Below are 72089 nucleotides of genomic sequence, written 5' to 3'. Positions count from 1 at the left end.
TTTAGGGGACATGTATTAGTACAATTAGTATTGGGTAAACTTATTTTCAAAGAACTCAATTTAAATACGGAAGATTACCATGATATTGTAAATAATTTAAATAATTTTCAAAATGATCCCCCAAAATATGGGCAAACTGTTGTAGACATGACAATTTTACATACTCGCTTTAATGAGTGCCTAAAAAACCTCGAAAAAAGAGGCCCAACTTCAAAACTATGGGTTCAATATTTTAATATGGTAACTTTAATGAAACATTTTGTAATGGCTGAACGAATAGGGGATTGGAAACTTCATTTACAGTGTGTTTAAAAAATGATTCCATATTTTCATGCTAGTGGACATTTCCCTTATGCTAAAGCTTCACATATATATTTACAAGATATGTACAAGTTAGAATTCAAAATGGAAAAGGAAGAATTTCAAAAATTCACTAGCGAAGGATATTTTACCATTAAACGAACTGATAAGTTTTGGTCGGGTGTGTGGTCTGATATGACAATAGAACAGACACTTATGCGATTGATGAAAAGCTCAGGGGGGTTAACTCACGGACGTGGCATAAGTGACAGTGTAATTATGAAGTGGACACAAAATATGAGTGCAGTCAATGAAGTATGCCAGAGTCTTGAGGATTTCTGTAGTTTAAGTATGGTTTTTTCAGAGCAACACGTTGAACTAAGAAGTGCAAGAATAAAGAGGGACAATTCTGACATAGTAAAACTGACCAATTGGCTATCTTCTTATTATCCATTTCCGGAATGTAAAGTAATTATGTCTATATTTAGTGGACTAATTGGCGATGCTTCTATTAATTGTCATGAAGCCGTTGAAATTGGTAGAGTTGCAATGGACTCTATAGTAGGCAAACATTTCAGTGATGTATCACTAAAAAGAAGTAGCCGTGTTTTGACGCTAGCCAGCTTGAATTCCTCAATCAAAGTTAATGGCGAAGTAACTCCGATTGATCCACTGTTATTATTTCAACGTATTTCGTTCATTAAAAAAAGTGATGAAGAACTAAAGGAATATTTGAAATATGAGTTAGCCCCGTATCCTCTTTCAATTTATAATGAATTAGGGATGAGAAAAAGTCAAAAATCATTAATGTATAAAATGTTCAAACCTGTTGTAAATATGGAATTATCAAACTATATTTGTGTTGTTGATGGTGGGTACCTATTGCACCGAGTTATATGGCCATCAAATCAAACGTTTGGTAATATTTGTGATTCTTACATATCATATGTTAAACAAAATTACGGAGAAAAGTCCGTTATAATTTTTGATGGGTATGAAAAAAGTTCACAGAACACAAAAAATGTAGAACGCCTAAAGCGCTCTATTAAAACTTGTTCTATGGAAATAATATTTAATGAAACAATGCTGAGTACAGTTAACCAAGAATTATTTTTAGCAAATGAAAAAAATAAAACAAGATTAATTCACATGTTAGCAAACAAATTTGAAAAATCTAATATAACTGTGAATCAAGCCTTAGACGATGCAGATACTTTGATCGTAAATACTGCCATTGATTTATCGTTAACTAATGAAACAGTTGTAATAGTTGGTGAAGATATTGACTTATTAATTATTCTAACAGGCCTGGCTCCTACAACCAATAACATTTTTTTCATGAAACCAGGAAAAGGTACAATTGAAAGAAGAATTTATTCAACTAATAGCTTACAATCACAAAAATATACAAAAAAATCAATTTTATTTGTACATGCATTTTGTGGTTGTGACACGACTTCCTCATTTTATAGAAAAGGTAAAGTACAGTGCTTTAATATTGTTGAGAAGCGGCCTTATTTATTACACTCAATAGAAACATTTTACGATCCTATTGCAAGTAAAGATAATATATGTAAGGCAGGTGAAATGTTTATTCTTGCACTGTATAATGCCAGTGAAAAAGAAACAAACCTCAATAACTACCGTTATCAATGTTTCGCAAAAAACGTATCCAGCAGTAAAAATGTGTTATTAACACTTCCACCTTCTGAAGCAGCAGCGCGAGAACATTCATTTCGAGTTTACCATCAAATTCAAATGTGGCTAGGAAATGAAAAAATACCAGTAGAATGGGGTTGGCATCTAAAAAGTGACTTATTATTGCCAATACCCTTAAAAGGTCCTCTGATTCCCGAAATTTTATTAAATTTAATTTCATGTAACTGCACAAAAGGTTGCACTACTAGCTGTGGATGCCGAAAACATGGATTAAAATGTTCCACGATCTGCGGATACTGCAAAGGAAATTCATGCCTTAATGCGATGGAAGCTATTGATGAAGATGATTTTGAATCAATATCAGATGAAGGTAACAAATCAAAAAAAGAAGCAGATGAAGCAGCGTTTACTAATCAGGTATATATTTTAAACAATTATTAAACATAATAATAGATTATTTTTCTATATAAATTATTTCGATGTCGTGTTATTCAAATAGGTACATTCCAGTGATGATGATACACCTACTACTAGTGTTCAAAAACGACTAAAATTACATAAAAATTAAGATAATTATATTATATATAAAGTTTTGTTTAAATTAATAAATAAATAATGTTTTGTTTGTCAAGCAGTAACCGAAATTGTGTCATCGCGATATTAACCAATATAAATTTGTATTATTATATACCTACCGGTTACCTCTATATGTAATAGTTATTTTATGTTTAGATAATAATAATTATAAAACAATAAATCACTCATTTATAAAAAATAAAACAAAGAAAAAACTGTGTTAGTCACAATTACGGACGCCATAAGACAGAAATTACCAATTCTATAATATTTGATGTCCGATTATCAAGGTAAATATTGATCCCACAAAATATGTTGTAAGTACATTTTTTATAGGTAATTACCTCTTCTATAATATAGTATATAGGTATTTTTCTTATAATCTAAATAATAACCGAGTTATTTGAGAAAAACTGATTTTTCTTGCACAAAGCGCGCTCTAGCGGAGGTAGCGGTCATCAGATCTTAGGGGACTTTTAGTATGTTACTAAGTACCCTTTAATAAAGGTGTATACCAAAATTCAGCTTTCCTGCTTTTTTTTCCGCTATTTGTCAAAATTTAGTCTAATTTGCCTGGACTAATATGAAATTGTGCAGAACTATAGATACAAATCTGGTAAATACCTATAATAAACATTTTATTTTCAAAATTCTAGTAAAATTGTTTTGAATTCAAATTACTTTTTTAACACAGTCATAGATGAATTGGATGGTTTATTGAATGTTATTGGAAGAATAGACAAGTCCAATTCAGAATGGAATAAATATTTGAATTCTGTTGAAATTTACAACGATGACACTAATTCCAGGTCAATAAAAACATGGTCTAGAAATATTGGTTTCATTTATGTTAAGAGTAGTTGCTAATTAGCATTGATATTTTAAGACATAAAAGTATGATACATTTATGTAGTTATAATATATGTGTTTATATATACTACATAGTTTTTATTTAGAACTTTCTATTGCCTATGCCTGACGATATTAAAAATAATTTTTTGATATTACTTCAATATTGATTTGAAACGGTATACAAACCCGAAAGACACGGTATACCAAAATACCGATATAGTATGGTACCTACACTGAAATGATAAATAAGAGATCTGATAATGATCTAAAGCCAGTCAATCAATTTATTCAATTATTGCCGGTTGTGCCGTGTCACTATAGTAACTTCAAAATAAACTACTTAACACAAAGATATGTGTTCTGCTTACAGAGTAGATATATAAAGAGTTCACTGTAAATCATCCAACTCGTAAGCAAATAACATTAATAAGAAAGCTTTTATAAATATTTATATATATATTTATTTTAATCATAATAATTTGATTTACTTATGATAAATTCAATAAGAAAATAAACAAAAAAAAAAATCAAATTAATATAATATAATGTTGCGTCTTGCAAAAGAATTATAATTAAAAAAATAAAATAAAGTAATTTGTTGAGGCGCTTTATGTATCACTAAATCAGTTAGAAACAAACTTGGCATTCATAAACAAAAAAATTAACTCTTCGGCATGTTCCGGAGATAATGAGAATTGGTGATCAGTAATGACATTGCCCAGCACAACTAACAATCTGTTTACTGGATACACTTGTAATTTGAATATACTTACATTTAATAGCTAAATTTGCTAATATTGGAAATTCTGAATGGAATGTTTTCCACCATTGTAAGGGATTACAATTCAAACCAATACGTCTTGGTAATTATAAACACTTATCAAGTTCTATTAGGTTCAAATCCTGCATGGAATTTGTTTGTGTATACATGTGTGTTTGAAAGGTTTCCCAAAAATGCAGTCAATCCTAAATTATTGTGAACATTTAGTCAAAAACAGTTATACATATTTTATTTAGTATAATATTAAAATAAATAAATAAATAAGTAAATATTTGTGTTTATGTCGTGATCTTCAACTTTCACTTGGTGTCCAATATCGTATGATATAACGTATGATTAAATCCTTTTATGACAATTCAATATAATGACTTCTATATCTTGGATTTAGAAAACTTATTTTTTTAAATTGGTCTTGCTTGATTGTACATAACGTTTAAAAAATGGTATTTTGATAGCTCTTTTTATGTAATCTTCTGAGTGATTCAACATTGTATATAAATAAATCAAGGTTTTTTACGGTATACTTTCTATCAAAATAATTTCAAAAGAACCTAATTCAGCCCTACAGAATTACCTAGTAATTAGCCTGAAAGACCTCCACTCAAAAACGTTTTTCGTACCTATACAACGATTTCTCATTAAATTCAAATTTAACACATACATTAATAATGACTTAATCCTCAAAGTCTAGGTATACACTCGACATCTACTGTATAGCAGAGCAATTACTCCCTCTTTTAATATAATTTTAAGTCGTTACAAAACATCATTTGAAAAAATAAAAATATATAATGATACAATTATTAAGATTTTTACTTTTTTAAATGACACATATTTTTATTTCCTTATTCCAGATCTAAACATTTTACCGTATACTTCGATGTTTTAAAATTTAATTTAAAAAAGTAGGTAGTTTATTAGTTGTAATTGTAAGTATTTAAAAATTTGAATGAACTGCAGTGGGTGGTCTGCAAAATATTTGTTTACTACACCGTTTATCGTCTACACGTTAAACTTATACTAATACTTGTAACTAATAAACTTTTTGTTTGAAATTAATTTTAATAGATCAAAGTAATCCGTAAAATATTCTGCTTTAGAATAAAGAATTAACAATGTATATATTGTCATTAAAAAAATTGAAAACTTAAAAAAAATACCATTAGAATAATAAAAAATATCATACTTACAATTATGTTAAAAGAATATCAATAGTTTTTGAATTAATTAGTGTTGTTTGTTAGAAGAATCATCCAGTATTTATTATACCGGTTATTACCGATATAATCACCTGCCATTAAAAAAAATTAAATTAAAATTAAGGAAGCGTTTTCCACAATGCTCTTAGCATCAACTACCTACTAAACAAAATGTGTTTTGCAGACACCAATCAACTGCTGTGGATCACAAAATATTCAACGAAGAGGGATATCGAAGCGACCTGGGAAATGCTGGAGCTAGTGGCTTCTAAAAAATGCCGAGATATGTTCAACAACCCAAAAATGGTTAAGGATCAGGCGTGGAAAAATATTTACAAGGAGCTATTGTTGAAAGGGTACAGAGTCGCGAAAACGGTGATCCATGGAGGCGTCAAGTGTCATCAGAAATGGCGCAACCTAGAGAAGAGGTACAAAAACTACATATTGAACAAGGCGAACCCAAAATGTTTGAAACCCAAATGCCCGCCGCCGTACTTCGAGAAATTGGACGAAATTCTCAAGGAGTCGGAGAAGTACTCGAATACCGTAGTAACATACCGTAGTAGATGACATGGCCGAACCTGACACGTTGGGCACTGACAGTATTCATCTCACGAGCGACTCGAACACGGCACTGAACGTTATAACCTGCCAATACAGCCCCGGCGACGACCACTGTTACGTTGTCAACAGTTCCGGTCACGATTCTAAGTGCATCAAAGTAAAACCGATGGTAATCAAGCGCTCGACCCTCAATGGTGGTGATGGTGGTTATAATGATAGTGATGACGGCGATGGCCACGTGGACGTCGGTTTGCCGTGTTCTACGTCGTCATCCCGTCAACATCGTCGCGACCAACAATCAGCCGCAATGGAACATATACTACAATAATTGGTCCACATGCACAAGGATACGTTGGCCATGATCGATGAGCACTTCACCAGGATGGAGGACCTGATGAAGGAAAACGTGGCTTAGGGCAAGCGGTTGGTTGACATCATGAATCAGGTTTTGCACAGCAGGCTGATGACCGAACGGGACAACGAAAAGAAAAATTAGTTATACTAATCGCAATTGTATTTTTATTTATTTTTGTCCTTGTAATTGTAATTAATGGACTTCTTAATATTACATTACAAATTTCACAATTTAACATATGTTTGTTAATTAATTTATTGCTTTATTGGTCATATTCATTTATAATAACATTTAAGTAAAAAAAAAAAGAGGAGTACAATTTGAGAATGTAACGGTTAACCCTCGAGGAATCGTACGTTATAAATCTATAACCAAAACGCCATTAACCTACACATATATTATATTATAATATAGTAATAAATAGTATACCATATTTCTATGAAGCCTGCGCAGTGTTTATACGAATATCATTCGATATTTCCCAAGTCCAGTATCACCCTTAATATCTCCATAGAAAATCAATATATTTAAATTCGATTATTTTTGCAGTAATGAATATGAAAATTCTGATGGAATGGTATAAGATTCAATTTTTCTTTGAAAATTCAAAAATTGTCAAAACATTGTTTTATGCAAATAAGTTTTTTAAATTTTTAAGATAACTATTTCATTGGTCGTATTTTTTAAAACAGTTCAAAATTATATAAATATTAGTAATTAATATTAAAATTGAATAAAAATTTACCAAGTTAGAGTTTTTGAATTTCGAAGAACAATAATTTTGTTATATAGCAAAACACGAAATGCATGATTTAATCGATTTCCCGAACGCTGGTTTTTTTATGAAAATTTGTAAATATCTAATTGTTAATGAAGCTTTTAGTTAAGATTAAAAATTTCAATTTTTTGATAACCGTTATTTTATGTCAATTCATTTAATCAAAAAAAAAATTACAAAATGTTCACAAGTTATTTGTATTTATGATGTATGTTCGCAGATATACACTAGTTGTGGTGGCGAAGTCTCCCGCCAAAAAAATAAAATAAAAATTTGACCATCCTACATCTATAGGCCTGACAATACTTATACAGTTATACATCCCTAATTAAAGTTTTGATGTAAAATCACAATAGCAGTGTCTTAGAGTTAGATTAGCTGAACAGCGAAATTGGTTATTTATTTTTAAGTATTATAATATAGAGTTACGTCATGTACGCCGTCAGCGTAACATCGTTATTTCGTAGTTCCGCTTATAGTACTAGCTGTGCGAGTCAATCACCACCGAATTTTTTCGTTGAAGTGTCTAAACATTCGTATTGTCTCAACCTCAAACATAACGTCTACCTTTCTTTGATCGGACCCCTGGTTGTTCCAAAAATCGAAAATCGGTAACATATTTAATTGCTTACTCGGGCGGCGGCTGCCCGCCCGTCCCGTGCGTGTCACCGGCCGACCGGCTTATCGGTCTAATTGCCTACCGTTGCTCGCTATCCCAAGTCGACGATGCTCGATTCAAGGTCGTCCGGTAAAAATAATAATTCCGCTCGTGCTAATGTCGCGAGTCAAAATAACTCTAATCGGCCTCCCAAGCCGACCGATAAAAACGTAAATAAGAAATTAACTATCAATACTAACTTAAACAGCGACGTACGTAATCTCTCCGATGATTCCGATGACCAATCATGGTCTACTAATAAATCCAAACGTCTCGTCTCGCCAGGTCTTTCTCCTAAATCTAAAGAGCTAAAAATCGCTAAAACTAACACCTCCAAATTCTCCACGCCAAATCGCTATGAAGCACTCAGTGAAGTGGTTACCACCGAATCCATGGATACGGCTGAACAAACAAATGAACTTTCTCCTACAACTCCGCCACCTATCTTCATCACTACACCAGTCGATTTTAACGATTTTTGCAAATCCTTACTATCGATCACGGGCGAAAACGGCTTCGAATGCAAATCGTCTACCAAACACCTCAAACTCACTACGACCAAAATCGAATTCTATCGCCTTATTATACATCTGCTAAACGAAAATAAATTCGAATATTTTACTTACCAAGTCAAAGCTGATAAGCCCTATCGGGTTGTAATAAGAAATCTTCACCCAACGACGGACACAAATTCCATTAAGGATGAACTAACTTCTAAGGGCTTCGCTGTAAGAAACATCTCTAATATCCAGGCTAGACTATCTAAATCTCCTCTCCCGCTTTTTTTCGTCGATCTAGACCCGGCTCCTGAAAACCCAAATATCTTCAAACTTACCTCTCTTTGCTACACCAAAATTAAAGTCGAAGAGCCTCACTCCCGGAAGGACCTTCCCCAGTGCCATAGATGTCAGGACTACGGCCACACCAAAACTTATTGCAATCGCGATCCTCGTTGTGTCCGCTGCGGCCAAAGTCACCTCTCTGAACTCTGTGAAAAATCAAAGGACACCCCGGCTTCCTGCGCTCTCTGTGGGGAAGCACACCCTGCAAACTATAAGGGATGCATCAAACACAAAACTCTGCTGCGATCAAGAAACTCCAAACTCAAGAACCCCACTCAAACCAACTTCTATCAACACTCAAGCAACCCATCTACCACCAGCCATGTAAACCTCACCAGTTCGGACATCTCTCGGCAGACCAACCCCAACCTTGTACAAACCAGTTCGGCCACCCGACAAAACTCCTACGCCAGCGCAACAAAAGGTAAAACTCAAACCCCTATTAACGACCCCCCTCCCGAAAACCCTCTCTCAAATCAACTGACATCATTCATTCATGAGCTCCAATCACTCATCACACCTCTAATAACCCTCCTCTCCTCTCTCATCAATAAATTAGTTGTTACCAATGACTCTGAATTCTAATCTAAACTCTCCCCTGTCCATAATCTCCTGGAACGCCAATGGTCTCTCCAAACATAAGCACGAATTTCAATGCTTTCTCGAAGCTAAAAATATCGACATCGCCCTTATCTCCGAAACGCATTTTACCCCCACATCTCACTCAAAAATATTTGGATATCAAGTTTATCATACTTGCCATCCGGACGGTACTGCCCACGCTGGTACCGCTATCTACATTAAAAACAATTTATCCCATCATCAATTAGCTCCACACTCTGAACCCTACTTACAAGCCACTACAATCCAAGTCAACCTTTACAACTCTACCCCCATTGCCGTTTCTGCAATCTACTGTCCCCCTGGACCCAAAATTTTGTCTGTCGAATTTCAAACCTTTTTTTCCACCTTAGGTCAAAAATTCATAGTTGGAGGTGATTTCAACTCAAAACACCCCTACTGGGGAAACCGCTCCGCTAATACCAGAGGCCGTGCACTTAAATCTGTCTTAGACACTATGAACTACTCAGTAATTTCCCCCCCTTCTCCTACTTACTGGCCTTCTCACTGTAACAGACTTCCTGATATCCTTGATATATTCGTTTCTAAAATTCCAAACCACATACACTCAACCATATCAAACTTAAACGATCTCTCATCTGACCACACCCCAATTTATCTTGAGGTGGGTGCCTGGGCTACTAAACAAATTAAACCTTCCCTTACTTGTGGCAGAGTAAACTGGCCTAAATTCAAAAAATTAATAACCGACAATATAAACCTTAAACCCTCCCTAAAAACTACCTCTGAAATCGACAGCGCTATTCTTTCCTTAACTTCCAATATTCAAAATTCTGCCTCCGCTGCCTCGAGTAACCATCCTCCACCCCGGAATAATACAAATATTCCTGCCCATATCATGCGCTTACTCGCCGATAAACGCAGAGCCAGAACCCAATGGCATAGATTTAAATACCCATCGGACAAAGCAACTTTAAATTATCTGAAAAATAAACTAAACAAAGCTATTCTCAAACTCAAAAACGATAATTATCAAAACTACATCCAAAACCTCTCAACTAAAGACTCATCTTTATGGAAGGCCACTAAAAAATTAATCCATCTCAAGCTACCATCCCCCCCACTCCGTATGCCAAACAATTCGTGGGCCTCCTCTGACTCCGATAAAGCCAGCATTTTCGCCAAACACTTAGCAAACGTTTTCAAACCACATAATATCATCCCAAATAAAATTCATACTCTAAATATTACTAGATTTCTTGAATCCCCTCTCCCCATGGCCCTCCCTGCTAAACATACCAGCCCGGGTGAAATTAAATTCATCATCCGCAAACTCCCAACCAAAAAAGCTCCTGGGCACGACCTAATAAGCAACTTAGTTGTCAAACACCTCCCTGAAAAATCTATCATTCTTTTAGCACTAATTTTTAACTCTATGTTTCGTTTATCCTACTTTCCCACAGCCTGGAAACACTCAAACATAATCCTAATTCCAAAACCGGACAAACCCCCTGATATCCCGTCTTCCTATAGACCAATCTCTCTCCTCCCCACATTCGCAAAAATTTTTGAAAAAATACTCCTCAAAAGGCTACTTCCACTATCGGACAAATTCAACATCATCCCAAACCATCAATTTGGATTCAGGTCCAAGCACTCCACCATCCACCAACTCCACCGCACTGTCGACTTAATCTCTACCAGCATGGAATCAAAACTTTACTGTGCGGCTGTACTCCTTGACGTGGCTCAGGCCTTTGACAAGGTGTGGCATGAAGGACTTCTCTTCAAACTCAAAAAATTCCTCCCTGCCCCCTACTACCTTCTCTTAAAATCATACCTCGAAAATCGCACCTTCTGTGTTCGCGTTAACAACAGCTACTCGTCAAACTTCCAAATACTAGCTGGAGTCCCTCAAGGAAGTGACATAGCTCCTTTCTTATATTCTATATTCGCCCACGACACTCCGACCTCTCTTCATACATCACTGGGTACATATGCTGACGACACAATAATCCTGGCTTCAAACCATGACCCCCAGGTAGTATCTCTCCGACTACAAAATCATCTCAACTCGATTCAACTATGGTCAAACCGCTGGAAGATCAAAATTAATGAAGCTAAATCATCCTTTATCACTTTCTCTCTTAGACCAGGTGACTGCCCCTCTGTATCTTTTAATAATAACCAAATCCCAATCACCCCGACAATAAGATACCTAGGTTTGATCTTTGACAGGCGCCTCACATGGGCCCAACACCTTAAAACAAAAAGAAAAACAGTCAACTCCAGACTCCATTTACTCCGCCCACTTCTTAGATCCAAGACATCATTAAAAAATAAACTATTAATATACAAAACCATCATCAGACCTGTCTGGTCCTATGGCATCCAGATTTGGGGCTCTGCCAAACCCTCAAACACGAGAACAATCCAGGCATTCCAGTCTATCTGTCTGAGGCAAATTGTCTCTGCTCCATGGTTTATCACAAATAATAATCTGCACAAAGATCTAAATATACCATTGCTCTCTCAATTAACAAAGTCTCACTACGTCTCCTTTCATTCCAAATTAATCCAACACTACAATCCATTAATAAAACGCATATCTTCTCTAACAATCCCTGATAACCCCCAGAGACGTTTAAAACGCTCCTGGCCTAGAGACCTTCTAATTTAATCTGTCGGGTGGCACTACTGAGTGCCCTCCCCCATCTGTTATTCTCGATATGTAAATACTTCATCTCAATTACTTATTGTACCAAACTGTTGTATAGATTGTAATTATATTTTAAATAATAAAAAAATTAAAAAAAAAAAAAAAAAAAAAAAAAAAAAAAAAAAGTATTATAATATATTATCGTGAAGTGAACCTAAAATTAAGAAATAGGTATAAAAAAAATAAATTAGGTATGTATAAGTATTTTTAATTAAATTGTTAAGCGAAAATTTAAAATAATTGACAAGATACAATATACAAATTTATAACTATTATAATACATACTTATGTAAGAATACAATATATAATAAGTAAAATAACTAAGATATAACTAAGATTAATATTATCCTATGTTATAGAGGGTATATAAATAATTTCTCGAGGTTCACCAATCGTAATTCAACACCCACCCCCCTCCCCCGAAATAATTTCGAGTAACGAGGAAAAAATTGTTTTATTATGTTGTGACACAATTTGTATTGCTAAATTTTGTAACCCCCCCCCCCCAATTCCCGTAATTTCTTTTTGTATACGCGCCTGGAAAATACCTACATTTGATCCGTAGTTAATCGAAAGAAAAATAATGACACGTACAAAGCCACAAAGGTGAATCTTTCGCTCGGCAACTCCCTGAACGGACGTACACCACCCATCCAAAACCGGTCATCGGTCATTACAGGTATGAACGGTATAGTGCTCATCATGATAATTGATAGTCTCGTCGCGCATCGTGCAGGTATCTGCCGATAGCAGTGGCGAAACAGTGTCGAACGGTATGGTTGGGGCAGGGTACACGATGACAGAACGACAACGTTGCGCTATGACCTTACTCGCGTCAAATACGTTATACGCCAATGTGGTGCAACCGGAATTCCTTTAATCGTGGTTCGCCTATTGTCCAGTGGGGCAGTAGTGTACCGAATATAATGTATATGGCAAATATGCCCACACAAAAACATTCCTTTTCAACTGCTGCGCCATTATTGTCACAGCCGCTGCTCGAGTAGTATGTATTTGTATGTTCTGAGCACTTTTGGGCAGGGAGATTTTAAAAGTTTAAGGGGGACTTTCCCCCTCAAGCCATTTTTTTTTTCCCTGTAACACGAAAAACACTGTTTTTTCAAAAACCATAATGTATGTTCTGAGCACTTTTGGGCAGGGAGATTTTAAAAGTTTAAGGGGGACTATCCGCCTCAAGCCATTTTTTTTTTCCCTGTAACACGAAAAACACTGTTTTTTCAAAAACCATAATGTATGTTCTGAGCACTTTTGGGCAGGGAGATTTTAAAAAATCAAGCGGGACTATCCGCCTCAAGCCATTTTTTTTTTCCCTGTAACACGAAAAAACACTGTTTTTTCAAAAACCATAATGTATGTTCTGAGCACTTTTAGGCAGGGAGATTTTAAAAAATCAAGCGGGACTATCCGCCTCAAGCCATTTTTTTTTTTCCCTGTATATCATACATATTGGTTACACTGTATCTTTTAAAAAAATGTTATAAATTGTTTATTTAATCCACTTTAGTTCAGTTAGTAATAAACCTTCGTTTGATCAAGTTCTGTTATTTTCTGTTAAAACATTTTTTTTGTAAGTGAATATTTTCAGTTTTAAAAAATGAATTTTCGAAAATTTAGCAACAATTTTTGCTCACTTGTTACTTTAGTACGAAACAATGTATATCCTGCACATCCACAATATACTACATTTTCATCAAGATTGAAAACATTCAATTTATTTCCACTAACTTCATCTCAAGATAAATACTCATTAGCTGAATGCGGTTTTATATATTCAGGAAAAAAAGATATCGTTGAATGTTTTTGCTGTGGACTTATCTTACATAATTGGGAAAAAGATGATAATCCATGGATCGAACACTCAAGATGGAATCCGAAATGTATATATGTTCTATTATCAAAAGGAAATCAGTTTATTGAAAATGTGATAAAAAAATACGGTAATATTAACAACATTTGTGAATGTAATTGTGAATCTAGGTCATATGATACTGTTTTCTGACAAATTGTATGATTCTAACTTCTAACTTTTTTATGCTATGGTAAATAAATATTTATTATTATAATAAATAATTTAATTGTGTTAATACATGATATAATACCTCGTGAACATGTGGCCTAGTGGGATAACGCGTCTAGTTTAAATTAAATATGTTAATGTTTATAAAATTTCAGGTTCTATGGTTAGGTAAGTAGGTAAGTATAATAGCCCTTTACTCGTTATCTGACTTGGCCACATGTTCACATTTTTTTTTTTTTTTTAAATGTCTAGACCCCCCCCCCATAGGTTTAGTATATAATATGTAGAAGTAAATAAAAATTACTAGTTTAAGCTAAGCTTCCTACTGATCATATTCATACTTAAAAACAATAGCTCTTTACTACATTTTTTTTTTTTAATATTTTAGAAAATTATTGTTGTTCAAAAAGTGTTCACCATTGGTAGAACTCATCAACATATAATATGAATCCATCACTCGTTGTATCAAAATCAGTGTTCGATATCCGTCCTTTTAGCAAGAAAAGTGTGACGGTTGGACTTCTAGTTAATAAACAGATTTCAATTATTATATTATTAGAATGTAAATTAACTAAAAAAGTTGTAACGCTTGATCTAGAACAGTGGTGCACATTAATGTGTGAAAACAATTTTAATACAATTATTAATAATTTACATACTCGATGTAAACGTGTTAGAATTTCAGACAACTTTTTCTACTCTGTTAACGTAAACCAATCAACTATTGTTTTATATTCTAATGATAATTACATAACATTATCTCATGTTGATCTTCATCGTTTAAAACAATTACAACATTGTATAGACTTGTATATAGTTGAAAAACAGAAAAAGTTGGAATCATACCAAAAAACATTCGATACAGCTTACGCGTTAATCAAGGCTGACGTAAACGGGTTACCATTGTCTTGTCAACGAAACGAGTTTACAAACCAATATATTCAAAATTATGATTTCAGCTATAGCAATATACAAAGTTATGATATTTCATTCATGTACGAGCTATTACAATTTCATTTTAATTCTTTATCAAACATGATTTTGCAGGATTTAATAATATTGTAATAAAAAAAATATATATATATTTATGAATTATGACTTTTTCAAAATATTTCGCTATCGAAAAAAATATATCATTATTTATTAATACTGCTTATATAGTTATATATTAACTATTAATAATAATTTTTATATTATTTTTTTTTTTTTTATTTTAACCTATGAATGTATTATTTTTTTTTTTATTTAAATAAAATAGACATAATATATTGTAATTAAAGTTTTATTATTTATTAAATGATTTCCACCACTATTATAAACATAGTTTATTACATATCAAATACGTGTAATTTTTTTCTTTGAATCCTTCATAAATCGGTCGAAAAGTGTTTGAACCAATTCATTTAGTTCACTCGATATGGCTTGGTCCTTTGCCTGATCGGTTATTGAAAGTTTCATCGAACACTCAGCATGTTTCCATCTATAAAAAATATTCATACAAAAATTATTTTTTATAATAATATCTTACTTTAAAAATAAATAACTATAGTATTAATGTATACTATAGTTATTTAGTTATATTCGAAGCGCGATAGTAAAATAATATTATATATCACCTGTCCTTAGAATCAACATGCTCAATGTTTTTTGTTTTATAATGCGACAACGTCCAATAGTCAGTCGATTTTTCGTCAGCAGGTGCCTTTACAATTAAAATCCCATCGTCTTGCCGAATGCTCATTGAATTTCTGACTTCGAGTGCAATTTTGTGATCTTTCATCATTTTCCCAATTTTATCTCGATAAGAAACATTCTTTTAAAAAAAATAATTTAATTATAATTTTGTTCACCTGATGGGTTATGTAAAATCACTCACTTTTTTCGATTTTTTTCCATTATTTTTTTTCTCACATACCCTCTTTTGACCACCCGGTTTTGTTCCAGTTTTTCTATCTTGCGCTTCTATCATATCCACCTATAACAATATTTAAGCGATTAGTTAATGTTTTTTAGTTTATACACAGTTTTAATTAAATGTTTAATAATTTCAACATTTAAAAAAGTAATAGTAACGTTATATTTATCTTTACCAACTATGGCTTAATATTTGATTCTATTTAAATATAAAATAATATATCTATATAAATATATAGACATATTTTTTTTTTTTTTATACTTACATCGCTTACAGCAAAGGATTCTTCATCATCACTCCTAAATGAATTGACCGACATTATTTAGAATGAGAAGTACTTAGAAGTACTTAGAAAAGTATTTTAATTTAATAAAAAAATAGAAAACTATTTGTATAAAAACATGGACTCGCTGTAGACTCGTTGAAGTAGACTGAAAAAGTTATATCAAAAGGCTTCCTTATATATGTGTTCTCTCCCCGGTCACAAGTAGTCTGAGTTCATTATACGACCTCACCCTCGTTATTACATTCTTCAAAACCAGATTTCTTTTTTTTTTTTACCTATTTAATACATTAATCAATAATAACCTTTTCTTATTTACAGATAAGCAGATTTCATAGTTTAATATATAATATGTAAATAACTCAAATTAATAATAGTTCTGAGAATTGCCAGTATTTTCGAAACGTGTTCGACTGTTTTTATTTAAAGTTCATTATACGACTACGACCTCGCCACTATATAATCTTTAAACCCAGGGTTTTTTTACCTATTTACTATATTTTGACATTTAACAATAATAACAGGTTCTTATTTGCAGATATACAGATTTCATTTTTTTTTTTTTAGTATATAATGTACAAATATTTCAAATTAATAATAGTTCTGAGAATTGACAGTATTTTCGAAACGTGTTGGTCAATGTTTTTATTTAAAGTTCATTATACGACTACGACCTCGTCACTATATAATCTTTAAACCTAGAGTTTTTTACCTATTTAATATATTTAACAATAATAACCGGTTTTTTTATAAAGTTCATTACACGACCACGACATCATTACTATAATCTTCAAACCCAGGATGTTTTTATCTATTTAATATATTTTGGCATTTAGCAATAATAACTATTCTTATTTACAGATATACAGATTTCATATTTTTTAGTATATAATGTGCAAATATCTCAAATTAATCATAGTTCTGAGAATTGACAGTATTTTTCGAAACGTGTTCGTTAATGTTTTTATTTAAAGTTCATTATACGACTACGACCTCGTCACTATCGTTATATGATATAATCTTTAAACCCAGAGTTTTTTTTTACCTATTTAATATATTTTAGCATTTAGCAATAATAACAGGTTCTTAATTACAGAAATGTGGATATCGTATTAAAATATAACCTCCGACTCTGTAAACATAATATGAATATCATAAAAAAAATAGTATACTTTCTATTAACACAATTGATTATAAGATTTTTAAAGAGATGGAAAATTGAGTACTATATAATAAGGAAACATTTTTTTAAAAACATTCAGTTTTATTGTGAACACAAGTATACGCAGAACACCAACATTTTTTTTTCAAACATCTACAGAAATTTAAATGTAAGTACTTATTGTTATTATTTCAGTTTTTATTGTATTATATAAAATTATTTATAATGAATCTAAAATTTTTTTTTTAAAAAATAAATAAATAGTTGAATATAATACCAACTTTTATCATAATAACGCTACAGTAATGTAGCCTATATTATACGTCAGGTAACATTTTATTTAAAACAAAATAAACGATAATAATATGATAAAATTCAATATTTTCGTTCTTAAACTGTGATATGAACTTGGTTTTTTTATTATTATTATTAAGGATAAAAGAAATATCGATAATATTATAACCATTAAAAGAATATTAAAAATGATCTAATACAAGTTTTTTTTATTTTTTTAAAATTTTTTCTATCGGTCTATTTTATTTAAATATTGTCTATTAATGAAATAAATTAAACATTTTTTTTTTAACCATTTTTATTACTAGTAATAGTCCTAATCTATACTTAACAATAAAAAAAATATATAATATAAATACTTATAAATTAAAGAATAATACAATGGAATCTCAAATCAAATATGTCAACACATTAATCGAGGAAAAATTAAATCAAAGACAGCAAAATGATGAATTTTCAAATAGAGAGGAAGAAATTAAAAAAGAAAAGATTAGAATAATAAATAAAAATATTCGTCAGGCATATAAAAAAAAAAAAATACCGAACCTAGTAGAAATAATAAATTTAAGAGATGAAAAAAATAACATTTTTAAGCGAGTACAATTATACTAATTATATTGGTTTACAATGCGATAGACGCATACGCAAAAATTTATCAAATTTGTATGATCAACTAGACGATCTAAAAAATGGTAATTGCGAATTTGTTTCTATATTAAATTATAATCGTCCGATTTCAAATCACTAGTTATTCAATTAACCATATTTAATTTAGTTTTATTTTAATGTTATTATTGATTAAACTATTATTAATTGTTATTTTTATAAAATAAAAAAATAAATATATCAACATTCTGAATTATTTTTTTTACTTTAACAAAAAAATAAAGAATATTAGGTATACACTGAACCTAAATAGAAAATAAACATTGCTAATGATATGAAACTGTTTTAATATAAATAATTATAAAGATGAAGATAAAAAGTTTTTTTGAAAAGCGGAAATTTAAGTTAATCACAGAATAATGAGTACTATTTGTATCAACAATAAAATAAATATTAAATATTATAATTATGTTTTTCAAAAAATACTGTCCATTTATAATAAATAGCATGTAATACATTTGGTTAACATTAATTTTCAATCTTAACTCGTCAACTATTGATATGAAATAAGACAAGTATTGTTTTTGTAAATAGTTCATATATTCGTAAAATTTTCATAGAAAATGACCTTCTGTAGATGTGGTCGGTTGTATGAATCAATGAATCTAGCGTACAGATGGCAAAGCTCCAGTGACTTTTATAGTTCCACATTACACTCGTTTTGTGTGTCGCTTAGACGATTCGTTAACATTTATAACCGACCCGAATCCGATAATTCGGTGGCTACAACGGTGTGGAATAACATATGAAACTATTTTAAAAACTAAGTTTTATTCGAGTCAATAGTTGGTTTGGTAAAATATATTTAAAAAAAATTTTTCATATTTTTTTAGATAAAATATATAATACAAAAAAATATTTTTTATAGAAAAAATGGATTTAGAAATGGATTATGCACATCCATTATTTGATCATATCAAAAACGAAATCAAAAGACTAAAAAATGAAATGGATAACAACGAAAAACAAGAAATACTAGATCAGAGAGAAAGAAAAACTGCGCTAACTTTAATTAAAAGAGACATTAAAATGTTAAAACATGAAAAATTTTTAGCAAAAACATACTCATTTGACACAGAAAAAGAAAAAAATTTAAAAGAAAGAATAAAAAAATTAAAGGAAACACAACAGCTTGTGAAAAATTATTATGCCCTTTATTCGTATACAAGTTTTGAAAGAGATAATTCAACTCATAACCTATGCAATAAATTTTATGTATTATTACGCGACATGAAAGCACTAACAGAACCTATTGATTTTATTAATTAAATTTATATTACTTGAAACATTAGATATTATTTATTTTACTCAATGATTTTTTTTATTTAATAAAAATAAAATATTTATATATATTTAAAGAGAAAAAAAAATGTTTTTTTTATTATAGCCTTACTATGAAAAGAAAAGTAATTACAAAATATCAGCGTATGAATACGTCGGGAACCGGAATGATTGAAATCGAGAGATTTAAAAAATGTTCAAAAACTTTCATCATCAAGAACAGCAAGAAATATACAGACTATAAATCATTTTTTAGTTATATTTCAGATAAGCTAATTTCTAAGTTGAAAAAATCATGTTTAAATACATCGATAAAATTTAATATACATGTTGACACTGTTTACGAACGTCCAGTAACCCATGATATTCAGGATATGGCTTTTAAAACTTCAAACATTTTAGCATGTAGTTCATCTGATTTTACTATTTTATTGAACAGAATGTTTAATAAAATATTAACTGAGGAATCAGAATTTATTGCAAAAGGTTCAGGTTGGTCACTTGTATCAATAGATGGGTTACAATTAAGAATTAATTTAGTAAACCCTTTGAAAGGAAGTTCATATATTGATTTACCTATATTTATAAAAAAAAAAAAAGCCATTATAAATGTTAGAAATAAAGATGAATATTGTTTTAAATATTCTATACTTAGCAAATATGATAAACGTTCGAATAAATCACGATTTAACCAAACGTATTTCAATATTCTAGAAAAAAAAAGTGGATTAAATTTTAAATGTATTGATTTTCCGACACCAATAAAACAAATAAAAAAATTTGAACGTCTAAACAATGTTTCAGTTAATATTTATAGTTTAAATAATAAAAGTAATATTTTTCCTTTATGTATAAGTAAAATAGAAAGAAAAAATCATTTTGATCTATTTTTATACAATAACGATAAAACATTACATTATTGTTATATTAAAGATTTCTCAAGATTTATTAGAAGTCAGAAAACTAAAAATTGTTCTAAGTTAATTATTTGTAAGAGATGTTTTACAATTTTCGGGAATAAACCGTGTAAAAGTAAACTTTGGGGTGAAGAAGGATTGATTAAACATAAGCAAATGTGTGATAAGAATGAATTAGGAAGACCAATAATGTTTGAAGAAGGAAAAGATGATGAATTCATATATTTTAAAAGTTATAAAAAAACCAATAGAATACCGTTTGTTATTTATGCTGACTTTGAATGTATTTTAAACCCTAAACAGACTATAGAGTTGAATAAAAGTAGTAAAAAATCTAAGGTTTCTAAAACCCATATTACTCATTTACATGAAATTATGAGTTATGCGTTTTATGTAAAAGTTGACTATGACAGTATAACAGAAAAGCTATTGCATCAATTTAAAATTCCAACAAAGATAATAATGTATAGAGGTAAAGATGCAGCAAAAAAGTTTATGGAAAATATGATCGATATTGGAAAAAAGATAAATGATGTATATGAAATTAATATACCAATGACTACATTGACTGAAACGGAAGAAAAACAATTTCAGAGAGCGGAGGTTTGTGAAAAATGTTTATTATCTTTTAAAAAAAATAATTTATTAAAGGTTAGAGATCACTGTCATTTTACTGGTAAATATAGACAATGCCTTTGTCTTAAATGTAATTTTGTAATAACTAATCCATCATTTGTTCCAATTTTTTTTCATAACTTATCCTACGATAGTCATTTTATAATTCGAGAACTTGGTTGTGATAATAATGATATCCATGTTATTCCGAATTCATCAGAAAAATATATATCCTTTAGCAAAGAAATTGCTCCCAGATTTAGTATAAAGTTTGTTGACACATTCCGTTTTATGGCCTCCTCATTAAGCGAACTTGCAGAAAATTTGTCTGAAGATAAATCAAGGTTTAGAGAAACTCTAAAAATATTTTCTAATAAAAAATTAGATTTAGTCACACGAAAAGGGGTTTTTCCTTATGAATATATTGATAGTTGGAGTAAATTAAATGAAACTCGTTTGCCTCCGAAATCTGTATTTTATAACTCTTTAAAAGATGAAGAAATTAATGATGATGATTATTCTCATGCTAAAAAAATATGGAGAGTATTCGATTTAAAAACTTTGGGTGAATATAGCGACCTTTACTTGAAAACTGATGTAAGTATATTAACGGATGTATTTGAAAATTTTAGAGATTTATGTTTATCTACTCTTAAACTAGATCCTGCTCATTATATGACTGCTCCAGGATTTGCTTTTGATTGTATGCTTAAATATACTAAGGTTAAATTAGAAAGATTAAAAGACTTTAACATGCTTTTGTATTTCGAAAATTCGATCCGAGGTGGAATAACTCAATCAACTAAAAGATATGCTAAAGCGAACATACCAAACATTAAAGGTTTGAACTATAATCCGAATAAACCAATTACATGGTTAACGTATCTCGATTGCGTGAATTTATATGGAAAGTCGATGTTAACTGAACTACCTTTTAAAGATTTTGAATGGGTTGATGACTTGGATATAGATGTTACAAAAATTCCAAACGATTCAAAAGTTGGTTATATATTAGAAGTCGATATTGATTACCCTAAATATTTACATAAAAAACATAACGATTTTCCATTTTTACCTTTAAACGAATGTCCTCCAAATTCAAAAGTTAAAAAATTAATTACTACGTTATCACCGAAAAAAAATTATATTATACACTATAAAAATTTGAAACAAGCAATTGCTAATGGACTTAAATTAAAAAAAATTCATCGAGCTATCCGATTTTCACAAAGTAAATGGATGGCCTCATATATTGAACTCTGTACAAATATGAGAGTAAAAGCTAAAAACAACTTTGAAAAAAATTTTTGGAAGTTATTAATTAATAGTGTTTTTGGTAAATGTATGGAAAATGTGCGTGCTAGAATTTCTTTAAAGTTGGTTTCATCAACTAGAAAAGCAAGTAAATTAATGATGAAAACTAACTTTAAAGATAGAACTATATACTCTGAAAATCTTATGGCTATTCATCAACATAAGGAAACTATTAAATTTGATAAAGCAATTTATGTAGGATTCGCAATTTTAGATGTTTCAAAAACATTTATGTATGATTTTCATTATAATGTAATGAAAAAAAAATATGGTAACAAAATAAATTCTTTATACTCGGATACAGATTCTATGGTATATGCTATTCGAACACACAATTTTTTTAATGATATAAGATATGATTTATCACCGTTTTTTGATACATCAAATTATCCTATCGATCATTATTGTTTTAGTGAAATTTATAAAAATCAGCCTGGTTATTTCAAAGATGAAATGGGTGGAAAAATTTTAAAAGAATTTGTTTCATTAAGACCGAAATTATACGCTTACAGAACTGTGGACGACATTGAGGTAAAAAAAGCTAAAGGTGTAAAAAAATATGTAATTGAAAAACATATGCAATTTAGACATTATAAAGAAATATTAAATGCATATATAAACCATAAAAATGTTGATGATAAACAAACATGTAGAAACATGAATTTTATTCAATCGAATAAACATATCGTCCATTCTAAAACAATGAATAAACTTGTATTAAGTGCTAACGATGATAAACGTTATATAATGAATGATGGGATTAAGACACTAGCGTATGGACATTACAAAATTAAAAAATAATAATAATAATAAATAAAAAAATAAATTACATACATTAAAAAAAATCTTTATTTTAAAATATCTGCTGACGATATCCACGAATTATGACTTGAATCGAAACCCATCCATTTAACAAGCATTTTATCTTTAACTTTTTTTATAATACGCTCAATTAAAAAGGTGTTCGGGAAATCAGTTAATTTAATTTCTTGTTCATAAAAACCTCCTAGAATTATATTATTTGATTCATCCTTTAGTTGATAAGTTATCGGGTTTGTATGTAAAACTTTTGTTATTGTAAAAATTTCCGTTGTCCAATTCGGTGTATATCCTTTACTAAATATATGTTTGTATTTTGATATTCTCACTTTATCATTAATTTTAAGTTTTGGTTTATAAAATGTTTTATTATCTATTTGTACATTTGATTTAATTTTACTTGTATTCATTCGAGCTTCATACGGTGTACACTTAATTGTTCTATGTTTTGTATGATTATAATTATAAATAATTTTTGTTATTGTATTATACCAATTCCATGTACCTGTTGCAGTAAAATGTTTATATATATTATTTTTAAGTGTTCGTATAACACGTTCACCAATTGAACACTTGATAACGCTATACGAACTGTAATGTTTAATTTTATATTTTTTCATTAAATCTTGAAATTGATTGTTATAAAATTCTGTACCATTATCTGTTTGTAATAATTTTGGATTAGCTTGTTTTAATATATTAAACATACCTTTTGTACATTCTTTTCCTGTTTTATTTTTCAATGATTCTACCCATACATATTTTGTGTATGTATCTATAACAACTAAAATGTATTTAAAACCAAGATTTTGATTGGAATGAGATTGCATGTCCATTAAATCAGCTTGCCAAAGGTCATCCTTAAATCGTGTTATTACACTACGTCTAGGAAATATTTTTCTTGCAGGTCGATGTAGCTCATTGGCTATACACTCTAATGTAGACATTATACTATTATATTCCTTTCACGTAATTCTTCTAAAATAGATATGATTTCATTATTTACACCAGTATTACCAGCAATTCGAGATGATGTTATAAGATTTAATCTAGTAACTAATTCATTCGGATCATCATAGTACACTAATTGTGTTTGAGGTATTACATCTTTATATAAACCGGAACCTTTCTTAGTCGTTGGCGATAAACTAAATTTAAATAGCTGACCTGTTGGAGGTTCTGTAATTTTAGAACTATTCGTAGGAGAAGAAAAATCAAATGAAGCATTTTTTATGTTTGAATCATCAATAACGTTTCTTCGTTTAGCGCTTGAACTAGATAAAAAGTTATCAAATTGTTTTAAATTTAATCGGGAATTTGGAGTTTTAATTTTTGCGTTATTAATTTTTAATATTTCCTCGTTTAATTGTTTTTCTTCAATTTTCATTCGTTCATAAAGAGGTTTTACAACATTCATCCATTTGAAATATCCTGAAGTTTTAGGTTTCCCGTCTGCTTTTAAAAAGACTTTAGTTATTTTTAAAATATTATAATATGATTCCATGTCTTCCATAGTCATATTTTTTGGTACTTTTTCACATAATAAAGACCAAAGTCCTTTAGTCCAAGGATAGTAATTATCGAGCAAGTGTAATTTACCGTGTTCGAAAGTAACAGGCATATTTGATATTTTAAGTTGATTATTAACCGCATCGTAATGCATACCATAAGATTTATCATAACGTTGTGATTTAGGATTTGAAATTAAAAAATTGTCAAACGATGAATTCAGTACACTATCGCTATCTTCATCACTAGCGTACACGGTTTCTTCTTTTTTGATAGTGTCGGAAATATGTGAAGTGTTTTTTTCTGACAGTGTACTCAATGGTTCCAGTAAAGGTTTAAATGTATCACGAAAATAGTTATCAGAATCTATAATACCACGCTTCATATCCATTATTTTACGTTTGATATTTTTTTTTGATGTTACCAAATTTTCTAACAAAACTTTGTCTTTATTCATTGCAAATAATAAACTTGATATAACTGCTTCATCCGACTTTAGATAATACTATGCAGATTTTAATACTATTACAACTGTATTTATATTATTATTTTATTTTAATGAAAGAATGGAAACCACATCTATATCTACCTTCATTCATTTCATGTGTTTTATCGATAACCATAAATCCATAATCATTATGATTCCAACATAGATGAGAAATTTTCCGAAATTCAGAGAAATCCATATCTGCTGATGAATGGTCATTGAATATATGGCGTAAATTCGTATCATCTTGTTTAAGTATTATTAAAAAGTTTGAGTTATCTCTTACTAACTGTTTTGGTATTTTAGAATATGTTTGTGCTAAATAAAATACAGAACTAGCACCTGAATGTCTACACATTGAGAAGAATTCTCTAATTACAGATTGTGGATCACAAATCACGTCATCAAAAATTATGATAGAATTTTTCTTAGTTAAGTTTGGTTTTATAACTTTATCAGCACTTGAAAAAATGAAAAAATTGGCACCTTTTATATCATCTATTATTTTTTTTAGTAAAACATATTTTTCTTGATTAGAAGTTTTAGAGTATAAATAGATATTCTCAAATCTTAATCCGTTTTCATGCGTGATTAGGTTATACATTATATTTGTTTTACCTGAACCACTAGGACCAACTATAATAGCACGTATAGTATCAGGTAATAATGGTCCGTGTCTTGATGGTTTCTTTATTATTTGAGCATCTACATTTAAAATATCTAATTTATCTTTCTGTACAATCAAATCCATTTTCTTATAAATACTCTAGAATTTTCAAATTATAATCAGTTATAGATAATGCGTTCAACACGTAAGTGGGAATCAGATAAGACTGGCAAAGGTTTCGTAAATTTCCTTATAAATAGTCTCCCGTTTGAAGCCCATGTTCCAAAATATCAGTATTGTGGACCTGGTACGAAATTAAAAAAGAGGTTAGATCGTGGCGATAAAGGAATAAACCCATTGGATACTGCATGTCGTGATCACGATATTGTGTATGAAACTAGCAAAAATTTAGAAGATAGACATAACGCTGATAAGGTGTTAGAACTCCGTGCTTGGGAAAGATTTAAAGCAAAAGATACACCTAGAAAAGAGAAAATTGTAGCGTACGCAGTAGCTAACACAATGAAAGCTAAAAGAAAAATAGGTATGGGCTGTAAAGGTAAACGGGGACGTGTTAATAAAATAAAAAATGGGACACGAGCTGCGATAAAAAAAAAAAAGGTTAAGAAAAATTATAGAGGTAAAAGAATGATTCTAGCACCGGGTCAGACAGGTGGTGCAATTCCCTTAATACCTATTTTCGCAGGATTATCAGCACTTGGTAGTTTAATGTCTGGAAGTGCTAGTGTATATAATGCAATCCAAAATTCAAAAAGAAAAAAAGGTAACGGATTAAAAAATAAAGGATCAAGAAAAAAAAACTGATGAAAACGTTACCTAACAGACCACTTACATCTAGAGATATTATAAAATATGTTACAAAGTTTAATATCAATCATTTCCGTGGCGTCTTTTCACGAGATGACTTGCCTAAAAAACCTCATCAGATTGAATGTGGTATATTAAACTTAGACGTATCTTCAGGTGATGGAAGTCATTGGGTAGCGTTTTATAAAAATAAAGATAAAGTTATTTATTTTGATAGCTTCGGTGATTTACCTCCACCAATTGAATTACAAAAATACTTTAAGGGAAACAAAATTATATATAACTATTCAAATTATCAAGATTATAACACATTTAATTGCGGACATTTATGTCTTGATTTTTTACAATGTATGAATCAATCACATTAAGTTTGACAGGTAATGATACTACATTATCTGCAAATTATTTTCCATCTCTAAACGTCAACGAGGACTCGGAAATAGCTTTGATATGTTTACAAACGTTTAATTCATTTCCGAACATAAATTCAACTAATAACAGATTGGAAATAGAAGTTATCGGAGACACAGATAATAGATTTATTGAAAATGCGAAATTTGTATATGAATTTGAAGAAGGTTATTATGACATTGATGATATTAACAATAAAATTGGTAAAGAGTTATTAACCTTTAATAAACTAAAGAGAACATATTTATCATTCAGTATGATTATGGATCATATAGATTTTAGAACACATATAAGATGTGATGGAAGGCTATATTTTGATATTCCAAACAGTATAGGCTCTGTATTAGGGTTTGAAAAAAAAAAATATTTTTCACGCGATGATCTTCACCGATCAGAAAAAGCTGTAAATTTGAACACAATTAATTGTATAAAAGTATTGTGTAATGTTTCACAAGGTTCATTCAACAATCATCTTCAAAGTCATTCAATTTATGAGTTTTTTCCGACCGGTAGAACAGGAACAAAAGTGACTCAATCACCACTAAACCTTATATATTATAAACTTAACAAAATAAATATCGATTCAATAACTATTCAATTAGTTGATCAGAACAATAAACCGATTGATAATTTCAAGGAGACATTAACAGTTGTTCTACATATTAAACGTCATGGATCTTAAAACTAATTTAAATTTAAAGTTTTTCTAGAAATAAATATGTATGAATCAATCACATTAAGTTTAACTGGGAATGAAACCACACTATCTTCAAATTATTTCCCGTCTCTAAACGTGTACGAAGACTCTGAAATAGCTTTGTTATGTTTACAAACGTTCAATTCGTTTCCAAACATAAATTCTTCTAATAACAAATTTGCAATACAAGTAATAGACGAGTATAATAATAATAATAATGAAAATATATGTTATATTGCATTAAAAACGGGATGTTACGAAATTGTAGATATTAACCGTCAAATTAAGAAGCAAATAAATTCTTACAATGAAGAAAATGGTACAAAAATAACATTCGATATTTCAGTTGACCATAATGATTTTAGATCATACATACAATGTAATGGTATAATTATGTTTAATATGATTAATGGGATAGCACCCATATTAGGATTTGAAAAACGAGACTATCCTCCGGAGTATGTAACTCATCGATCGGAAAAAGCTGTAAATTTAAACACAATTAATTCTATAAAAGTGATGTGTAATATAGCTCAAGGATCATTCAACAATCACCTTCAAAGTCATACGATTTACGAGTTTTTTCCGAGTGAAAAGACTGGGACAAAAGTTGTTCAATCACCGCCAAATTTAATATATTATAAATTAAATAAAATAAATATTGATTCAATAACTGTACAATTAGTTGATCAGGATTTTAATCAAATCGAAAATTTTGGTGAGACATTAACAGTTGTGTTACATATTAAACGTTACGGTTCTTAAGATGGGATTAAAATTCAATATAAACCCATTACTTCACGTTAATCGAGCTAGTCACACAACTAAAGTGTTACCGATAACACCGACTAAAGTAAAAAAATTAACGGTGAAAAATAAAAAAATTTTAAAGGCTCTTGGTTATAAACTAAATCATAATGCCTGAAAGTGATATTTTGGATATAAGTTCACGGTTCGAAACGGATTCTAAAATTACGAAAATTGAATATCATTCATATACACCGTATACAACTTCATTTAATAATAATGATGAAATACGTATATCAATCCAGCAAACAGATGTTTATCCGTATCTGCATGAAAGTTTTATATTTATAGAAGGTTCAATATCAGATGCTACAAAAGTAAAACTTTCTAATAATGGTTTTTCCTATCTTTTTGAACAAATACGACTTGAAATCAATGGGATAGAAGTAGATAGCACACGTGCACTTGGTATTACAAGCTCATTGAAAGGTTATCTATCAGGTACGCCAGATAACTTTAATTGTTATGAAAATGCGGGTTGGATTTTTAAAAATAATACAAACCCTGTAAATGTTAATGGTGAATTTAGTGCCTGCATTCCGCTGAAATATTGGTTAGGTATATTTGAAGACTTTAAAAAAATATTAGTTAATTCTAGATTAGAACTAATATTAACTCGAAGTCATAGTGATTTAAATGTGCTAAACGTAAAAACTAGTGGAAGTGCTACTTCTGGAAAAGTTGTTTTGAATAAAATTGTTTGGAAGGTACCACATATCACTGTTGATGATGAAGAAAGGTTGAAATTATTAAAACTTATAGAAAAAGAAAAAAGTTTGTTTATCCCGTTCAGATCTTTTGAAACCTTTGAATATCCTGAACTCGGGACCACTAAAAAAGTTGTATGGAACCTGAAAACTGCTTCGAAATTAGAAAAACCTCGTTTCATAATAATTGGGTTACAAAAGGGGCGTAAAAATTCAATAGAAAAAGATTGTAGTGTATTTGATCATTGTAATCTAACAAATGTAAAAGTTTTATTAAACTCAATAGCTTATCCGTATGATAACTTAAATTTAGATTTTTCTAAAAATAATTTTACCTTATTATATGATATGTATACATCATTTCAAGAATCATACTACGAAAAAAATATTCGGAACCCAATATTAAGTCCTTCTACTTTTCTAACAAACGCTCCAATTGTAGTTATCGATACTTCGAAACAGAATGATTCAGCAACAGCTTCATCAGTAGATGTTCAACTAGAAATTGAATCATCAGAACCTCTTACAGGTGTAACTGCTTATTGTTTATTAATTCATGATCGTATTGTAGAATATGTACCTTTCACTAGAGAAGTAAGAAAACTAGTATAAATAATTTAGAATTAAGGATGTATAATATTTGATGAAAAAACATATTATTAAATTATTTTTTTTATTTTAATCAAACAGTGTTCTTATTCAATAAAAAAAACAATTATTTTTTAAAAAAAAGTGTGTAAAAATCAATTCTAGATGTGTTTTTTCGTGTTACAGGGAAAAAAAAAATGGCTTGAGGCGGATAGTCCCGCTTGATTTTTTAAAATCTCCCTGCCTAAAAGTGCTCAGAACATACATTATGGTTTTTGAAAAAACAGTGTTTTTTCGTGTTACAGGGAAAAAAAAAATGGCTTGAGGCGGATAGTCCCGCTTGATTTTTTAAAATCTCCCTGCCCAAAAGTGCTCAGAACATACATTATGGTTTTTGAAAAAACAGTGTTTTTCGTGTTACAGGGAAAAAAAAAATGGCTTGAGGCGGATAGTCCCCCTTAAACTTTTAAAATCTCCCTGCCCAAAAGTGCTCAGAACATACATTATGGTTTTTGAAAAAACAGTGTTTTTCGTGTTACAGGGAAAAAAAAAAATGGCTTGAGGGGGAAAGTCCCCCTTAAACTTTTAAAATCTCCCTGCCCAAAAGTGCTCAGAACATACAAATACATACTACTTGCTCGTATCACACGCCAGTTAAAAATTGCCATAACGGGTTTCCACCAAGGACAAGTTACCTCTTCTGCCATCTCTATTCACATTCTTTCGCTTGGTAAGTAACGGCGATGACATTATTATTATTACAGTGATAAATATACTGTCTTATAGCACATATATCTAATAAATTATTGTTTTTGTTTTTGTTTTTTTATCGCAATGAACCTTATTGCAGTATCTACCATAATGCATCGGTCTGCGGGATTGACGATTAGAAAACTGTGCGGCGAACTTGAATGCCCCAAATACCATTTGTGCCAGGTTCACGATCTACAATGCTACCCATGTCCATCGTATTGCAATGAGACATCGCACAACTTTGACGTTAATATATGCGAACGACAGTGCCAAGGTAAGTTTATATTATAGGTATAACCACCGTTAAAGAATCAAGAAATATGTTCATATACCAATATGTTTTTGTTTTTACGATTTTGAGAATTAAACACGTATAACACAGTGGATAAATTACTCTTTTTTTAACAATAAGTCTCGGCTACAACTGATGGATATATCCGTATAGGTTTAAGATACACCATTACTGGTTGCACGTAAGTGATGTATGGAGTATATGATAATTTACAATACATTTATTTAATCGAGGTCTTTTATTCTAGAAAGTATATTTAAATATTTTTTAATTCATTTAAATCCGGAAACTATTCCAATAACAATAATAATTATAATAATTAGATCTCGCCACGTCTGTTCATTCGTTATATTATTAAATTATACCTAGCCATCTTTTACATAGCCTCGATAAAGTGTTATTAATTTTACTTATTGTAATAAAATCAGCAGTAATTTAAGTGAAATCAACCATGTCGCCTTTTTTTTGTGAAAAAGAAAGTAATTAATTAATTTGTAATGATTCAGTGATAGCGCGCGCGCACTTATTAATCTTAATCTATACTAAACCAACTCTCTACCCTAGATTAATGTCTGTTCGCCGATATTAATTACCAACGTAATTACACAGGTACGATTTTATATTGTTATTGTTGTATTGTTTTTGTATTGTTATATCTACATAACTTATACCATACTTCAACGATTATTTATTACAACAGTGTGTCATAACGAGTGTATTATCGCCGAATAAGTCCAAATGTCTCACGAATTATATTAAATGGTACATAATATTCTAAAATTTTCCAATTTTTGCATATTTTGATAAATAAAATGCATATTTTACAATTTTTTATTGCATATATATCCTAGCCCTGATTATTATTATTATTTTTTATGTATGTTAACATTGTTAATTACCTGTGTTTTGTAATAACTAATTTTATTATGTCTAACATCATGTCTCAAAATTTCTTTTACCTGAAATGGTACAAATTGTCCGCCATGTAAATTTTATTACTTTCTGAAATAGTACAAACTGTCCACGGTTTTCATTTTTTCCGGGTACAAAGTGTCCTACAACACTGATTTATAGTAGCGACGTGATATTGGTTGGTGGTCTTACTTTGTTATTTTTTCTCATTGCCTTAGTATACGATTTGAAGGGTAATCCCAAAAGAAATGTTGGTATTGTTATCTGTTGCTTGTACGTATGAAGGTAATAAATAATGATTTATAGTAACCATGGCTGTGCACAAGCACAATTGTTCAGTATAAATAGTATAATGCATTTGAGAAACCGGCGTCGGGAAAGTGGCGTCCCCATCGCCCAGGGCACTTATGTTCAGTGCTTTGCAGTAACCCTATCCTGACCTTAATTGGTTGGGGTAGTCTGGTCCTCCAGGTTGGGGGTTAAGCGAAGGGCCAACGACCCTTCCTTGTAAAAAAAAAATATTGTTAAGAAACCAAAAACCACTAAGCCTCGGAAATCGTTTGATAATTTGGATTACAGACCTGGAAACCAGACCGGACATGCTGGAATTTTGAGATTTGGAACATAGAATATCAGAACTCTGTATAAACCAGGTTCTTTACAATGCGTATTAAAGGAAATTAACCGATACAATGTTGATATAGTGGGATTGCAGGAGATTAAATGGCCAGGATCGGGCAATCTCAAATCCGAAAATATGACAGTGTTCTTTAGCGGAAAGAACAATAGAAAACACGAGAATGGGGTTGGTTTTGTAATTAAGTCATCCGTGTCGAGATTAGTAAAGAAATTTGAACCGATCAATGACCGAATATGCTACATAGTATTAACTGGGAAAACATTTGACACAGTGATCGTCAATTGTTATGCCCCAATGGAAACAGCAGATTGTGAACTAAAGGTTCTTTTTTACGATGACCTTGATAGAGTACTTGACAATATCCCTAGAGAAAGCATAAAAATAGTAGTAGAAGATTTTAATGCTCAAGTAGGGCGGGAGAATATCTTCAAACCAATTGTGGGCAAAGAAAGTTTGCACCAAGAAAGCAACAATAATGGTATGAGATTAATTAGTCTTTGCACAGATAAAGGGTTGGTAATAAGCAGTACGCAGTTCCAACGAAAAGATATATATATAAACATACTTGGATTGCCCCAGGTGGCCAATACAAAAGCCAGATAGATCATGTAGTGATTGAAAAAAAAGATTTAAATCTAGTATAAATTCCGTAAGAAGCTATAGAGGAGCGGATGGCGACACTGACCATTACCTGGTTATTAGTTCATTAAAAGTGAAACTGTCAAGACAATGGAGTATGAACCAAAAAGGAATAAAGAAAAATGCTCGATTAGATATGGACAAAATAAAAAACCAGGAAGAAATAACTGCCTACCATAATAATCTTAACAATATCCTGGAATCAAATAAACTGGATACGGAGCCTGATAGTGAAAAAGGGTGGAATATCATCAAGGAAGCTGTTAATAAAGCGGCCTATTTGTTTAAGAAAAAAACACTAACCAGAGAGAAACCATGGTTTGATGACGAATGTAGAGACGTTACAGAAAAGCGAAGTAAAGCTAGACAGGAAATGATCCAGGACCCAACGCCGGAAATTGTGGAAAGATATCAGGATCTCAGAAAAATTGCAAGTAAGAAAATAAGAAACGTAAAGAGACAGTATGAAAAACAAAAAATAAGAAACATAGAAGAACACAGAAGGAATCCACGGCTATTTTTCGGAAAATGCAGATCTATCAAGGAGGGTTTTAAAGCCAAAACCAACATAGTTAAAGATGCTCATGGCTGTTTGATTACAGAGGAATCAAATATAGTTGAAGAATTCCGGAAACATTTCAAAGAATTACTGAGTACTACTAACGAGGATGTACAGCCAGAATTACCAGAACCAGAATATGAAGAAATAACACAGATAATTAAATCTCTAAAAAACAATAAGGCACCGGGGGAGGATAATATCAATGCGGAATTAATTAAAACAGCTAACCCAAAATTAATATCAAAGATTTGGCTGTTGATCAAGGAAATATGGGTAAGTGGAAAAGTCCCGAACGACTGGAAAACAGCGATCATTTGCCCGATATATAAAAAAGGAGACCCGATGGAAACATCAAACTATAGAGGAATCTCACTTTTAGACACCTGCTATAAAGTTCTGTCGATAAAAATCCTGCGAAGGCTTGAAGTCTATACTAACGACATAATTGGAGACTACCAAAGCGGCTTTATGAGAGGGAAATCTACAACATATCCCATTTTTAGTATCAGACAATTGTTAGAAAGGTACTATGAGTATGGTAGAGAAGTGCATCTTTGTTTCGTGGACTTCAAACAGGCGTACGACAGTATTATAAGGAGAAAACTATGGGAAGCACTGGAGGAATTTGGTATACCAACCAAACTAATCCAGCTGATAAAAGAGTGCAATACCGAAACAAAATGTAGAGTAAAATTTGCAAATACACTGTCAGAAAGTTTTGAAGTCAGGGCTGGCCTAAAACAGGGAGAAGCGCTTCTCCAATACTTTTCAATTTGGCTTTAGAAAAAGTAATTAGATCCCTTCCTGCTAGACAAAATATGGAAATTTTGGAACAGAACACTATTTTAGCATACGCAGATGATATCGTAATAATTGGTAGTTCTCGAATTGATGTGGAAATGAGAACTGCGGACCTAATCAAAGCAGCAGAACCTATAGGAATAAAAGTCAATCAAGAAAAGACCAAATACCTAGTAGTATCAAGAGAAGATAGGGCTCTGGATGATATGCTAGTGGATGGATATGTATTCCAACAAGTAACAGATTTCAAGTATCTAGGAACTAATATAAACAACCGTAACAATATGCACAACGAAATCAAATTGAGAATTGCATCAGGAAACAAGGGATATTATGCACTTGCGAAATTGTTTAAGTCGAAACTTTTGTCCAGGAAGTCAAAAGAATATTTATATTCCAGCTTTTTACGACCGGTCTTGACGTATGGCTGTGAAACCTGGTCGGTAACTAAGGGAGATGAGGAGAAGTTACACATATTTGAAAGAAAAGTACTACGTCGAATATATGGCCCTGTAATTGAGAATGGGGAATATAGAAGAAGAACTAACCAAGAAATATACCAAATGTTCAATAAACCCATTATAAGTTCGTATCTAAAAAGCAAAAGGTTAGAATGGGCGGGTCATATTTGGAGATCGGACGGTATTGCAAAAAATATTTTCATTGGAAGATTAAACGGTAAAAGACCTAGACAAAGATGGGAGGACAGAGTGAAAACGGATCTCACGGAAGTCTCAGAAGAATTAATAAGGATTGAAGATAGTGAAGACAGAGATAGGTGGAAAGATGTGGTTGAGGCAGCGAAGGTCCTAAACGGACTGTAAAAGCTCTAAAAAAAAAAAAAAAAAAATGCATTTGAGAGACGCGCGTTCAAATTTCAAATAATAAATACGTGTTACATTATTTCAAAATATAAAACAGTTTTATTTTTCAGGCATTATAATAAAATTATTGTAAATATATATTAACTAAATAAAGAAATGTAATTTAAAAATTTTAATTATACAACTACAACAGCTAATTTAACACTGCATAGGTCGCGTACCTTAATAGGAAGTCGGTAGTCGCGTCCTACAATTTAAATTTTACCTGTCCGTACAAAGTGTCTGTGTTATGCAGATTAAACAATTGGCCATAAAAAAATACCCCTTACCCTTATAACAGCCAAAAACCACGATTACACCTACACGCCAAATACCTATGGATTATCTTTTTTAATTAAACACAAATAGAAAAATTTGTGAGCCAAAACAAAGTTCATGTACGAAATTAAGATAGTAAAAATTGTTTCATATTTTTATTATTACCTAATATAAATATAGAAGTACATATTTTAAATTAAAATTTATATACATTATATATATTTATATTTATAACAACTGATTAGCATTAATTTATTTTTTTTAAATTTTTTGAGCAGATCACATTCATGATTTTATTCAGCATTATGTGAGAGCTGACGAAATACAAGGTGAGCAAATGCCTACAGTTATAAATGTATAGTACCTTACGGGTACTTAATAGTTATCACTTTTTTAATAACTCATAAAAAATTTTATTTTACGTCGAATTCAGATTCACTTCAAGAATTGGAGATCTTGAAATTTTGGATGCTGTGTTTAACAGTATTGACGGTCATTGCATTAATATCAATGTTTTTCGCTTCTGTGTTTTTATGGACCCGCAAGAGGAAGACACTGAACATTGAGAACGGGGGCAAAGAATCACGATTAAAAAATAATATGTTTTCTGTAAAGGTAACAATATACAATATACAATATATATAGGTATACAATATAGCTACCTATATTTTTTATTATTGTAACTTATCTTAGAACTATAGGAACTTATAGCATATTTTTCAATAATTATTCAATTCATAGCTAATTATATAGAAATTTTTATCATAGTACTAAAAAATTTAAAGCAAACATTTTTATTTCGAATATTCAGTTGATGTTTCCATATAGATAAGTGTGTATATTTTGTAATATTTGTATTTTAAGTACATATTTTACATATTTTATTCAAAAAAAAATTTTAAACAATATGTGAAAAAGACAATAATATTTTATACATACTATACAATATTTAATTTAAATTTTCTAGAAATTGGAAAGTATTAGATTAAAATGATTAAAAAACAGTTGTTAAATAATCCATCTACTATGTGTTTTCTCAATTATTTATATATTGTAAAAAACATAAAACCGGTTGATACAGAATACGCATATATTACGGTAAACTGATGACAATACGTCTTACGTCAATATAATTGTTTTAATATTTTAGACTAAACAGTAGTGATAGTTTTGGGTTTTTTAATGAAAAATAAAATATTCTTAAAGCATATTTTAACATTTTTGCGTATTTTTTAGAGCAGAAAATGCATGTATATTTTAAGGTATTTTTGAAGATGAAGAAATTTATAATGCAAACTATCTTTAAGATGTTTTACAGAGTTCAAAGAAGACTACTTCTATTTTGAAAATTATAAATAGCTCTATATTTCATTTATTAGGACATCACTTATGACACAAAATTCCTATATTGTAATAATCCAATATTGAATCGTGTGATGATTGTAGCTTTATGTCTTGAAAATTAAATGTTAAGTTAATAATAGAATTTTTAAAAGGCTTCCCCTCCCCCCCCAAAAAATCAAGTTTGTAAATATGCCACTGTCTACGTGTTTCTATATAAGAGTTTTTATTCTAAAGATTGTGTGTGTTTTTTTTTCTTTTACACAGTTCAAAGACAACGCGGTCAGTATACTCAACGAGACAATTGACAACCCGTAGACTGAGAAAACGATGTCAGCGCGAACAACGATGAGCTCATCATTCAATCCCCAGGCCAGCACAATAGACACCAAACAAGCTGCCCTGCGTAGATGTCACACTTGAAACTCAGGAGTTTATCGGCTACGACAACTTGGGGGGTGTGGAAAATGTCCTCCATGTTCCATCGTAAACTATAACTGACAATATTTTATAAAAGTGTATATAATTAAATTTGTATTATAGTGTATAGATAGATTATATCTATTATTAACTTTTTATTAATATTTTACAATAATACAATATTTGCCTAATAAGTAATAATATATTCTAGTGTATTTATCTCCTGTAAGCAAATCTTAAGTTAGTAGTAGAGTTAATTATGGAAATTTTACATTATATTATAATCTTTGGGTTCAATATAAGAACCTTGTTCAGAAAAATATTGAAAACGTTTGTGTTCAGTTTTGAAAACTATTAAAGCACCTTTTACTATTTGAATAAAGTTAGTGAAATTACTTAAACATTCTTCAAAAAATTGCCCTTCACATAACATTTGTTCAACATAAGTTTTAATACAAATAGCAATACCCATAGAAAAATCTGTTTCCATCACATAAACCTCAATTTATATAACATTTCTGGGCATGATGGGATTAGCATATAAGCAAGAAAGAAATTGACCTAATATTAATATTTGATTCAATATTATAGATGGATTAATAAAATTTATTCTACTATTAATTTCATCTTGAGGAACAAAATCAAATATATGATTTAAATGTTGGAAAATCAAAATGTTTAAAAAGGCTCTTTTTGCTATCAAGATATTTTTTACATAAAAAAAAATACTTAGTTAACTGCTTAATTTTTAATTATAATTAAAAAAAATTATAAAAAATATATAAATAATAATAATGTAATATAATAACTTTTTTTTCTTTTTGTGCCATCACATGGAGGCTGAACTGTTTGCACATTACATTACTTAGCCTAAATATATAACATACTAGCTAGTTCACTTGAAAATAAAATAATACTGAAATTGCTTGTTTTTTTTTAATTATGATGATAGATAAAAAAATATATAAATAATAAAATATAATATAATAACCAGTTCATTTGATAATAAAATAATACTGAAATAGTGAAATTGTTTTTATATTATTCATAAGCTCTTTCCTACATCTGATAAGAATGTGTTAACTGCTGTAAAGTTTTTGTCAAATGTATCTTGCAAATTATAAAAACCTTTTAAAATAAAATACCAAACTGCATCACATACAATAGAATACTCTGCATTAAATGTTATAAAAATCTTAAAACAACAACCAACCGTGACAGCAATTGAATTTAATTGATAGAATATGTTATCAATGACAACTAAGTAGGTAATTGGAAATTTCTTTTAGTGTAGGAATATGATGAATGGTTGAAGCGTATGGGCCAATCCTACTAGTTTTAATAGTAGTTTGAACCTCAGCATTACTTCCTACATGAGTTATAAATCTATCTCTTGTTTCTTACTTAGATGGTCGTCATTGTATGTTCCATTTCTTCCTTCTTAAAATCAAAACACCTATCAAAAAAGGGAGACAAAGTAAAACAGCAATGTTAGACAATTCTTCGTTATCTGTGATAAATAAATATTATTATTATTATTATGAACCAACAATGAAATAAAATAATATATAATTTAATTGATATTAACTTGATTATTAAATTTAGAAATTAAAGTGAAATTAATAGGGATTACTAACCTTCAACCGCTAATTGTACGTAATCACATAAAATTTGTATGATCGTATTATCTTTAGTTTTTTAATTTTTTCATCAGTCATTTCTAATATCTTTTTCTTAAATAATGGAATACTTTGATAAAGCTTGTTGGAATAACTAGGATAAACAACATTAAGGTTAGGTTATAATCATAGGCGGAGATCCTGTGAAATATTGAGGGGGGCTCAAATATTTGGTAGTAAATGGACGCCCAACAATCATTTTTACATTTAATAACTCATTAAAATAATTAAAAATTTTCATTATTATACCTATTAGTTATTACCTACTAATTAGAATACTCACAAACAAAAAAAACTAAAATAAAATACAATTGCTATTTTCAATTTAATTTTATTAACCTGTTACACTTTTTTTCAAATATATTTAAAATAGTGTCATTATTTAACAATTTAGTTTTATCTTTTTCAATATATAAGATTGATAGTTCATTAATTTTTTTTTGTTGTATTGATGTCCTTAACCAGGGTTTTATTTTTCTCATAGCAGAAAAACTTCTTTTGCACGTAGCAGAACTAATTGGTAGTGTTAAAGCTAGTTTGAACATATTACAAAAATTAGGAAACACTTGAAGTGAAATATTCTTTTTAATATCTTCAACCTATTTCAGGTTTAACTAGGTAGTTCTTATCAACCATCATTTCTGACCTTAGACTTTGTTGACAAATATTTAAACCCGGTAAATCCTATAGAGTAAACATTTTATTTATAATTTTGTATATTAATTTAGTACCTACTGAATATTTATAAAATAATATTAAAAATACCTTATAATCAATGAACTGAGTACTTCCATCATAATTTAGTTTAATAAATTCATCAACACCAACAGCAAGGGACAAGTTTTCATTGGAAACCCGTTTTTTTAAATTTACAATTATAGAGTCAAGTACTTTAAAATATATATTTATTCTAAAATAATCTTCGGCTAAAATAGTTTCTACATCTACTGCCTCAGAAGTTGCACCAGTAGTCGTGCTTACTAAAAACTGTACCAAATGACTAGGTTGTTGTCTTTTCCTTTTCGGCTCTAGTTAAAAAAAAAACAAAAAGATATTTGTTTATAATGTTAGTTAATTAAAAAACTAATACATTTTAGTAAAAATTACCTTTTGCTTGAGATGGTGTATCAATTGAAATACCGTGTTCTTTGGTAAATATTTGTATAGATATCCATATACTAGAAAAATTTTCAGAAGTTCGAGAGTCTTCAATTGATTTTATTACATTGTTAATTAATTTAGCGGATTTTCCTAATGTGGCATTTTTATCTTGGAACATATTGCTCAGTATATTAATGGTACACAATACATGGCTCATGATAAATAAAACTACAACAAATTGTCCTTTTGTAATTGTTGAGAGTATTCCTAAAGAATAAAAATAATGATTTTTAGTTATACATAAATAATAGGAAATATTATTATATAAATTTTCATTGTACATCATACCTATTGCTTCATTAACATCTCTATCAGCTTCATTTTCAATTTCTGTTTTAAGTACAATAAGAATACTTCTGAAACATTGTTTCAAAGCTTCGCAGTTTTTATATCTGCAGTTCCATCTCGTGTTACTTATTCATCCAAAAGTTTTTATTTTTAAGCCCAAACTTTTTTGTAAATCAGTTAATTGGCGATTTTTTGAGGGATGAGAAAAATGAACATATATACACTCAATAGTATTGAAAAAGCTTGAGGTTTCCTAAAAACAAAAAAATTGTAATTTTTATTTACTCATTAGCCGATAAACTAAAAATAAATATTTTATGAAAATAATGTTACTTTAACAATTTTGCACATATCCACAACAACAAGAATGATTCGGTGAGCCATACAGTGTGTAAAAGTGGCATGTGGAAATTTAGTCTTTATTTTTGATTGAACTCCATTAAATTTTCCAGACATCACATTCGCACCATCATACGACTGTAAAATTATTTGAGCTTTTTCGCTTAGTTTACATGTTTGAAGGTAATTTAAAATGTAGTCACTTAAAGCTTGAGCATCCTGTTTTTCAGAACAGTCAATAAATTCAAGAAATCTTTCTTTAATATCAAAATCTTATACATATCGAATACAAAGAGACATTTGCTCGTCTTTATAGCAACTAAAAAATAAAAGTCATGATAAAATAAAAAATAAAAAGTACAATATTGAATATTTTAATATTAAATAAAAGCATTTTATTATTGTATTGTTATATGCATTTCTTACCGTGCTTCATCACACATTATACTGAATATTCCTGGTCCAACTTCTTCTATAATTGAATCTTTAACACTATTTGTATATTTTATATATCAATGATTTAATCTTGTATATGATGACTAGTGTCTTTGCTAAATATTTCAGAAAACTTGGGCATGTGCTTAGAAAATAAAACACAAGCTTCCTTAAAATTCCCTAAAAACAAAATAAACAGTTCAATAATAACTTCATAGTACCTATATTTATTTTCTAATTTTAAATGATAATGGGCCGTACGCATAGTCATTTTAAGTAACACCTAAATGATTTTAGGTGACACATAAGAGAATTCCCGTAACTTTGCATTGCATAGTCATAATTATGGGTCTGTTGGTACATAAAGTAGTCCGTAAAGTTAAGTGGTCAATATTCATCACCTAACCATCCCGTAAACGTTTATTTTGTTGTTACCATACATTTTGTTTTTAACTTGTTGTAGTTGTAATTTGTATTATTCTTGTTTTATAACAAACTGTTGTTTAAAGTGATTTGTTATTGTTTATTTATTATGAAATGGAAGAATTAATGGAATTTAATGAATTTATTGATTTTGTTCAATACTTAGAAGAACCTACACCAAGAAGATATTTAAGGGATTTGGAAAATCCATTAGAATTTTTTTCGGATTTGGAATTCTATAAGAGATACAGGTAAGTAATTCTTATATTTATGCAAGAAAATAACAAACAAAAAATGGCTTTATAATATCATTATAATAATGAATAATAGGTTTTCCAAAGAAACAGTAGTAGATGTTTTGTTGGACCTGATTTCGAATATAAGTTATCCAACTAATCGAGGTTTACCAATTCCTCCGATCCTTCAGCTTCTAACTGCTTTAAGATTTTATGCATCATCAAATTTCCAAGTGACTCAATAGCAGTAATAATATCAACAATAATTATTTATCTAATGAATGTATTATAATGTAACTGTAGATAGTTAGTGGTGATATCAGAGGAATTAATCAAGCAACAGTATCTCGGATAATTAAAAGAGTTTCTAAAAGTTTAGCAAGCCAATGTAAATATAATGTTAAGTTTCCAAGTACAGCTGAACAATGGAGTTTTATACAAGAGCAGTTTTATAAAATGTATAAAATGCCAGGCATTGGCGGATGTATAGACTACACTCATATCAAAATTCAAAATCCTGGTGGTCCAGATGGTGAAGTTTTTAGAAACCGCATAGGATATTTTTCTTTAAATGTTCAAGTTTGTTTACAGGATAGCTATATTTTTTGTTTTTCTGATTTTTAAATGATTTAGATTTTAGATAACATTTTTAGTTTAAATTTTTAACAGCCCCCCACCCCGCCTCCAAAATATATTAACCCTAGTTGAGTATATGGTACTATGTATTATTTAAGTCATCTATTATGTATTATTTAATATAGGCTATATGTGGACCATCAATGGAATTTCTTGATTTAGTAGTTAGATGGCCAGGAAGTTATCACGATAGTTTCATTTTTAATGGAAGTTACGCCAACAGATTTTTTTCTGAAAATACTAATGGAGTAAAATTGCTGGGAGATGGTGGTAAATATTAAATAATATATTTGTTTTCTGTTACCTAACTGAAATGAAGACCATTGTTAGTATTCAATTTTGAAATATATCATTTTTTAACTTAAGGATATGCATGCAAGCCATATTTATTCACACCATTGCGTAATCCGACTACAGCACCTGAACGCAAATACAACAAAGCCCAAATCAGAACTAGAAACATCATTGAAAGAACGTTTGGACTTTGAAAAAGAAGATTTTCATGTTTGAGAAGAAGTTTGGCTAATGCTCCGGAGACAATTGTTAATATAATTATCACTTGTGCATTACTTCATAACATGGCTCAAAAATATAATACACATGATAATAACTCATAGAAGAAGAAGCTGAAGATAGACTTCCAATACCAGTAGAAGATATTCAAAATAACATAATAGCTGACGCTACAAGAAGTGTATACATTTTGAGACATTTCAGTTAATTTATCATCTTTTAAAAAGTTTATTGGTGTGAAAAGCCAAAATTACATTATACAAATTCTGTAGTGTTATATAGATTTTAATGAACATTTTTAATTACTTTTGAATCATGTGTACATATTTTTAACAATACACTTAATGAATTTGTCACTGTAATTTTTTTTTGTTTTGAAAAATTATAACAAAATTTTATTACAAGAAAACAATTAAATATTACTAGATAGTACCTATATAATATGATTTGTAAATAAATAAAATAAAAATCGTACTATAACATAACTTTCTTTAGTAATAAATATTAAATAGATTAATACTGATTGTATTTCTTATTAGAACAAAATTAAACAATTTAAATATTAAAGATTACTAGGTAACAGTTATCTGAAACTTGTTAACGTATTAAAATATCACCTTCTTTGGTAATAAACATAACAAAAAATAAAAAATATAATAAAAATCATAACCTTCCTTGGTAACTAATTTTAATAATCATATTATTTCTAATCCATAAATGATTCCTTTAATTGCTTAATTTCCAATGCTAATTTTTGGCATTGTAGTTTGTATAATTTGTTTTCTTCTAATCTTTTTGCTACTAGTCCTTGTATGATGAGTTTTTGATTTAAAATCTAAAACCATAAATAGTTAATTCTAGTTATATTGTCATTTAAAAATTTCTGGTCAAAGTGGTTGAACACAGAAAAAAATATTTTAAAACCACTAGCTTCACTCAAAGTTTGAAAGTTTGTAAAAATGATATATTATTTGTACCTGTAATTTATTAATTTTATTTTCATGTTGAATGGACATTTCTTGTTTTTTTACTCTTAATTCGCATTCTTCAATAATACCAGTAGTTATCTCTCCTTGAAAAAGTTTTTTTACTTTTTTGTCTATTATGGTTTTGGGGTTTTGAGTTTTTGGACCTGGTGTAGACATCACAACAGGAGTATCATCTAAAAATAAGCTAGCTATTGTAATTGATCAAGTATCAAGATTAACAATAATAAATACAAACCATCAATTATAAAGGTCATAGTTTCATTATTTTCTTTAAATGTGTCATTTATATAACTGGTGGCATTGTCTACAGTGTTTAACTCAATTAAAACTGGAAGTATTAAATAATTAAATAATAAATTTATTTTTATTTTATTTATTAATTAATAAAACATTTATATAATTATTTAAATTAAAATAAAATACCAAAGTGTATTTGTAAAACATTACAACTTACCATTAGTTAATGGTTTTTCAAGTACTGAGTCGCCGTCATAATCATTACACCATTCAACTATATGGGGTTTACCTAATAATGCTTCTACATCTGGGTTTGGTGAATCAACAATTTTTTCTTCTTCACCTCCACCAGTTTTCATTCGACTGTTTCGTTCTGAAGTGAATGCTTTTCTACGCACAGTATTATAAAAAAGTTATAAATAAATAACTGTAATAAACAACACTGATAAGTGATAATATAGATAATTATCATGAATATTACTGATAAGCATGGAAGAATAAATTAATTTTTAAGAAAACAATATTTAAGTAATACCTAACTACAGACTACTTAAATTTTAACTATGCAGGCAAAAATTAAGGGTCAGCTACTTAGCACTTAGGTGTCCCATAGTTAGGTATTACACAAACGATTTAAGATGTCCCTTAAGTGTCGGACTATGCATACGGCCCAATATCGTGATTTAATGATGTTTTGTTTTCATTATGTCCTCTAAAGGCCAATCCTTGAGTTGCTAAATCACCCGTATGCACAGTCATTTAAGTGTTACTTAAAATCAATTTAAGTGTCACCTAAGCACAGTCCCTTAAAATTGTGTTGCAGTCATACTTATGGGATAGCTATCACTTAAGGTTTCTCTTAAAGTTATGTGGTGGATAGACCACCCTTAACGAGCCCGTAAACTATGATTTTTTTAACTCAGCTGATAACATAGAAATAATAATGGAATAAATTTGTTAAAATTTTTCACAAAATTATCGTTTTACCTTATACAGTATATCGATTTATGTTATTTTGTTATTAAATTATCCTACCTAAAGTATACTTAATATGGATGATATATTCGAACTAATTGAATTTGTGCAGTTTGCCAATGAAGATAATGTACCTAAAAGGTACATCAGAGATCAAGAAAACCCTGTAGAATTCTTTTCTGATCTCCAATTCTATAAAAGATACAGGTAGGTATCTGTTATAGAAACTATTTATAGAAATTCTATAAATATTTTACATTATAATAATGATACGGTGAAATAAATCATTTTTATAGATTCAACTGTGCAAATGTAGGTACATCAAATACAGATTGAATGTATTTTTAATTATATTTTTCAATTTAGGTTCTCTAAAGAAGTAGTTATGGATATTATTATGCCATTAATTACTATTCATCATAATAATAATCGCGGTTTGCCCATCCCACCTATTCTTCAACTCCACACAGCACTGCGTTTTTACGCATCTTCAAACTTTCAAGAAGGCACCAACTTTAAGTCTCATTCAGTTGTTTGTAAAATAAGTTTTGTTAATTAAAATTTTAGATAGTAAATGGTGACTTAAGAGGAATCAACCAAGGAACTGTATCAAGAATAATTAAAAAGATATCTAAAATGTTGGCAAGTAATGTAAAAAATCATGTACATTTCCCTAGAAATGTAGATGAATGGAATATTATAAAAGAGAAATTTTACCAAATGTACAAGATGCCTGGAATTGGTGGATGCATAGATTGTACACACATAAAAATACAAAATCCTGGAGGTCCTGATTCAGAAGTGTTCAGAAACAGAAAAGGCTATTTTTCTTTAAATGTTCAGGTATGCATTAATTAATTAACAGTTATCAAATAATGGTTTTAAACCCAATTACAGAGAAAGTATAAATAATTATTTATTTAAATATTAAAATAAGTTATTTTTTATACCTACTGTTTATCTATACTATAGGCTGTTTGTGGACCATCAATGGAATTTTTAGATATAGTTGTAAGATGGCCAGGCAGTTACCATGATAGTTTTATATTTAGTGGAAGTGTTCGATCGCGGAACGGTTTTTCTGGTCACCTATTTTTATATGCTCGGGTTAGCGCAGATGTGGTAGAGATAAGATGTCCGGCAAGGAGATAAAGTGTCCGACAAAGCTACCCTCTCCACTATCCGGTGACATTTTTCGCCAGCCGACGGCCAGCCAGGCTTCCACGATTCTATTTTGTCTTTTGCCAATGGTCGAACTGAGCACAACGTCGTGCTCGTTCACCGTCTTTGCGTGTTGCAAGAAAACCCTCGTGTGAACACGAGGTGTGATTGATGTCACCGTGATCGGGTTGACTCATCTACTAAACCTTGACATATGCAAGAGGATCTACATTACCCGCGGCTGTCCTTCCACATTGTCACCTTGGCCATCATTGCTGTCGCCTTCAGGTTATTTCATACATTTTTTTATATTTTGCCCACTCGTTGTCAGTGGCCAAATAATTGGCAACTGTCAATCTTAGTTGTAATTGTTGTTGCGACCGTTGTATTCAAATATTCCAAACTTTATTATTATATATTTTTTTTTATACGTTACGGCAAGTGAGGTCGTTGTACTCTGGATTAAATTATATTTATATTTCACATTTTGTTAATGTTTTGGGCGCCCGCATATTATAATAATTTATATATATATATTATACCAAACGGTCACCGATCGTAATATCTTAAAAATTACAATCTTATACTTTTGTACACTTGTGTGGGTAACCCCTCCCGCTCCCGTCCTCAACATAATTCGCGAGTCGTTGCCGACAACCGCCGTAATCGTAGGATCGGCATCGGCGAAAACATTTGGTAGCAGAGCGTGGTTCTGACCTTATAGGGAGGTTCAGCAGCGTTTTGTGTTGGTTCGGTGGTGTTGGTTGCCGTGGTCTTGCGTGGCTCACGTGGGCGCATAGTGCTTTGGTTAAAAGGTTAGTTATTTTATATTTATTATCCTTACCGAAAATAGTGTGGTTATTGCTTTTATTTTTATCATGGCTAGCGGGACGGATAATGACAGCGTGCGCGGCGCTCGGCGTTTAGAGCGCGTTAAACTCAGGCGTTCGAATGTAATAGCACAGATTAAGGCCGTGCATGAGCTAGCGTTACGAGTTGTAGATGAACCCGACCTAGGTCCGACATTTACACATTTAACCGCCGATTTAGATTCTTTGTGGACGCAGTTTAGGCTTGAAGATGATGCGGTGTTAGACGGCTTAACCGAGTTAGATAGATTGTCCGAGTATGATATCGGTTTGACAGCTGAAATCCGTAAATGTATTAGTGATTGCAAGGTCGCGGCGGCGAAATTAGTTCCTAAGGGTGTTGAGGCTATCGACATGTCGTACCTTCATGCTAAGTTAGGATCGTCCAATTCTCCTCAGGAAAGTGACCAAAATCCGTTATCACGACTACCGGCAATTCCGCTCCCCGAGTTCGACGGGGATTTCCGTTTGTGGCCCACTTTCCGCGATAGATTTAAAGAACAAGTAGACGCGCGACTCGAGCTTTCCAACATTGATAAGATGTATTATTTAATCAGGTGTCTTACGGGTGAAGCAGCTGACGCAATACGTGGTGTTCCGGTATCCGGGGACAATTATGTTCTTGCATTGTCCCTCCTGTCCGAGCGATTTTATCGACCACGACTAGTCGCCACGTCGTTACTTGATCGATTGCTAAGCGCGCCGACCATGTCGCAGGAGTCGTTGCAGGATCTTAATAATTTTGTAGGTACAGTTAACGAAAGTATTTCGCTATTGGAAGCACTAAAAGTACCGAATTTGGGGTCCTTCATTTTATTTACAATTGTTTTTAGATGTTTACCTGTTGCTACACGCAAATTATTCGAGTCAGGTAGCTCGACAGATTATCCGTCTATAGTTGATTTATTAAAATTCGTTCGCGCACGCGTGTCTATATTGGAGAACGTCGCTAACGCGGGAACAATTCGTAACATGGCCGCGCATGTTAAGGTGGAAAAGCCACCAAGTACGTTCCGTAAGAATGGGGATCACTACGGGAAATCAAAAGGGTCCCGCCGTCCGGTTTCATTTGTGACAGCGAAAGAAGACGGAAATTGTCCGTGTTGTGCCGGTGCACATTCGTTAACCGCGTGTATGAGATTTAAGTCATGGGCGGCCGGAAACCGAACGCGGTGGGCGCGAGAGAATCGCGTTTGTTTTAATTGTTTGAGCGTTGGTCACTGGGTCCCGAAATGCAAGGTAAAAGCTAATTGCCAAGAATGTTCGCGTAAACATCACACACTTCTACATTTACCGTCCGACGAGCGAGAGGGTGAGGAGGAACCGCCGGTACGGGTCGATTCGTCTGTGTGTGCGTCTGTGGTGAGGCCCCCGTCCCCCCATACATCTAATGCCATTATTTTGGGTACCGCGCTCGTGCATATACGGGATAGGTCCGGCGCGGTGCAAACAATGCGGGCGCTGGTTGATAGCGCGTCGCAAGTTAGCATAATCACTGCCGCGTGTGTTAAGCGATTAGGATTGAAACCGGCGCGTTGGACGGCACCGATAAGCGGTTTGTCTGGAACAACTGTCGCCGAAGTTCAAGGGCGTGTAGAATGTATAGTGCAACCTAGGTTTGCGTCCGATCCGGTGCTGCCTGTTCAGGCTTGGGTGTTGCCTACCATAACAAGCGACTTACCGCAAAAATCGTTAGCCGCGTGTGTGAAAGACCGGTATTCTAACCTAGCACTCGCGGATCCATCATTTTATTTAACTTCGCCCATTGACTTATTATTAGGAGGGGACGTATACGGGTCTATAATGGACGGGCGGAAAGTGTCGATCGACGACACATTACCGACAGCATTTAGTTCGGTGTTTGGCTGGATACTTATCGGTCCGGTCGTTGACCCGGTTAGCTATTCTTATCAGTCGTTACCTATCTGTATGACCGCGTCTATTGAGGGGATAATGGAGCGCTTTTGGCACGTCGAGGAACCCGAAATAGCGCCCGTCACGTTCACAAATGAAGGGTGTTGTGAACAAATATTTCGCGATGAAATGACGCGCATGCCATCGGGTCGCTTTGCGGTCCCATTACCATTTCGTGGACCGGCAGACACATACGTGGGGTCTCGCGAGGTAGCCGTGCGGCGTTTCGAAGCGCTTGAGCGCAAATTGTCCGCGAATCCATTGTTGAAATCATTGTATGTAAAGTTTATGTCCGAGTATATCGCGTTAGGACATATGTCGGTGACAACATCTCCGGGGCGATATATAATCCCTCATCATGCTGTCTATCGCCCGGAAGTTGATCTTAATAAAATTCGAGTTGTGTTTGACGCGTCAGCCCGGGGCTTCCGCGGAAAGTCGTTAAATGAATGTTTGTGGTCTGGTCCTAAATTGCAGCAGGACATTGTGGACGTCTTGACACGTTTTCGCGTACATAAGTACACCTTTACCACGGACATCTGTAAGATGTACCGACAAATCTTAATTCTACCCAAGTATCGAAAGTTCCAACATGTGTTGTGGCGCGCATCGCCTCACGATGAATTGCGTGAGTATGAGCTACACACCGTCACGTACGGCGTTAACTGTGCCCCGTATCTCGCATTACGCGTTCTTAAAGTAATTGCGTCTACCGACTGCGACGGGTTTGACCGGGTACGTAACGCGCTCGAATATCAAACTTACGTCGACGATATTTGTGACGGGGCCGATACGATACCCGACGTACTGAAACTTCAGTCGGATTTAATTTCAGTTTTGGGTAAGTCGGGGCTAGAACTTAAAAAGTGGGCGTCAAACACGCGGGCCGTGTTGCAGGCTGTACCAGCCGCCGATTGCGTGGGCGCACCTATGACGTTCGGGGATGACGACGGTTACGGCACTAAAGTTTTAGGCCTAGCTTGGCACCCTGACAGTGATTATTTCTGTTGTGCCCTAAGTCTCGAACCGTCACCCGTTTTTACAAAACGCGGAATCTTATCTCTTGTCGCACGCATTTTCGACCCGTTAGGTGTTTTTGGTCCCGTAGTGTTTCTGGCAAAATCCATAATGCAGCGGACGTGGCGAAATAACATCGCGTGGGACGATCCACTACCGGCCGATATTCATGCCGATTGGACTGCGTTTGTTTCGGAATTACCGTCCCTATTAAATATCCGTGTACCGCGACATATCAACGCACACCAAGGCGCGCCGTGCTATCTATTAGGATTTTGCGACGCATCGCAAACCGGTTATGCGGCCGTTGTATATATACGCATGCTAAACGCTGAGACCGATCGGTCCGTCTTTTTAATTGGTACTAAGACCAAATTAGCTCCGACGAAATCATTGACCGTCCCACGTCTAGAGCTGAACGCCGCGCTATTATTAGCACGTTGGTTAAACCGTATTAAAAATATATTAGCACCACAACTTGACATCGTCGGTTTACGGGCCTGGTCAGATTCGACCATCGTGCTGTCGTGGTTAACAGTCCCCCACGAATCATTTAAAGTATATGTATCAAATCGGATACATCAAATCCATCTATTATTACCTAATTGTCCCTGGCAACACATTGTGTCGGCAGAAAATCCCGCGGATAGCGCTTCTCGTGGCGTAACGCCGATGGCGCTCGCACAGCTGGATTTATATTGGCGCGGCCCTCCGACCGCATACAGCGAGCCGTCGGAGTGGGATAACTGTAGTCTACTGTTGCCTGTGTGTGAAGTATCCGAGTTACGGGTCGTGTCGTGTGCTGCGCTTGTCGATGACAGGGTAGAGGAGTGGTTCACACGATTTTCTAATTTTGACCGCATGTTACGTGTGGTTACGTACATGCGCCGCTTCGTACAAGCTTGTCGGCAACGTGTCACTTTAAGGCGGAGTGGAGTGTCACGGCCGTCGGTACCACTGAGTCCGGATCCGATCGGTCCCGCATTTTTACAAAAAATTGAATTAGATAATACCGCGCGCGCGCTGGCTGCGGAATCGCAACGCGTACATTTTTCAAAATTGTTGCGTGAGTTGGCGGCGGGTAGTCGCATATCCTCGAAACCGGTTGCGCGGTTAGCTCCGTTCATAGACTCTGACGGCGTGATCCGCGTAGGCGGACGATTACGACATTCGTTATTAAATTACGATTGCAAACACCCTATACTGCTATCTAAACGGTCGCATTATGCCTTGTTGTTGTGCCGCCGATGGCATTTACTTACGGGCCACGCGGGTCCGCGTGTTTTAACGGCAATGATTGCACGTCAATATTGGGTGATATCCCTTCGGTCAGTTTTACACCGTGTTTTGATAAATTGTACCGTATGTGTGAGACTTGATGCGAAACCGACCCACCCGTTTATGGCCGATTTACCGCGCGCACGTATACAACCGCGACGACCGTTCGATCAAGTAGGCGTCGATTATGCGGGCCCGTTACAACTAAAAGAGTCGCGATTACGCAAGTCCCGCATATTTAAAATTTATATCGCTGTCTTTATTTGTTTTACGACCAAGGCAGTGCATTTAGAGGTGGTGACGGAACTATCTACCGACGCCTTTTTAGCTGCTTTCGACCGTTTTGTCGCTCGCCGGGGGTTACCAGCTGACGTATACTCGGATTGCGGCACAAACTTTGTAGGCGCCGATAAAAAATTACGCGAATTAATTCAGAGCCCTGTAGGTCAAAGTACCATCGCTAATTGTCGTGCTATGTGTGTTTGGCATTTTAATCCTCCTAGCGCACCGCACTTTGGGGGCTTGTGGGAGGCGGCCGTCCGGTCTACCAAACGCCTATTGGTCCGCGTAATAGGTACACACGTGTTCACGTATGAGGAGTTTACTACCGTGTTGACCCGCATAGAAGCGATATTAAATTCACGTCCTTTGACGCCCGCCTCGACCGATCCACACGACCTGGAATGCCTGACACCGGGACATTTCTTAATTGGCCAACCGTTACTCGCCGTGCCGCCGCGATCAGGCCCCGAGGCATCTCGTGCCCTTTCCGATAGGTGGAAACTCATGGACCAGTGTCATCGCGCCTTTTGGCGACGTTGATCGTCAGAGTACTTGACCACTTTACAAAGTAGGCCCAAGTGGATTGAGGGTGTCCCCAACCTGAAGGTGAATGAGATGGTAGTTGTGATCGACAATCAGAGTCCCCCGCTGTTGTGGCGCCTCGGCCGCGTGATTGAGTTATTACCTGGGGCAGATGGTCACGTTCGAGTCGCCAGGGTGCTAACGCGCGCTGGTATAGTCACGCGCCCGGTAGTAAAACTGGTACCATTACCTGCAAAGGTCCAAACCTAACATAATCTCAGCACTGTGTTCCCGGACGGGGTCCCGCCTCACCCGGGGCGTTCCCACTTTTCTATCACTTCGCTATTTTGTGTCATGTACACATAATTTATTTTATATATATAGTGACGGTAGACGGCTGTCTGGGGTTACACAATAAATTATACTATGTTTGTTTTATGTTACTTTATGTGATGCTGTTTATTATATTATGTCATTAAATTATTATTATTGTTATTTATTTATTTATTTTACTATGACGAACCATATGTTCACTGAATTATAATTTTTTTTTTCTCTTTCCTCTATTTTGAGAACATATCTATTTATAATTATTTATTAAGGCTAATGGTTGCATTAAAAAAAAAAAAAAAAAAATGTAAGTCACTGACACGACCTGGGTTAAATTATAAATTCTGTTGCGAGCGGCTACACTTCAGACGTCATCAAGGACATCCGTTCCGGTTCTCCAATCGGTTCTTGTGTGAGATGACTCTCACGGCGGGGAGGATGTTCGATCGCGGAACGGTTTTTCTGGTCACCTATTTTTATATGCTCGGGTTAGCGCAGATGTGGTAGAGATAAGATGTCCGGCAAGGAGATAAAGTGTCCGACAAAGCTACCCTCTCCACTATCCGGTGACATTTTTCGCCAGCCGACGGCCAGCCAGGCTTCCACGATTCTATTTTGTCTTTTGCCAATGGTCGAACTGAGCACAACGTCGTGCTCGTTCACCGTCTTTGCGTGTTGCAAGAAAACCCTCGTGTGAACACGAGGTGTGATTGATGTCACCGTGATCGGGTTGACTCATCTACTAAACCTTGACATATGCAAGAGGATCTACATTACCCGCGGCTGTCCTTCCACATTGTCACCTTGGCCATCATTGCTGTCGCCTTCAGGTTATTTCATACATTTTTTTATATTTTGCCCACTCGTTGTCAGTGGCCAAATAATTGGCAACTGTCAATCTTAGTTGTAATTGTTGTTGCGACCGTTGTATTCAAATATTCCAAACTTTATTATTATATATTTTTTTTTATACGTTACGGCAAGTGAGGTCGTTGTACTCTGGATTAAATTATATTTATATTTCACATTTTGTTAATGTTTTGGGCGCCCGCATATTATAATAATTTATATATATATATTATACCAAACGGTCACCGATCGTAATATCTTAAAAATTACAATCTTATACTTTTGTACACTTGTGTGGGTAACCCCTCCCGCTCCCGTCCTCAACATAATTCGCGAGTCGTTGCCGACAACCGCCGTAATCGTAGGATCGGCATCGGCGAAAACAGGAAGTCATACAAACAAATACTTTTCCGAAAGCATAGACCACATATTATTGCTTGGAGATTGAGGTATGATTATATTTTTTATATTTATATATTTAATGTACTTATAATTTAAATTTATATTTATTTTATAGGTAAGCCTTTAGAATTTTTTTTTTGTTAGATAGTTAACTAATTTAAGAATAAAATATCCTATGTTTTAATTTCTATTCTACAATAAATATATCTCATTTTTTTCAATAGGTTATGCATGTAAACCTTATTTATTTACACCTTTAAGAAATCCAGTAACACCATCAGAGCGAAAATATAATAAGTGTCAGATTAGAGCAAGGAATATAATAGAAAGAACGTTTGGAATATGGAAAATAAAATTTCCTTGTTTGAGAAGATGTCTTGCTTATTCACCTGGTACAACTGTAAATATTATTCTTTCTTGTACATTACTTCACAACATCTCTCGAAAATATCATCAATATAAAACACAGTGATGAAGAAGAGGAAGGCCTAGAAGAGGAAGATGGTGAAGTTGCTGGAGAAATTGACCACAGTGTACTAGGACCTGCAGCAAGACAAGCATATATTATAAGGCATTTTAATTAAAAAAATAAATAAGTCATTATTTTTATCCATGGTATTTATATATTTATTTATTCATAAAAGTAACACAAACTTAACCCAATTTACTATAATATCACAAAATATCACATTATTATATTTAATAAATATGTATTGGTATTAAGGAATTTTAATAATAAAAAAAAAAAAGTATATAATATAATAAACAAACAAAACAAATCAACTGATATATAAAAGTAACAAAAACATAACTTCACTTAGGTATGGGTAATAAATATTATAAGCATTTTAATTTAACTAAATAATAATAATAAGCATAAAAAATAATATTTTCTTTAATTTTTTTAATTTCTAAAGCAAGTTTTTCACATTGCAACTTAAACAATTTATGTTCTTCAAAGCGTTTAGCAACTGTGGCTTGCATTATGAGCTTTTGATTCAAAATCTAAAACCATGAAATGTAATTTATTACCAGTCCTGTAAATTTAATTCACAAGAATACCATTTACATGCATACATTTTTAAAATTGATTATTTTAATATTATGACTATTATTATAAAAAGTTATAAATATTATTAAACACCACTCTTTAAAAAAGACAATTATTTAAAGAAAAAACATGTAAACAAAAATGTGAAATAAATTTGTACAAGTGTGCAGAAAAACGCGAATGCGCAAAACTAATTTTTTGAAAGCACATTAAAGTAATAATAAAATATACAAGTTACTTACGTTTGGCTTTAACATATTATTTTAAGGAATTAATTTAAGGAAAAGGTCTAGCCCAATATATGATTCAGAAAAAGAAACAATAAGAAATAAGATAGGACTCAATACTAATGAGTATGTGGATGTCGGATGATAATAATAATATATATATTTATTAAGAGTGTATCCAGAGAATAGGTATTAAAAATATATTTAAAAATGATGAACTATCGTGTACCTGCTTATGTGTTTGTAATCTATAAAATCCAAAAAAAATTTAAATTCAACTGAAAAATAATTAGATACAACTTCATGTTTGAATAGATACTTTTTGTATCAAGTTGTTAATAATGCATTATTCATATTATTTGTAACTTACTATCTCCATCTGTATTTTAATTATTTGAAGTTCATTCAATTTTTACAAACAGTATAAATTTACCTGCAATTGATTCATTTTTTGGAGTTTGACTCTTAGTTCACATTCCTTTAAAATATTGTCTGTTTTATTGCCTTTAACATTTTTTGAAGCCATTCCAGTATCAGATTTAACTATACAAAATCATAGGTAGGTACACAAATACATTAATATACAAATTTAATATTTTGGTACTACATTATCAATGATTAGCGATGACTACAAACTATTTACCTAGGTTATCATTATAACTTATCAAATATAATACCTAATACAGTAATACCTACAAAATGTCAATATTTAAAATAATTACCTCCATTTATACAATCTTCTTTTAATGTAATGACAGATAATGTAATTTTTAGATTATCATCTAAAAAATGAAGACAAGTTTATGTACTTTTATTTATTAAATGTAAAATATTGTATAAATCTAATTATTGCATAGGTACAAACCATTTGTTATTAAAGCTTCAGTATCCTTATTTTCTTTGAACATGAACCCTTGTATGATAGAATCATTCTGATCTATAGTATTTGCTATTTGGTTTAATAGTTTACATTTTTTGAAAAGTGTCATATAATTTATTAGTGTTGTAATTATATTCAACTAATATAAATAGATGAAAAGTTATCTCACTCTAACATTAATAACAATTTATAAAGAATGGAAAAAGCTCCATTTAAATGATGGAAATAGGATAGTAGGATAAATACATCATTAATTTAAGGTACCTTAAAATATTTTTAAATTAAATTATCATAGTTTGACCTGATTAAAAAAAAATATAAGTAATATTATAGATGTATTTACAATTAATGTGAAACCAATTTTATAGAAACAAAACCAGTGCCAGTTTTTTGACCAGTTATATTATGTCCTGACCATTTTGCCATACAAGTCAAGTGAGTTTTTGTACTAGCATGGGCATCAAGCTTTGACTGTTTCCCATTTTTTGAACCTCTTGATCCACATAACTATATGCACCAAATAATTTTGATATTTTTAATTACCTATATTTTTATAATTAGAGAAACATTGAACATACTTTTTTCCAATTTTTAAATCCAACAGATGTGAATGTAGGAGATTCAGTATGATTGTTTCCAAATATTCGACAAGCATAACCAAAAATGGCATCTTTATTAATACTGTATTCGAGCCAATTATTATTCACATAATATGAAGAATTAAAACCACGTTTTTGAGAACCAAATTGCGTTAAAGGGAATTGCTAAATATTATTATATAAAAATTAATAATATTTATTAAGTAGCTACAATGCTACATAATAATTAATAATAATAAAATACAGATTATTACCTATCTATTACAGATAAGTAATGTCTTGTATAATAAATTTATAACTTAGCCTTTAGTTTTGGTCTTTTAGGACCAGACTCTAAGGGCCGGTATTTCAATGTAAACTTAAGCTTAAGCTTAAGACTAAGTAAAGCTTAACTATAGTTTTCTGTATTTCAATTGAGGTTTAAGAGATAAGCTCCACTTTTTTGTGGTTTATCTTAAGGAACGATCAAGGTATGGTTTAAGCTAATAAGTGTGGTTTATCTATGATTTTTTTTTATTATAAACAAAATTATAATCAAAATTCAAATAAACAGTTTACTTAACCTCGTACAGTCGTACAATTATGGATTCTTCGTCAAGTTCAAGTGATGATGAATCCATAATTGCATTTGTAACTAGACTTGGTCAGCCAAGAAAACAACGAGTTTTTCGAAACAGAACCGATAATTTTCTCGAGATGGACGAAAATGAATTTTTTAATCGATTTCGTTTAACTAAACGATGTGTGAATATTGTATTGGGCCTAATCACATTCAAAATTCAATCGTCTACTGACCGGTAAAAATGGATTCCTAATATATATTTTTTTATAATAAGAACTAACTTACTATATAACATATTTTATATATTTAGGAATCATGCAGTTACACCGGCACAAATGATTCTACTTGCAATTCGTTTCCTTGCGTCTGGTGGTATGTTAATTACAGTAGGAGATTTTGCAGGAATACATAAAACAACTGCTGGAAAACATATATGGAAGGTTTTACAAGCTATAGCTAAATTAAAAACTACATTTTTAATGTTTCCAAATGATCCAATGATTATTCAAAATATTAAAAAAGATTTTTATAGTATTTCAAAATTTCCAAAAGTTGTTGGTGCATTGGATTGTACACATGTAAAAATACAGTCACCTGGTATGTACCTACATAAGTACATAACAATTAATAGTTCTTATAAATTAAGAATACTTTGTTTTGTAGGTGGATTAAATGCAGAGATATACAGAAATAGGAAACAGTTTTTTTCAATTAATGTTCAGGCTATTTGTGATTCTCATCTAAATTTTCATGATGTAGTTTCAAGGTGGCAGGGGTCAGCTCACGATTCGCGAATTTTTCAACATTCCAAAATTTACTCACGTTTTCAAAACGGAGAATTCGGTGACAGTATTCTCTTAGGAGATAGTGGCTATCCTCTGAAAATCTTTTGTATTACTCCACTTCAAAATGTAAATACTCCAGCGGAGAACTTATTTAATGAGGCACAAATCAGAACTAGAAATCCTATCGAAAGGGCATTTGGTGTCTGGAAACGACGATTCCCTATTTTATCTACTGGAATAAGGTTAAACATAAGTAAAGCGCAATGTTTAATTATAGCAACAGCTATTTTGCATAACATTGCAACAATAGATAATGAACAAAATCATGCATTACCTCCATTACCAGTAGAAATTGAAGAAGCCATTAACTTTGTAAATAATGTTCCAAATAATATACACATTAATAATAATAATTATTTAAGAAATAGATATGTACAATATTTTGAACATTTATTGTAAAAATTATACAAAATATAACATATTAAAACATTTAAAAGTTAAACAATGTAAATAAAAATAAGAAAATATAATATTTATGTTACTTGATAATAAGGTATAAAAGTTTTTTAAGAAATTATTAAAATTTTAATAATATTAAAAACAGTTTATAAAATTAAAACAATATAACTAAAAATAAAAAAATATAATAAAATTTAAACAAGGAACTTTTTGTTACTAATAAGACTCTTTTTTTTAAGAAACTATTAAAATTTTAATATTATTAAAAACATTTTATAAAATTTAAACAATATAAATAAAAAATTAAAAAATATAATAAAAATTAAACAACAAGGAACTTTTTGTTACTTTTAGAAGGTTATATTGTAATGTATATGTTTGATTAAATTAATTCATAAAATATATTTAGTTCATTAGTTCTAATTTCCTTTTTTTAATTTCTAATTCAATTTTTAATATTTCCATTTCAACAAAATATTTTTCTTTCATTTGAGAAATTTCAAGCTCAATTTTGGTCTTGTTTAAACATGCAATTTTCATTTTCTCATCTGCAAGATTGCACCATTTTTTATTGGTAGTTGTGCCTGTGCACTTTTTGGGTGTCTTTTCACTTACAAAAGTAATTTCTTCCTATAGAAAAAAATTATAACAGTACTAAAATGTACTTACTTAAATGATTCTTACATTAGTAGTTGTTAGTTAGTTAATTAATTACTTAAAAACTTTATTTAAGTTCAACAGAAAATAATTTTGATATAGGATGGTTATAGAGTTAACTAGAGTAAAAATTACAACAATATTAAATTACAAAATGTAATGTGATAAACTGATAACAATAATAACCTGTACAGGATCTGATGGTGAAGACACGAATGTCACTAATTGTTTAGATAATGGAGTCTTTAATAATGCTGGCGAATAATCATCCCAGTCTTGCTTTCCAGGATTACTGGATACTGAATTAAATTCTAGTTTTGATGTTGATTGATTGTTTGAAATTTCATTATTATCGTTATTATAAGTAATATCTATAAAAAAATGTTTGATTTCATTAAACCTTTTAAAATATATTTTATTATACAGCTATAAAATACAACTAACCTGGTTCATTGTCCCCATCGCAATCAAATACTGCATAATCTCCAGTTGCTTGAATAGTAAGATTATCAAGTGTTTCCAATTCTGATTGACTATACACCAATAAATTTTTGGCTGGTCCACCACCAGTTCCTTTAAGATATGACTTTTCAGCAGTCACTTTTTGTTTTAATGTTTTTTTTATATTATCCCATTTCTTTTTTAGTATATTCACTGGACGGTGTTCAAGAGATTTACTGTTGCAATTATATTCTTTAGCTAAGTCTTCCCAACTAGACTGTTTTTGTTTCCATGTTAATGAATCCGATTTTTTGCATTCAATTTTGTCCCATCTTTTATGTATTAATGTTTTCAGCAACTCGATTTCGTCTGATGAAAAATTAGCACTCCTCTTTGCCATCTTTCTTCTCTAAACAACTATATAAAACTATTATAATATTTATTAGTTAACAACATTGAACTTGGTTAAAACAAAATGCATTGACTTTTACTTACTGTCTAAAACAATTTCACAAATTAAATTAAAATATTAAAAAATGATCACATTAACAATAATTATATATCACATTATCACTGATAACATACTGTTGTGTACACTATCGCATGCGCTTAACATGATATTATAATGATAAGCCATGGAACAATAAACAATATAGTCATAGCAGGGGTACGAAACTCCATGCGTTGGCCGAATCAGGCAGTTGTGACCTTGAACACGGTCTCCAGATGGGCGTGGCATACGTTATCAATTAAATATATCATATCAATATCACAATATCATTTGTACCATTTTGTAGTTTTTGTACAATACGAATACGACAATATTGTTTATTAATTTTACCAAGATTTATGTTTATGTATTAAGATTTAAAATTTACTCTAATGAAAAAATATTACAATACTTAAATTAATGACTAGTGTAATAATAGGTAATTGGATTTGGAATAAAATACTAGGCTTAAAGAACAAACACATTGGAAATTTCGTAAGAATATATTTAATTTATTCAATGAAAAATAATATATTACATTAAAAGAATACATACATTTTATTATAACAATACTAAATGGCTCGCTGTAATAAAAGAATACATCGATTTTATTATTTTTCATATGATCACAGTTGTTAGTCCTAAAAAGAACTGTTTAAGTAAAGTATTCGCTTTCTGAATCAATATAATAAAAGACTATTCAATTTTATTATTTGTTACATGACCAGAGGTTAGTCCTAAAAAGAACTGTTTAAGTCCTAAAAAGAACTGTTTAAGTCCTAAAAAGAACTGGTTAAGTAAAGTATTCGCTTTCTGAATCAATATAATAAAAGACTATTCAATTTTATTATTTGTTACATGACCAGAGGTTAGTCCTAAAAAGAACTGGTTAAGTAAAGTATTCGCTTTCTGAATCAATATAATAAAAGACTATTCAATTTTATTATTTGTTACATGACCAGAGGTTAGTCCTAAAAAGAACAATTTTAGTGAAATGTATTTGGCTAATAATACTGAAATTACTATTAATTTGTTACACATTCGTTGGTTATGAATCATTATAGGCATAAACAAAAATGAATTAATATCAACAGCTGGTTTTTTTTTTTTAAATTCAGTATTTATAAATTTGAAAGAATTTGAACTTTTCTGTTCATTTTACCAGTACGTAATGCTTGAGATTTCTTGTTGGTTCTATTTAATGAGTTATATATTCGAAATCTTAAGAATAAGTTAATTAAGAAGTCTTTAGGAAAATTATCACACGGATGATAGAAAAAAATTGTATTTAAAATTAAATCTTTAAGAGTCTTACCCACGTTGGGCTGAGGAGCTAATGAAATGAAATGTCTATCAAAAACTTGATTAATTTGAAAAATATACTGATAAAAAGTAGAATCGGGCATCATTAAATTACCAAATAATAAAGAAGGATTTGCTTCATATGATTTAAAATGGGAATAAAATGTTTCACTGGATAACGAAGTAGTTGCTTGTGCAAAACTTAAACAAGTTGTACATTGATGAACTTTTAAACATTGCCCAATTAAGTAACCACAAATATATGTCAAAGCATTCTGTTCAGGTATATTAATTTGTTTGTAATTATTAATGTTTGCAATAGGTAATGGAATTTGAATAGGATTTTTTTCAGGGAAAAGTACTTTAATTTCACTTATAGGAGTTTTTTCAAGAGTGAGTAAGACATCATCTAAATCTTGAATACAGTTAGCACCTTCAGAGTGCTCAAAATAATCAAGACAAAAAAGTTTTTTAAAAGTTCTTTTAAACTGAATACATGTAGGATTTATGCAATTTCCATTTTGAATTCTTACAGTTCCAAAAAAATTTTCTAATTTGTCCTGATTTAACCTATTAGTACATATTGAATCTATTTCAGAATCACTGCTATTAGTTAAATTTTGATGAAGACGATTTAATCCAGCGATTGATATTAACCAGCCATTAATAAATTTTATATTATAGTGTCTAGCTATATTGACCCACTCATTTTTTACAGCATCAAATTTTTGAATTTCTAAATTTTCAAAATAATTAAACATTAAATTTAAAAAATCTTTCTGATAAGAAGAGTTTGAAAATGGCAATGAATAACGTTTTGATCCATCATGATTAGAAACTTCGGTAGAATTGGGGCGGGAATTAAATATATCAAACAGTTTATCCATGGAATCTATGAAATCAATTGTATCGAAAGCACTATGTGGCAATTCATTACAAGAAACTAGGGTAGTCATCCCTGCAACCACTGTATGACTAAAAACATGACATGCAAATTTGACTTTCATTTTTTGAAAACTATTAGGATTTAAATGAACATCTGTTAATTTAGGTGCCAATTGATGTTGTTTACTTTTATCAAAATCATAAAAATTTGTAAGATGAATTTTTTCTGCTATTTTGTTTTGAGATTTGAAACGGTAATTGAAAAAGTTATTTCTAGTTGCCTTTAATAAATGAGGTGGGTCAAACATGTAAACAATTTCTTTGTCTCCAACATTAAAGTAAGGGGTCTGGGGGGTAATGCTTTGTTGATCTGCAAAGCGCTTAAAATTTGAGCCTAAATCAGAAATCATTGCTACTACATTAAAAGAAATATTGGACAACTTTTGAATAGTTTGGAAGATTATATTTTGCAGATCATATCCAGTACAAGTAGAAGCGACAAAAAAATAGCCTATAGGTTGTTTCCAAGAACTATGTAGACCACTGATCATAATGACCATAACTGATTTAGTAACATCGCAAGTTTTAATGAATCCTGTATTGTGAAAACCTATTATTTCATCTTTTTTGAAATCAAAGAAAAGAAAAGATTTAAGTGACATTTCATCTACACACAAGACACATTCTTTAGCCTTTGCTGTCATGGAGTTTGCTTTTACTGCTAGAACTTTGAACAAAAATTCATTCAAACCAGGATTAATTTCCCAATTCTCTGTAGTTTTTTGCAAAGTTCTAACAGATGGCAAACTCCAGGATTTCCGAAGAAATCTATAAACTTTAGGACCCATAAAATGTATCATGAGTGCAAACTGTTTTGTCTCATAAGAAAACCTATGCCCACGGGGATCTTGCAATGTTAGTTTGGACTGTACTTTAACAAAATTAGCAAAACCTTTATTTAGAAACTTGTCGCACATTAAATGAAAATACTCTAATGTTGAAGACTTTTTTTCTTGGTCAGAACAATGCTTTTTAAGTGCACGATATTTTTTATGAAGATCATTATATTTATTCTTTTGGATAATTAGCAGTTTGTTAAGTTTTACCTTTCGTGGTGTGTTCCTGGACAAATCTTTATGTGTTTGTGTTGTACACGTTGAAGTGTTCCCTGATGAATAAGTTAATGATCTCGATGTAGAGCTTTTAGGAGTTGAACAAAATATGTCAGATATATTTGACCAATTGATTGACGATAGAGATTCACTATTAATGTCAGCAGAATAGGCCATTGTTCCTGAAGTACTAGGAATGGACTCCTCAGGGATTGTTTCTAAACAATCAGTTTGTTTCAACTCCACATCAGACCAGCTAAATACAGAAGGCACAGCGTTATTATTCAACCGACCATTACTGTTGAAATCTGTTTTGACAAAGTGCTCTGAGCATAGTCTATAAGTAGGTTTACAAATGTTTGGACTCTTTTCTGTTAGATCAGGACGACGGCAAAGTTCAACCCACTTATAAAATCTAAAACATTATACAATTATATATAACAAAATTGTTAGATTAATAAATTATTAATATTTAATTAATTATAATATTTACCTTTCGCTATCCTTTGGAAATCTATGAAAAGTAACATTTGATAAGGATCCATACTTATTCGAACACACTAGACACTTTACAACCATTTTGAAGTGAAAATCAAACACAAAATTTGTAAAACAAAACTTAGTCGGTTTGTAAAACAATAAAAAAATTGCGTACCGGTGTGGCGATGTTACAATTTACGGTGACGCCGTGACGGGAACCAACCCAACCCCGCGCAGATACCCCGCCTACGTCTTGGAACCATTTTCATAATATCGGTAACATTGTGTCTAACATCATGTTGGTTTACGGAACCAATTCCTTGTTCAGACTTCAGATCATAGGGAACCAATTCAGCGATCAGCTGATCGAGTTTCGTTTCTATATTGTTCTAGGGTCATAGTAAGGCTTAAACTAAAGCTTAGTTAAGTAGAAGATTGAAATACTCGTTCTAATTTAAGGTTCACCTTAATCATAGTTTTTGGTTTATCCTAATCCTAAGATAAACCCCCATTGAAATACCGGCCCTAAATCACCTAAATCTAAATCAAAATCGTCGACAATTGGTTCAGGTTGATCAGTAGTATCTGTCGTCGATCCTGTGGGTATCTCTTCAATTGTTTTAGATTTAAATTTAAATATTTCAAACATATTTGAATGAACAGAATTATAAATTTTTAAAACGTTTTTTCGAAGACCGATATCAAATAACAATAAGCAAAATACAATTTAGAAAATGGTATATTTCGTAAACAGTCAATACGAAGTACGAATGAAGAATGAACGTTACCACAATGTACGAATCATTCAATCTAATCTAATCAATCATGATAAACTTTACTTTATTTCTAATACAGCCATAGCGATCTGCCTATAATAGCCGGAATATCTCACTATAATATCAGGCATCGGGGCAGTTATTATCGTTTCTTGTGAAATAACAAGAATAAGAAATGAAAAAATATTTTCAATTTTATTATTGTAGCCAAATAGCCAATACACTCAATTAGTACACAGAATATATATATTATATTTATATACCTATATAGTATGACGTTCAGCACGTTTATGTGTGATACTAATCCTTATTAATTATTAAATATAGTTTTTAGATTCAAACAAAAGCGAATTTACATATAAATTTGATGTAAAATTCTTTTTTTTTACAGTTTAGGTATTTATTTAATAATAATAATAAAATATTCTGTAATCTGTACAAAAGTACGTTTTTGTTTTTAAAAAATTTTTAGGGGGGCTTTAACTTCCAATTATTTATTTTGGGGGGGCTAAGTCCCTGTAAGCACCCCCCCCCCCCCCGATCACCACCTATGGTTATAATAGAATTGACATTGGGCATTCCTTGAATAATAATGGATTTTCATTGTTCCAAATTTAATATAAATCTAGGTCTGTGTCCAATATGAGGTATCAATTCTTTAATAATTTCGTTATTTAAACAAAGAAGTGTTTTCATGTCAATTTCATTAGCTATATTTAAAATAAAAATCTTGAAATCGTAATAAACTTAGATATTTTTCCTAAAAAAATGTATGTTTTTTGAGAACATCCTGTTGCTAATTTATATTATTGAGTAGTTTTTACAAAAATGTGAGTGGGCCGAAAAAACTACACCACTTGTAAGTTGTAACTTCCACCGGGAGCGGTGACAACCCGATGAGGGTTCAAACATACAGAAGTTTGTGTAGCACATAATGCATTTTAGCATATAGATTATAGGTATTTTGACTTTAAGCTTACGTCTTCTGCAGTTTTATTCCCTGCTGTTTATTTTATACATTTTATTTTGTTTGGGTAACCCAGAGTTGCACCCTGGCACAAAACACTTAAGAGTTAAGAGCCATTCTAGATAAGTAAAAAAATTAATTTCAAACCACGTTTGTACAAAAACTAAAAAGTATGTTGTGTAGATACTTAAATATGGATAATTATCAACAATTGCATTATTGAAGATGGATTTATGTTGATCGTAATCAATCCAAGTAATTCATTATTCATTTTTAATGGATATGTTTTAATTTTATTGCTTTGCGAGGATTGTGCAACGTATTTTCGTATAAAAACATGAACATTATGAACCTTTATCTGATAGGCAGCGCTCCTGGTGGAAATCACAACTGGTGTACGTTATTCAATCAATTTATAATCAAAGTTTTTACGTCTATATATTATTATATCCACCTTGAATAAGATGAAACAAAACTTATCACTTATGACAGTTACAACAAAAAGCTTAACTCGAACTAAATTTAAATACGTATCTAATTATTTCAATCAAGTTCATATTTTTAATTAATGTGTTTAAATTTTTTTCAACTGGTTGTTACCTATCGTCTGGAAATGTTTGTATTTCTTTTAAACTGACATCAGAAGACGTACATTCTATAATATGGTACGTTTATCTATTTACACTTAGAAGGTACTTTATATTTCTTTTTTGGACCACAGAAAAATTATATTTTTGTTCATCACTGTTATTAGTTAATATTTAAATGTATAAAAGTCATTGCACATTTGTACCTATTCAAGACCTCAAATCTGAATGAAATATCATTCATTTTTCATCATAATTGAATGTATATTCTTCGTTTATTTTTTTTTTAATCCATTGATTTAAATAAAAACTGTTATTGGATATGATCCAATTATATGATTCCAAATTGAAAGGTTTGATAATTAATTAAAATAAAGTAAATGTATAATTACTCTTAAAGTAATTGTAGTTACCTAAGACTACAAATGTGACATCATTTTTTTCATTAAATTATGTTCTTCTTATTGATATTGTTATGTTTGATGATACTTTTTATTTTAATGAAAACTGATACAATTCAGCAAATTTCAGCACCACATTTAAATATTTAGATTTGCTAATGTATTTAACATTATTTTAATTAAATTTTTGACTATTGAGAAATAATTTCATAGAATTCAAAAATATACTTAATAACTATTTGTATGTATGGTTTTTTGTTGGTTTTCGCTCATAAAATTATAGAATTTATAACTTTTTAAAGTCTTGCAGTTATATTTTATAAGGTTATTCATACAAAAGCTACTATAATGAGCTTATGAATTCCTTATCACTTTTTTCTATTAATTTGTTTAAACATTGGTTACATTTAAAATGTAATAATTAAATAATGTAAAAAATACAGCAAAATGGTAAATACTTATGACTTATTAATCAATTGAATTAATGTTTAACCTCTGGCGTGAATCAACATTTTGTAAATTAAATTGGTCAATCGTGTTTTAAATTTAAATATTACGAGTATTGTAAACAATTAGTTCCTATATTGATATAACTTTTTAAAAAGTAGCATTTATATTTTATAAGGTTATTCACACAAAAGCAACTATTTTTAACTAATTTGTTTATATAAATACTTAAACATGATTTCTTAAACTTCTGAAATACTTCAACATGTAATCAGTTTAAATAAAAAGAGAATAAAAGTACGGTAGGACTACTATTGGATTGAACAAAAATAGTTCTATATAATGCAAGAATGTCTCATTCAATATCATTTTTCATTTAACCAGTAAAACAATGTCCTAGTATTGATTTTTTAAATTTATAGCTAATTTTAACTGCAAAAGGCCATATTTAAGTTATGGCAGTAGGTATACTTATTTTAATTCATTCAGTTAATGATAAATATAATTAACTATTTTATATTAGGCGACTAAAAAGTATCATCTAATATTAAATACTTATATACCTATATACCTAAAAATAAAAACTTCAAGCTATTAATACATAACTGTCCAAATGAATTAAAATCTCTTAATTTTTATTATTTCATTTATTGGTGTTGCCGCCATAGAATAGGATATAATAGTGTATAATACTAGCGGTTACGGACGAACAACCGATCGACACACACACACACACACACAAACACTCGCGCGCACCAGCCGTTATTTTTATATTTATTTTTGTTTTAATTATATTTTGTGTCTTGTGAATTATATAATATTATGCAAAACAGGTATCGGCGTGTTATCTGCGGCCGCCGGCTCGCCGGTCCGCGTAGTTTAACACGGCCGCCGCAGTTTTTTTTCTTTTTTTTCTCCGTCCGTCGTCGTGAGCTAGGCCGTCGTGAACAATATCTTTTTAAATATGCACGAATTGCTATTTTTTTTATAACTATTGCGTGGGCGCTAATCGCCATATATTTGTTACTATATCTATTTTATATACCGGTGTGCGAATTGCCATATTTAAATTATACTATTATCATATATTATATTCATTGTCGCAGTCGTCGTAGCATTTGCGTCTTTTTATACCTTTGTGAATATCTTTGTTGAGTGTGAATTTTTTAGTGTATATAGGTCTAGGTAGCAGCTGGCCAGCAGTGCACCGACAAGTCGTGAGTTATTTTTTATTGTTATTTATGTATTATTATTATATTATTAGGTATTGTTAACATTTACTCTGTTGAGCCAAAAGCGCTATATATTTTTTTTTATTATTGTGAGGCCAGAAGGGCTTTTCTTTTCTATATTCTATATTAATTATACCAGGTTACTGCTCTAATAGCGTTTTGTTTTATATTATAATTATTGTGTTATTGAGCCAGAAGGGCCATAACTTTTTTCATTACCTAGATTTTATTATATCTATATTTTATTCTGTTTGGTCATAAGGGCTACACAGTTTTTGATATTTACTGTTTATACACTTGCAATTATTACCTAATTATTTTATATATTATTATTATATCTGGTTGTGCCGAATCGGCATTTTGGTTAGGCCTATTATTATATACATTTTTTACTTGTTGGGCCAAAAGGGCCGTAATTTGTTTATTTTATTATTATATACATTTTTTACTTGTTGGGCCAAAAGGGCCGTAATTTGTTTATTTTATTATTATATCATATTTTTACCAGATTTGATTTGAGTTACCATTATTTATTATAAAGTTACCTATTCGTCCTAGATTTAAGTATAGGTACACACTAACACATATACTATATACACACTTACACACCACCACACTACATAGCTCACTAGTATTTGCGCGGCGAACCCAACCAATTCTAGTTGAGCTATATACAATTAACACAATTTTACATAGGTCGGTCGGTGTGTTAGTATAATACTTATTAAGCGCGAAGTATTTTGGTGACCGGGCGCACGGCCTATTATTGTCCGTTCCCGGCCCGAACATTTGGTGACCTCGACGTGATCTTATCTTATTTTATTACGTATATTTCATATATTCTTAAATCTTATATTTCTGTGGTATTTTTAATTGGTATATTTTATGTTGCGTAACTGCATAGTGATTAATATTTCAATTCTTTTATCTATTATCTTTTATTGCGAATTATAAATTATAAATATTATTATCAATTTATCGTATATAGCAATTGGCATTTTAATTTGATATCGCATTATTTTTGATACTAGATCATATTTATTTTGTTGTATGCGTGTATTCAAATTTTATTTATTATATATATATTTAGCTTTCTAATAAATTATTAGCATCTGTCTTCATTGCAATCATGGTACTCGACGAATCGTCGCAGAAAATGCTAACGGACCTCAAAAGAAAACGGGGCGTCATAAAGGCATCGTTAACGCGAATAATAACATTTGTAAACAAATTTGATCCCGTCGAACATGCAACTTCACTCCTCGATTTTCGACAAGAAGAGCTGCCGCAGATAAATCGAAAGTTCGATGCTATTCAATGTGAAATTGAATTAATCGCAGTAGATGATATAGAAGGCGCTGAACAAGAAAGAGCAAAGTTTGAGGCTGATTATTATAATATAAGATCCCGTATACAAGAGCTAATAAATGCAGAAAGACCAACTAGTACGACAGGACAGAATGTGTCATTTGGAAACACCTCAATTAGCAATCGAGTGCAACTAGCTCCTATACCATTACCCCAGTTCAATGGCAACATTCAAGATTGGCCATCATTCTACGATGTTTTTAAGGCACTGGTTCACCACGACGAGTCACTATCAGCTGCGCAAAAGTTTTATTATTTGAGATCGTGTCTAAGCGACCAAGCGTTAGACTTAGTGAAATCCATCCCGGTTAGTGATGGTAACTATGAAGCAGTATTACAAAGGCTCAAACAACGCTACGATAATAAAAGCTTGATTATACAATCACATATCAGGTCAATTTTGGATTCTCCAAGGATAGAAGAAGCATCGGCTAGTTCATTGCAAGAATTACATTCTCATGTTTGTGCACATGTAGCAGCATTACGAGCAATAGAGCAACCAGTAGAACACTGGGATGCTTGGCTAGTCACTATTGTCATAGATCGACTTGACAAGAACACTGCACATGGATGGCAGCTACACCAAAGAAATACAGAGCTACCAAAATTTAAGCAATTGGAGGAGTTTCTATCCAGTCGATGTGTAGCCTTTGAATCATCGGAAGCAGCAGCTGGGCACAAAAAGGATATCAAAACTAATATGGCTGTTGAAGCAGCTAAGAGAAGTAGTGTCAAACATTCCGCTACTGAAGCAAGGCGAGCTTTAGTAGCATCTACCGAAACTGTTTTCTGTCATTACTGTACCAAGCTACATAAATTATATAATTGCGAAGATTTCAAAGCAGTTCCATTAAACGCACGCCTCTCATTTGTTCAAGGAAAAGGAATATGCTTCAATTGTCTATCTTCGGGACATATGGCAAATACTTGTAGATCCACTTACAGGTGTCGAACGTGCAACCGTAATCATCATTCATTATTGCATTTTGAAAAGAAAGAAAAAACAGAAGAGAAGGAGCAGCTCAAAGGACAACAACCGGATAAAGGTCAAACACCGTCTACGTCTGCAATCCTTGTGTCTGCACCTGTACCAGCAAAAATCGCCAGGGTAAACTCTCACGTATTTCTTGCGACAGCTTTAGTTATAGTTCGAGATAAAAATGGTGGACGACGCCAGTGCAGAGCTATCTTGGATAGCGGTTCCCAAGTCAACTTTGTGTCAAAAAGATATGCAAATCTATTACAACTAACATGTAAGAAGTCTTTATTACCAATAAGTGGTATTGGAGACAATTGGTTAAGAGCAAGGTCATGTAGCGAGTTGAAGGTTGAATCAAGAACGAATGAATTTAGTATTAATATTTCTTGCTATATATTGCCTAATATAGTCGGAGAATTAGCGTCTTGTCCAGAACCGGCAGGTGGATGGGGTATACCAGGGACTGTGGTTCCACTTCTGGCTGATCCGGATTTCCATCGACCTCAAGGTATCGATCTGCTTATTGGAGGTGGCTCGTTCTTTGATGTTTTGGGAACAAAAAAAATACCACTAAATATAGGTTCAGTCACATTACATGAAAGTAGCTTCGGATGGCTCGTAACAGGAGAACTTTCTAACCACCATACACCGGCACTTTTCTCAATGGGTCAAACAATAGAGGAAGATTGGAAGGTGCTCAGCAGCATTGAAGATACAAGCTATGGCCGAGCATCAAAAGCGAATAAGAGATGTCAAGAAGAGCAAGAAACACTCCAACATTTTAAGCAACACACCATCCGTGATGAGGAGGGACGTTTTATCGTACGGCTTCCCACCAAACAGGCAATCAGTGAATTAGGGACTACATTACCTATGGCGACCGCACGTTTTTTGAATGTTGAGAAAAGATTACAACATGATGAGCATCTGAAGGCCGAGTACATACGATTTATGAACGAATATATTGAAATGGGACACATGGTTCAAGTAATGGACGATTCAGTTCAGACGCAGAATCCCTTCTATCTACCACATCATTCGGTAATAAAAGCATCAAGTTTAACTACAAAGGTCCGAGTGGTTTTCGATGCCTCTGCCAAAAGTACATCTGGCATATCTCTTAATGATGTCTTGAGGTGTGGTCCAGTTGTTCAGCAAGATTTATTTTCAATCCTCGTTCGCTTCCGCAAGCATCAATTCGTTTTAACTTCGGATATAGAAAAAATGTTTCGCCAAATAAAGGTGGCAAGGGAAGATTGGGACCTACAAAGAATTGTTTGGAGATCCAGCCCTGAAGAATTACTACGGTCGTACCAGCTAACTACAGTCACGTATGGAACAACTCCTGCCTCATTTCTGTCAACCTACTGTCTTATAGCACTCGCAAAAAGTGTTGAGAAGGAATTACCGAAAGCTGCAAAGGTGATTGCCGAAGATTTCTACATGGACGATCTAATGACGGGAGCCGATACAGAGGATGACTGCTGTCGGTTGCAAATAGAGGTTAGCTCAGTGCTAAACTCAGCAAAGTTACCATTAAGGAAATGGTGTTCCA

At 31.5% G+C, this 72089-nt stretch overlaps 8 protein-coding genes and 1 pseudogene across 8 annotated transcripts in view; 7 read left to right on the top strand and 2 right to left on the bottom strand.

Moving 5' to 3' along the window:
- The first annotated feature begins 1833 nt into the window (after nt 1-1833).
- Nucleotides 1834-2534, top strand: LOC132924169 (uncharacterized; annotated as a pseudogene).
- Nucleotides 2535-15169: 12635 nt separating this feature from the next.
- Nucleotides 15170-17064, bottom strand: LOC132924928 (uncharacterized). Its single transcript, XM_060989367.1, has 4 exons — nt 16084-17064; nt 15780-15878; nt 15520-15716; nt 15170-15383 (listed from the first exon to the last, which is right to left on the bottom strand). Exons 1-4 carry the CDS (start codon nt 16135-16137, stop codon nt 15239-15241), a joined length of 495 nt encoding a protein of 164 aa, XP_060845350.1. The 5' UTR covers nt 16138-17064; the 3' UTR covers nt 15170-15238.
- Nucleotides 17065-19610: 2546 nt separating this feature from the next.
- On the top strand, nt 19611-23890 carry LOC132927576 (uncharacterized). Its single transcript, XM_060992127.1, has one exon. It carries the CDS (start codon nt 19618-19620, stop codon nt 23149-23151), a length of 3534 nt encoding a protein of 1177 aa, XP_060848110.1. The 5' UTR covers nt 19611-19617; the 3' UTR covers nt 23152-23890.
- A 2016-nt stretch (nt 23891-25906) lies between these two features.
- LOC132927791 (uncharacterized) lies at nt 25907-26863 on the top strand. Its single transcript, XM_060992380.1, has one exon. It carries the CDS (start codon nt 25965-25967, stop codon nt 26595-26597), a length of 633 nt encoding a protein of 210 aa, XP_060848363.1. The 5' UTR covers nt 25907-25964; the 3' UTR covers nt 26598-26863.
- An 866-nt stretch (nt 26864-27729) lies between these two features.
- On the top strand, nt 27730-28615 carry LOC132927790 (uncharacterized). The gene has a single exon (XM_060992379.1). The coding sequence runs from the start codon at nt 27730-27732 to the stop codon at nt 28471-28473; it is 744 nt and encodes a 247-aa protein (XP_060848362.1). The 3' UTR covers nt 28474-28615.
- Nucleotides 28616-30457: 1842 nt separating this feature from the next.
- LOC132927792 (uncharacterized) lies at nt 30458-37277 on the top strand. Its single transcript, XM_060992381.1, has 5 exons — nt 30458-30540; nt 30661-30837; nt 35830-35880; nt 35985-36166; nt 37160-37277. Exons 2-5 carry the CDS (start codon nt 30672-30674, stop codon nt 37208-37210), a joined length of 450 nt encoding a protein of 149 aa, XP_060848364.1. The 5' UTR covers nt 30458-30540; nt 30661-30671; the 3' UTR covers nt 37211-37277.
- A 3924-nt stretch (nt 37278-41201) lies between these two features.
- On the bottom strand, nt 41202-57224 carry LOC132925508 (uncharacterized). Its single transcript, XM_060989899.1, is given in 10 exon segments — nt 41202-41285; nt 41288-41396; nt 44928-44982; nt 54777-54852; nt 55559-55668; nt 55848-55907; nt 55991-56074; nt 56383-56512; nt 56584-56769; nt 57168-57224. Coding segments are annotated over 10 exon segments (951 nt in total).
- Nucleotides 57225-57300: 76 nt separating this feature from the next.
- Nucleotides 57301-59033, top strand: LOC132925507 (putative nuclease HARBI1). The gene is made up of 4 exons (XM_060989898.1): nt 57301-57401; nt 57477-57763; nt 57830-58323; nt 58989-59033. Exons 1-4 carry the CDS (start codon nt 57301-57303, stop codon nt 59031-59033), a joined length of 927 nt encoding a protein of 308 aa, XP_060845881.1.
- Nucleotides 59034-69316: 10283 nt separating this feature from the next.
- LOC132925506 (uncharacterized) overlaps nt 69317-72089 on the top strand; it is a 5247-nt gene continuing 2474 nt past the window's right edge. The window contains exon 1 of the mRNA XM_060989897.1: nt 69317-72089. This exon is cut by the window's right edge and continues 2474 nt beyond it. Within this exon, the coding sequence (XP_060845880.1) occupies nt 69317-72089 (2773 nt within the window).

This window comes from Rhopalosiphum padi, chromosome 3 (assembly GCF_020882245.1).
Source record: "Rhopalosiphum padi isolate XX-2018 chromosome 3, ASM2088224v1, whole genome shotgun sequence".
Classification (NCBI taxonomy): domain Eukaryota; kingdom Metazoa; phylum Arthropoda; class Insecta; order Hemiptera; family Aphididae; genus Rhopalosiphum; species Rhopalosiphum padi.
Note: the sequence above shows the minus strand (reverse complement) of the source record. Positions and strands in the feature narration are given on the sequence as shown.

Excerpts from the sequence above, each read along its gene's own strand:
- LOC132925507 (XM_060989898.1), top strand. The coding sequence starts at position 57,301 with ATGGACGAAAATGAATTTTTTAATCGATTTCGTTTAACTAAACGATGT. Across the intron at positions 57,402-57,476 it reads ATTCAATCGTCTACTGACCG|GAATCATGCAGTTACACCGG; the intron begins GTAAAAATGGAT and ends TTATATATTTAG. Across the intron at positions 58,324-58,988 it reads TTGAAGAAGCCATTAACTTT|TTGTGCCTGTGCACTTTTTG; the intron begins GTAAATAATGTT and ends TTTTATTGGTAG.
- LOC132927576 (XM_060992127.1), top strand. The coding sequence starts at position 19,618 with ATGAAAAGAAAAGTAATTACAAAATATCAGCGTATGAATACGTCGGGA.
- LOC132927792 (XM_060992381.1), top strand. The coding sequence starts at position 30,672 with ATGCATCGGTCTGCGGGATTGACGATTAGAAAACTGTGCGGCGAACTT. Across the intron at positions 30,838-35,829 it reads ATGCGAACGACAGTGCCAAG|ATCACATTCATGATTTTATT; the intron begins GTAAGTTTATAT and ends TTTTTTGAGCAG. Across the intron at positions 36,167-37,159 it reads ATAATATGTTTTCTGTAAAG|TTCAAAGACAACGCGGTCAG; the intron begins GTAACAATATAC and ends TCTTTTACACAG.
- LOC132927790 (XM_060992379.1), top strand. The coding sequence starts at position 27,730 with ATGTATGAATCAATCACATTAAGTTTAACTGGGAATGAAACCACACTA.
- LOC132927791 (XM_060992380.1), top strand. The coding sequence starts at position 25,965 with ATGCGTTCAACACGTAAGTGGGAATCAGATAAGACTGGCAAAGGTTTC.
- LOC132924928 (XM_060989367.1), bottom strand. The coding sequence starts at position 16,137 with ATGTCGGTCAATTCATTTAGGAGTGATGATGAAGAATCCTTTGCTGTA. Across the intron at positions 15,879-16,083 it reads AATCCTTTGCTGTAAGCGAT|GTGGATATGATAGAAGCGCA; the intron begins GTAAGTATAAAA and ends ATATTGTTATAG. Across the intron at positions 15,717-15,779 it reads ATGGAAAAAAATCGAAAAAA|AATGTTTCTTATCGAGATAA; the intron begins GTGAGTGATTTT and ends TTTTTTTAAAAG.